Source organism: Lynx canadensis, chromosome B1 (assembly GCF_007474595.2).
Source record: "Lynx canadensis isolate LIC74 chromosome B1, mLynCan4.pri.v2, whole genome shotgun sequence".
Taxonomy (NCBI): domain Eukaryota; kingdom Metazoa; phylum Chordata; class Mammalia; order Carnivora; family Felidae; genus Lynx; species Lynx canadensis.
The window spans coordinates 8,489,905-8,561,682 of NC_044306.2; the positions used below are offsets into that span (position 1 = coordinate 8,489,905).

General features: G+C 43.5%; 1 protein-coding gene across 1 annotated transcript; it reads left to right on the plus strand.

Annotated features, from left to right (window-relative positions):
* The first annotated feature begins 7,808 nt into the window (after nt 1–7,808).
* On the plus strand, nt 7,809–59,422 carry NEIL3 (nei like DNA glycosylase 3). Its single transcript, XM_030312086.1, has 10 exons — nt 7,809–7,931; nt 22,535–22,662; nt 31,889–32,023; nt 32,303–32,516; nt 35,082–35,156; nt 37,569–37,735; nt 47,886–48,043; nt 49,942–50,362; nt 57,327–57,501; nt 58,943–59,422. Exons 1-10 carry the CDS (start codon nt 7,809–7,811, stop codon nt 59,123–59,125), a joined length of 1,779 nt encoding a protein of 592 aa, XP_030167946.1. The 3' UTR covers nt 59,126–59,422.
* The last annotated feature ends 12,356 nt before the right edge of the window (nt 59,423–71,778 follow it).

The window sequence follows — 71,778 nt, forward strand, 5'->3', positions numbered from 1 at the left end:
CCTTCTCCTATTCTTCCCCTTCTCCTATTCCTGCTCAAAATGTAGCTGGAATGTCTGGAATCCCAGTCCCCTTAGGATGTCTTCTTGTGGTGCTAGGAGTTACCTGTTAGAGAACTGGTACTTCCTCTTTTCCCGGCACTAGTCTGGGAGCTGCTTAGATCTCTTTTATCTGTACCTGTGGATCTAGCATCTTTCCTGCAACATATGAGGTGCCCAATGATCACGGTTTTTTTTAAGTTTATTTATTTATTTTGAGAGAGAAAGTGGGGAGCGGGGATGGGGCGGAGAGAGGGGCAAGGAGAATCCTAAGCAGGCTCCTTCCCGTTAGTGCAGAGCCCAATGCGGGGCTCAAACTCACAAACCGTGAGATCATGACCTAAATTGAAACCAAGAGTTGTTTGGGTTTTTTTTAATTAAAAAAATTTTTTTTAATGTTTAATTTTTTTTGAGTGTGTGTGAGAGAGGGTGTGTGCAAGGAGGGGATGGGCAGAGGGAGAGAGATACAGAACCTGAAGGAGGCTCCCGGTTCTGAGCTGTCAGCACAGAGCCTGGTGCAGGGCTTGAGCTCATGAACCATGAGATCATGACTTGAGCTGAAGTCAGGCACTTAACCGACTGAGCCACCCAGGTGCCCTGAAACCCAGGGTTGTTGGTCAGATGCTCAACCGACTGAGCCACCCAGGTGCCCTGCCCAGTGATTGTTTTTTGAATGAATGAGTAAATGGTGCATTTCATGCCTCACCGGGAATACATTCTCTGGTGGCTGAGGCTGATATTAAGATGCCTCAAGATATTAACAAAAAAAAAAAAAAAAATAACTCGCTGTTCTATTTCAAAATAAAAAAGAAATCAGTCTGATCCTGTATCATGGAGGGAGTCACAAAGGGATTATTTTGGCTTCTGTGACTGTTTAATAACTATTTAGTTATTAATTTCCTCCAAATCAAGTTCATGCATAGAAACTACCTCTGTTTACTTATGCTTAAATTACAAAATAAATGAGAAAAATCCCTTCCATGGAGAATTTTGCAAAACGCCACAATCCTGGATTTCCCAACACTGTGAATAGACTAGGTAATGTCAGGATGGTTTCGTGTATCACCTAGGAGGCCATGGTCGATTCTGCAATTTAGATTGTGACTTTGCTGGCAGGAAACAGCCGCCTGGCACCTCCAGCCCTCACAGTGGAACAAAATCCACCGCTCTGCAAAGTCTCAACATTTGGTATGTGCTTCCAACAATAAAACTGTCAAAATGGTTTCTGTTGCTGTGCGTTTTATTATTCTTCTGGTAGTCTAATGTTAAAATTTTCTCTTAATGGGTGGAAACTGGAGACTCTTTAGTAAATACCACCAAAACACCTGCACGTAATGTTCACTAATGACTGTTTCCTTTATTCAGAGCTTAGATTAAGAGGATGTTGAGAGAGGATTGATGTTATCTTTCTATCTGTTAAGTATATTCAGGTAATTTATGTAAAACACAGAAATCAAAGAAATTTCCCCCTTGCTACGTTTTTATCATTCCACCTAAAAATCTGCCCACAGGCTTTGTCAAGAGAGGGCTAAAAACAAATTTTCACTATCCAAAATATGTCACAACTTAATATGCTAAAGGAAGGTTTTTTTTAAATTGTCTTTAATGCCTATGTAAGGCTAACTAAAAGGTTGCTTTTCCCCTAAAACACCATTTCTCAAGTCATTGCTAAAAATATTTGGTTGAAGGCCAGTGTAATATAATTGATGTTGCTGAAAATATTTGGCTAAGACCATGGCTTGCCTGGTTGAATCCCAACTCTGTGGCCTTGAACAAATTACCTAACCTCTCTGTGCCAGTTCCTTCATTTGTAAAATGAAGATAAGAATAGTACTCATCTCGGGGCGCCTGGGTGGCGCAGTCGGTTAAGCGTCCGACTTCAGCCAGGTCACGATCTCGCGGTCCGTGAGTTCGAGCCCCGCGTCGGGCTCTGGGCTGATGGCTCGGAGCCTGGAGCCTGTTTCCGATTCTGTGTCTCCCTCTCTCTCTGCCCCTCCCCCGTTCATGCTCTGTGTCTCTCTGTCCCAAAAATAAATAAAAAACGTTGAAAAAAAATTTTAAATAAAAAAAGAATAGTACTCATCTCAGAGTTTATTGTGAGGATCAAAAGAGTCTGCAGAACACTTTGAGCATTGCCTGGCACATAGAAGCCCTAAATAAATATCTGCGATTATTGTTAGTGAAAACAGAGGGATTCTGAACTAAGGACTCTTCAAGGCATTATGAACTCAGCAGTATATAAGCATCTGCCCACCTACTGTGAGCAATTGTGACCCATCTATTTGTCAATGAGGAATAAATAAGCAAATAAGGGCTCCAAACTGCAGAGCCCGGTCTTCTCCATGGTCGGAATGGAGTTCTGAATTTCCGTTTTAAGAAATAAGTATGGTGAATTCGTGGGCTTGGGGTCCCTACACCGGCTCAAAGGTGTCATGGCTGCCCATATCCCAGGAACATGAATTCTGCTTTTCAATTGTCCTGGGTTCTCCATGTGGCTGAAGAGAGTAATCTTTCCAGTGTTATCTGCCGCTACTCCCCTCCCTGACAATTTCTGCTTTAATCATTGTGTCTCAAATACATCACCTGTTTTTCTGTATTCCTGTTACTTAAAATTCTCTTAATTGACCTTTCTACTTGCCTAGGGCTCTCCTTCTTGAAGGATGGGCTCAGACCCCATCTCTTCTCTGAACATGTTCCACAGTATCTTACTTTTTTTTTTTTTTAATGTTCATTTATTTTTTTTTTTAATTTTTTTTTTCAATGTTTATTTATTTTTGGGACAGAGAGAGACAGAGCATGAACGGGGGAGGGGCAGAGTGAGAGGGAGACACAGAATCGGAAACAGGCTCCAGGCTCCGAGCCATCAGCCCAGAGCCCGACGCGGGGCTCGAACTCACGGACCGCGAGATCGTGACCTGGCTGAAGTCGGACGCTTAACCGACTGCGCCACCCAGGCGCCCCATAATGTTCATTTATTTTTGAGAGAGAGAGAGAGAAAGAGAGAGAGAGAGAGAGACAGAGTGTGAGCAGGAGAGGGGCAGAGAGAGAGGGAGACACAGAATCTGAAGCAGGCTCCAGGCTTCGAGTTGTCAGCACAGAGCCCCACGCGGGGCTCGAACTCGCAGACCGTGAGGTCCTGACCTGAGCTGAAGTCGGACGCTCAACTGACTGAGCCACTCAGCTGCCCCCAGAGTATCTTACTTCTGAGTGATATGTCCCTTCAATGAATTTCCTTAGCATCTAAGTCCTTTGTTGTACATGAGATCTCTTTTCCTTTTATGGTTTTTAAATATCAGTATCTCTAACCACATTGTAATTTCTCTACATCCCTTCTTACCGCACAGCCTGACTCAGTGTCTCCTACGGAGCAAGGATTCAGTATGTTTTTATTAGTGAAAGTCTTTGCAAGTAAAATTCATGTTTATTTTCAGCCCCTCTCCATCTCCTTTTAGTGATTCCTTACCCTTTTCGACACATTCTCCACTCATGCCGTGGACCCATGTCTTATGTAGTAGCCACTTGAGGTCCCGGAGAAAGCTATCTTTTCCAACGTTTTAGACATTTTTATTTCATTTACGCTCACCTGCGGTGTTAGTGAAAAGAATATTGGTATCGGAGTCAGAAAACGTTTCATTTCTGTATCTTTCTTGGTCCCTAATGTCACCGTGCAAAATAACCACTGGTTTAAAACTCAACCTCTTTATCTATAAACTACTAATATTATCTATCCTGACTATCATACAGGGCTATTGTGAAGCTAAATACACACAAATGAATGAACACCAGTGACTGCACATGTGATTGGTCTGATTTCCTCAAGGATGCATCAAGATTCTTGGCTTGTTGATCTAATAAAGAAAATATGCCAGGGCGCCTGGGTGGCTTAGTCGGTTGGGCGTCCGACTTTGGCTCAGGTCATGATCTCATGGTCCGTGAGTTTGAGCCCCGCGTCGGGCTCTGTGCTGACGCTCAGAGCCTGGAGCCTGTTTCAGATTCTATGTCTCCCTCTTCCTCTGACCCTCCCCTGTTCATGCTCTCTCTCTCTCTGTCTGTCTCAAAAATAAATAACTGTTAAAATAAAATTAAAAAAAAAGAAAATATGTCACAGGGTAATGATGTATTACCTAGTTTTGTCGACGTTGATTTCTAACAAGGACTTCTGAAAACATAAAACCTCAATTCATGAGAATGACACTAAAGATATAAGGAAAGGTATTTGGGGGCAGAGAAGTCCAGTATTTTCATTTATAAGTTAATAATGATAACCCAATTCAACAAATATTTGTTGAATGTCTATTATGTGCAAAAGAGCATCCTGGGTGTTATAAGAAGTATCAACAGGACACCCACTCTACTGTCTTCAAGGACAAAGCTAGTAGGAGACTTGTAGGTACCCAATTAACTTTAACACAAGGGAAGTTTGGTACAATCTGTGGAAGAACCAACTTCAAAAGACAAGAGATTAGTTCTGACCAGACCTGGAAGATTTTTTAGAGGAGATGCATTCAACTAGGACTTCAAAGTTGGGCGTATTTCAGTGAGCTGGGTTGAAGAGTTCAAAGGGGAATAAAAGGTATGGGGCGCCTGGGTAGCTCAGTAGGTTGAGTGGGTTTTTTTTTTTTAAGTTTATTTATTCATTTATGAGAGAGAAAGAGTGCGCATGAGTGGAGGAGGGGCAGAGAGAGAGAGAGAGAGAGAGAGAGAGAGAGAGAGAGAGAGAGAGAGAGAGAGATTGAGAGAGGGAATACCAAGCACAGAACCTGATGCGGGGCTCAAACTCATGAACCGTCAGATCATGACCTGAGCAGAAACCAAGAGTCAGATGCTTAACCGACTGAACCACCCAGGTGTCCCGAGTATCTGGTTTTTTATTTGGCTTAGATCATGATCCCAGGGTCGTGGCATCAATCCTTTCTGTGGGCTCTGTGCTGTGCTTGGAGCCTGCTTGAGATTCTCTCTCTCTGTCTCTGCCTCTCTTCCCCGCTCACTCACTCTTTCTAAAATAAAAAAAAAAAAAAAATGTAAGAATAACAGCATGAGCCAAGAAACAAAAAGGACAGAAAATACTCTAGGAGTAGAAAGTCGAATTTATCTTAATTCCTTTAATTTGTAGAGTGTCTTCTATTTCTCAAAGTGCTTTCGTATGTGAAGTTTGAGAATTAGAACAATCGTGTGGATGTTTATAGTAAAGTTGTATTTTATTTTACATATGAAGAAAGTGAGGTTTAAAGAAAACAAATGATTTTTTTTTTTTTTTTTTTTTTGGGACAGAGAGAGACAGAGCATGAACGGGGGAGGGGCAGAGAGAGAGGGAGACACAGAATCGGAAACAGGCTCCAGGCTCTGAGCCATCAGCCCAGAGCCCGACGCGGGGCTCGAACTCACGGACCGCGAGATCGTGACCTGGCTGAAGTCTGACGCTTAACCGACTGTGCCATCCAGGCGCCCCAAGAAAACAAATGATTTTTATGAAGTCATCAGTGAATAAATCCTGCTTAAGAAGATTACTCTGATAAGAATGTGACAGGGTAAGTGCAGGAAGGATGGCACTTAGGAGGTTTCTGACAGTTTTGAGAGAAACACTGAGACTGTAAACCAAGGTTGGTTTGTTTGCAGTGGTGAAGCAGCTCTTTATAGCTACTGCAGATGCACCACCATGTGATTTTACTGTTCTTTTTAATTTTTTAAATGTTTATTTATTCTTGAGATAGAGAGACAGAGACAGAGTGAGCAGGGGAGGGACAGAGAGAGAGGGAGCCACGGAATCCAAAGCAGGCTCCAGGCTCCGAGCTGTCAGCACAGAGCCTGGTGTGGGGCTTGAACCCACGAACTGTGAGATCATGACCTAAGCCCAAGTCGGACGCTTTACCTACTGAGCCACCCAGGTGCCCCTTCCCCACCCCCACCCCCGATTTGGAAGGATAAGAAAGAAGCATCAAAAGACTCAGAGGCTAGTCACGTATAAACAAAATCTGGCTTGGCTGTTTGGGGCACATCAGTGACGTCTCTTAGTATTTTCAGTGTTCCTGCCCAACTCTTACTGAGCTCTGTGGGGAATGGTAAACTTAATTCTAACTAAAGATTATATTTGATCTAAATGTGCACCCAGCACAACCTAAAGAGAAATGAGAAGTCCATGATGGAGCGTTCAGATTAATGATCATTGCGATGGTTTTAAAATATGTTCACAAATTATTTAATACTCCTCCCTTCAAGAGATAAAGCTTCATTCCCCACCTCTAAACCCTTACGGGCCATACTGACTGACTGGATTCTAAGGAATAGAAATCGTGAAGGTGTGGTTGTGTCACCTCGGAGACTAGGTAATAAAGATCCTTGCAAGCTCTCTCCTTGGCTTTTCTTGTAGATCACACCTCCGGGGGAACCCACCCTCAGAAGATGAGAAACCAAGGCCTCCTGTCAACAGCTGCGCAAGTGAGCCACCTCAGAAGTGGATTTTGCAGCTAAAGTCAAGCCTTTGATGATGGCAGCTTTGGCCAACGTCTTCACTGCAAATGCTTGAGAAACGCGGAGGCGGAACCAACCAGCCAGACCACTGCCCAATTCCAGACCTGCAGAAACTTTGACATAACAAACGGGTAATTTACAAGGTAGCAATAAATAGTTAATGAAAAGGGAGAAGCAGATAAGCAAATAGCACTTTCCTGCACCAAAGGGGCAGAGATGATGACTGAATTTGGCCTGTAATGAACAGGATTCTTTCTTGATTAGTCAGTAACTGGACCTAGAAGAGTAAACACAATTAAACAAGGGAGTAACGTACAAAGAATCTTGAAGGTGATCACGCTACCTTGAGCACTAATCTCTCCCCACAAAGAAAAAGGTGGAATTCTTCTCAAATGTTTGAATTCAAGTCTCTAATATATATTCTTCTGGTTTAAGTGCAGCACAGTGATGGGCTTATTGAATCACACACAAAGTAACATTTTGTTTTAGTGCGCTGTATTTTAATTTTCAAAAAAGATTTAAGATTTTTCATTATTTACAAAATTGTATGGAGCCATTAGCTTCATGTATTTACATGGAAGATCTTCGTATAAATTTGAAAAGCTATGCATTGCCCTCATATCTGTATAGACCCCTGGCTTTTACAAAGTGATTTCATATGGCATTCACGCAGCAACCCATAACAGGGTTGATGAATTTGTGTACAACTTAGCTTAGCCATCTAAAAAATGAAAGGGTTTTTAATATGAGACACTAAAATATATTTGGTATATAAAGCCACATTTTCGAAAGCATGCTAACTCTATCCGAGAAAAAATACAAGCTGCTTCTTCTAAAAACCCTCCTCCTTACCCACATCTGAAGAGGGCATACAAAAACTAAAGCTTGCAAGGCTGTGACGACCTTGAATTTTTGAGCAGACTAAGAGGACAAGGTCACAAAACATGCGTGTATGGAGTAGTTCAAGGACAAGAGCAAAAACCTCAAAACAAAAAGTTGGAGTTTCTGACGTCCCAGTTGCCTGGGCTCTTAGAGTTTAGCGGCGTTGGGTGGGCTTGGGGCACCCTGGACGGGGAGGGGCCTGGCAGAGCTGAGCGCCGCGGGGCCGGGGCGGAGCAAGGCGGATCTCAGGGGGCGTGACGGGGGCGGGAACGGGGCGGGGCCAAGCGGGCTTGGGCGAGGCCGGATGCGCGGGAGATTTGAACTTCCTCTCTGCGCCAGCGAGGGCCCGCGCAGAGCTTGAGGTGCACAGCGGCTTTCTCCGCAGGGCCCTGCAGCTAGTGAGCCACGGTGCCGACCGGGAGATGGTGGAAGGACCAGGCTGTACTCTAAATGGAGAGAAAATTCGGGCGCGAGTGCGCCCGGGCCAGGCGGTGACGGACTTGCGGGGAAGCGCCCTGCAGAGCCTGGGTGTGGTCTCTTCCCAGGTGAGCCGTTAATATAATTTGCTATGGGGCCAGCAGGGGGAAATGGCATAAAGACCCCATTAGGTTTCCAGGGCCCAAAGTGTCATCTCTTTGCTCTGGAACAGAGTCGCTGGGGCTCCGTGTTTCCCAGACTTGAACTTGATTTTGCTGGTGGAAGGCCGTGCTCGCGCGCCTGCGTAGTAGGGACTACTGGACCGCTGCGCTAAGGCCACCACAGAGAGATGCCCAGGCAAGAAGTGATGGAGATGTTTCATTAAGAATCACCTTGCTTAACTCTTTACAATCCTCCAAAAGATGGTCTCCGTATAGCTATAGGTGCGTTTTCTGCTGTTAGTATTATCAGATCTCTACATTTTTTTTCGCGTGGTTAAAACAATAAGCTTCTAGCACGAAACTCTCGCTTCTCGCTTGCCTGCTATTCTGCAGCTGAGAAGTGTATCGCAACTAACATATAATCCTAAAATTGCGTATAGAAAATTTAGCCCTGACCCTCCCACTCAACTTAATATTGCCATCTAATGAAGGGGCTGTGAAACCCAATTCTGGTTCCCTTAAGTGAATTTCTTTCTTTTTCAAATAAATTGTAGCACAGCTTCTGGCCACTCAAGGCATTCATTGCAGATGGTGTGATATTCATTTGGTAAGAATTTATAACTTGTACTGAAAATATTCTGATTAAGCCGTCATGCTTTAAAAGCCCTTTAGATGTGTGGATGATTGTATTTCACGGATGTATGCAATATTATAGTGCACTTCAATTTCTCCTGCAAAGCTTCCTCCTAGCCTTTGGTCCAGGAAGAAAAGTTGCTTGCTATGAAATTAGCATACGCTTACAACTTGAAAGAAATGAGGCTCTCGGTCTGGGGAAATACATTTTCAAACTTGGAAAAAGAATAAGTTTTTGTGTGTTCTTCCATTTGTCCTTGTATTTTATTCCTTTTAACTTTATACGTCCTTAAGTGCTCCGCATTAAGCATTAAGTGCTCTTATTGTTTTTAGTGTAGTGTCTCTCAAAATCGTGTCAGGGTAACTCGGGTTGATCTTGGGTGAACTCTCAGTAATATCAAGGTTTATAAAAATCACGCATTCCACAAAATTCGGAATATGAAAATCACCTGGGGAACAAAAACAAACGCTTCCCCTTGTGGAGCCTACACTTTAGTTGGGAAGATACATGGGCAGTCCTTAAGGAAGAACGTAAATATAAATTGGTAAATTCCCTGAGGGCTTTCTTGCATGGTTCTGTAAGAGCTCAGGAAAGTCAGGAAAGGCTTGGGTGGGGAAGTACAATTACACTCAGGTGTGGAAGTTTGGCAGGGAGAACAACTTCAGGCAGAGCGTGCGCAAAGGAAGAGAGCTTCAGACATTGGAGAGATTGGAAGAAAGCCATTGTGACTGGAAAAGGGAGAAAGAGCTAGAAGGAAGGCCATTTGAAATAAAACAGTTGGAGTTGCTGGGCAGGACCAGACCATGGAGATGTTCGTAGACTTGGTTAGGGACTTTGTATTTATCTTAGGAGTAATGGGGGTCTTCAGAGTGTGGTGAGATCCACTCACACTTTGGAAAGATCACTCAGCCTTGAAAAGGAAAAACGAAAGACTGGAGGAAGGCCCAAGTAGATCCTGCAGCCTCTCTTAGGAGAGGGCCACAGGAATCCAGGGGTGGGGGGGGGGGGGCTGGTGGTAGAGGTGAAGAGGAAGGGACAGAGTCGCTATCTCACAAGTAAAGGCAGTAACATGAATTGTGTATGGGTATCATGATTTACATATTCAACAGTAATGTATTTCATGTTAGGTTTTATGCTAGCTCCTGGGGATGCAAAGACGAGTAAGATAAAGTCCCTGCTGTGAGAATCCAACTTAATGTTTTAAATAGATATCACCTCATTGGTATTTAGGCCAAAATAGCATGAACATTTCCTTTAAGTTTGTTGTGATTATCTCTAGTGGCAAGGCATAAAGTGCCTTTGAAGAACGTTTACGTTTCATGTAGCTGAGAGAAATAATAACCCTATGATTCTACAGTTGAGGGATGTGAGATTCAGAGTGAGTTTAATTAAATGGCACAAGATCACATGACTGGTAAGGGGTTGAACCTCAGGGTTTGATCTCCCTCTTTCCCTCCACAGCTGATTCTCTTAGCTCTAGGTTTTCTCGGTTGTAAAAGATTCAGTAGGGAAAGTGGCCAATTCAGCGGCCGGAACACCATATTTCTTAAAATGTAGTACTGACTAATTAACTAGGAAAGTGAGACCTTGGGTTTTTGGTGGCATCTCCCCACAATTTTTAGTTTTGTTTACCTATGCTGTTTTGTTTAGCTAGTTTTGTTTACCTTCGATTTACCTACGCTGATAATTCTCTCCTGAGGGCTTCCTGTCCTACATCCAGACCGAACAAGAGAGTGCAGCCTCATACTATAACATGAATGCTTCATGAATTGTTGGGCATTTGTTAACATCAGTTGGCAGCAATATGAAATAAGCGATACCTCTTAAAAAGCTGTGCACTTAAAGCTGTTAAACATATCTTGATATAAGGAGGTGTTAAAAATTGGAATACATCATTATGATTGGGATCAAAAATCTGGTTTGATGGGAGCTGGATTTGAAAATTAATATGGAATTAATGATAACCTCTTTGTGGTTATTGGGAGAGTTGTAAATATTTTGCCATCGTTTCACTTGCTGGGCCTTTGATCATATAATAATAGCAACAATAATAATCTTTATAAACATCAAAAGTCTCTTGCATTTTAGAGGGTTGTTGGAGCCATGGTAAATTTAATCAAAACGTGGTAGGTTGTCCCCAGACTTCCAGAATGCTCATTACCATTACAGATGATCCCACGTTTCCCAGGCATTGATGGCATGGAATTAAAGGTATTAAAGGTATTCAGATGCTACTAGTTTTCGCAAGGCAGAGTTTAAAAATAAATTAACAACGGCCTTGTGTATTCTTTACATTGTACTAAACATGCGAAAATACAAAGGAGAGTTAAATATTAACTGGGCATTTAAAATAATGGGCATTTAAAAGAATTCAGATAATCGTTGTACTGGAAAACCACCCCCAACCCCACACCTATGTAGCTACTGCCATTGTGAACCAGTTAAGCCTGTCGTATGACGTTCCCTCCTCCTTGCTTCAGTTTGGAGTTCACAGAGAACACACTTTAATGTGTGTCTCCTTGTGACAGCCCATCCTCATTTTGAAGAAGAAAGCCTAGCCATACAAGATCTCAGCATCTGCAATTCGTGTACGCATTATTTTATTTTTCCGAATTTTGATCCACTGTCTTGTCAGCATAAAATTAGGCGACTGTATAAGCACGTTGCATAAAAACTGTGCTGGAGCTCCTGGAACCGTATGGTAAGAAACCGTGTTGGAATATCAGTGACCATTTCTGCTTGACGAGCTGTGAAGAGTCAATCCTCCGATTTTAATTGTTGGGTGGGTACAATATTTTAGTGAAGTCGGTATGTAATCTGCATATGTTTTTAATCTCCTTTCCCGAAACTGGATCTGAAACCCAGTTTATTTGCAAGCATTCCTTTCATTTGAAACGTGATCCTCTGTTCTGTCACTCCTTAGGATTTGATACATGTATTCAGTATGCTGGCGAATGTTGTTCATCTTTTTGTGTCCTTCACGGTGTTGTGAAGAGAGTAGGCATTTAGTAAACATTTACATGGATGGAGAAGAGCAAAGTTTTGAATAGTCCAAAATGCATAAGGATTTAAAACTAAATTTAGTTCGGAATCTTTCGTTATGAGTATGTGTATCTTGTTATGTTTGTTACTTGGAAATTGCTACCACAAGAAAATACTGGAGACGTTGACTCAAATATTTCCTGCTTCCTTTTGTTCTTAGTGGGGAGAAAAGAAATCATAGCTCGTTTTATTGTCATTGTATGAAGGGATGAGCTAATCCACAGAGATTCATTTCCTAGCTAGACGAGCTTATTCCTTGAAGTCCAAAAGGGTTTTAAAATTTTATAGAACATGCGACGTAATACTTAGCTGGCCGGGGAGATACCATGATCGGGAACATGCATGCTATGATTCCTTCCCTTAAGTGCATACTAATGGTTCCTTAATGACTGAGGATCATTATTATCAGCATATTCAGCATTATGCGGAGTCATGGAATCAAAGATAATGGAGAACAGGTAACAATCTTACGGGTGAGCAGGCTAAGGAAGGTGATTGTCCGTGACCATCGTGGCTTAATCAGTGCAATCCGACACTGAAGTATTTGGTTTGAGGTAGAGAAAAGAACATCTGACCTTCTTGATTTTGAATTCTAGCTCTTGTGTTACTTCCTCCTATAGAAATGCTTATACTGAAACCTTTGCTTATTTGGTCAGGATTAGATGAGAGGATGCATGAAACTCTTAGCTTAGTGTCTAACAAGGTAATCTTAGAGGCCCTGGTAAATATCCTGGTAAATGTTTGCTCCTTTTTTTTTTTTTTTTTTTTTTTCATGTTTAGTTTGAGAGAGACAGAGTGTGAGTGGGGAAGGGGCAGAGAGAGAGACACACAGAAGCTGAAGCAGTCTCCAGGGTCTGAGCTGTCAGCACAGAGCCTGATGTGGGGCTCGAACTCAGGAATGGTGAGATCATGACCTAGGCTGAAGTTGGACACTTAACCGACTGAGGCACCACGCACCCCAATGTGTGCTCCTTTTTTTCCCCCCAGATGAGGGCTTTCTCACTAGACCCATATATTGGAGGAACGCCCTATTCCCTAATGCAGGGTTTGTAATCATTTGGGGCCTTCACATTGTGCACAAAGCATTTAGCCTTTAGGTAAATGCTTGAAAGCTCTGCTTTTAAAAAAACTGTAGAATGTGTTTTGGTATATGAACCTGAAGACCTCTCTTTTGGAATTTAGAGACCATTTTAAAGTTAGGTTCTTAGATGGTTTAAATTGGTAGGTAAGTGACCTCTGATTAAGAAAAATGTTGATGTATTAGGTGGGAAAAAGTCATGTGGGGAAAAAAAAAAGGAGAGACTATGAAAGTAAATATGGTATTTTCTTTTCTCTGTGGGGAAAATATATAGTTGCAAGGTGTTGAAACATTTATCTGTGGAAAAGTCTTGCTCTGTTCTGAAAAGTTCATCTTCCTTGTTCACCCATGGATAGGCAGGATAAATGGTAATCAGCACAATAAATCATGTGCTGTCTCTGAAGATGTATGTTGTTTTGATGATTTCATATTATTAAGCCACTTGAAAATGAGAAGGTGAACCCTTCTCAATCATACTTAAAATTGTGGCAAAGGAGAATTTCGTCTCTATTTCAGGGGGAGAAAAAGGATGAAATGTTCAAATAACACAGTAACAGGATTGTAAGGGTCAATGTGAGAAAGTCAAACATATATCGGGCAATTGTGTATGGTTATAGCAAAGATAATAGGCTTGTGGAAATTAATTTTTGAATTTGTCTGGCCAGCTGGAGCTTGTACAAAGAGGTGATAACCCCACATTCTACAGTAGGATGAGTGGATATCTTGCAAATCTCAAATTTATTGCAAAAGCCTTGGCCAGTTCATACACAATAGATTTCAGAATAAGTGGCACAAACTATCACTGGTATACCAGAATTACCTCTTAAAATGGAATTAGGAAAAAAAAAAACAGTTAAAAACATATGCAGGTGCTTGAGATGGTCAGTCACAAGTGGAAAATTTTATTATGTGCCAAGTACATTATCCAAAGCTGATTATTTTACAAATGATAGTGTACCAGGAAACAGTTAACTTGGGTCCAACGCCCACATGATGGACAACTGAACTAAAAGATCTTTATCATTTCCCTCAAAACCCAAATGAAGTATTAGAATGGGTGTTTTTTTTTTTTTTTAAATTTTTTTTTTTTTCAACGTTTATTTATTTTTCTTGGGACAGAGAGAGACAGAGCATGAACAGGGGAGGGGCAGAGAGAGAGAGGGAGACACAGAATTGGAAACAGGCTCCAGGCTCTGAGCCATCAGCCCAGAGCCCGACGCGGGGCTCGAACTCACGGACTGCGAGATCGTGACCTGGATGAAGTCGGACGCTTAACCGACTGCGCCACCCAGGCGCCCCTAGAATGGGTGTTTTTAAAGCAACCATTGAAATGCTGAGTAAACATCTCCAATAAAAGCTAGGGTGTGCTAGGACTGGTTGCTGAAAATACATCAGTCCCTTCCTAAATCCCTCCCCATAAAGAATTACTAAACAGAATTCCTAAACCTTCCCATAAAGTTCTTCTTACTTTATGGCCAGTTCTGGTAAACATTAGTACTTTACTCCCATCTAGTTTTTGGTCCTTACGAGAATTTGGTTCTCTAATATTTAAACCTCACTCCATTGCAGAAAATTAGAAAACAAGAGACTGGAGTGTTCATCATGTTCAGTGGTAGAGTGGAAGTTTTTGCCAAGAAATCTTGGGAAAGGTTAAGCAAGGATGGCGATGGTAGGTGGGGAGACAGTGAGCCTGTATTTTTTTTTTTTTTTAATCATTGAAGTGTAGTTGATGCACAATGTTACATTAGTTTTAGGTGTACCACACGGTGATCGGGGCAAGCCTGTAGTTTAAAGCCACGCTTAGTTTTAGGAGGAGGGATCTGATGGATCCCCCAGATGTTTACTTAACTCCAGGCAGCGTGTGATGGGCTCACGGATATTAGTTAAACGCTGTAGTCTCTGTCCCCAAGGAGCCTAGAGACAAACAATGGAGAAATGCAAATCACAGACAAATAATCCTTGTGCATCGTAAGTACCATGATCGTGGTTGCCGAGTTTGGCAGGTGAAAGCCTCAAGATTATTGTGCTTCCCAGGTGGGAAAATTCTAGTACCAGAGAGAAATACAATCTGTGTATGTGAGCAAGGAAGAAGTTATGCTCACATTTCATTTTAACTCCCAAGCACCTCATCAAGTATTAAAAAACGGATTCGTGAATGTATTCAAGCCAAGGTCACACGGCGTCTGTAGCTGGAAGAGTTTGTGCTGAACCGAAGTCATTTGACAGTTGCAGATCTGTTTCCACGGCGACTGTTTCCCTACCTGCCATCATTCCTCCGCTTGCCCTTCTGCTGACACCTGTGTTGTGATGCTCCCCACCGTCAGCCCGTAACCGTCTTTTCTCAGTGTTTGTAGAGACCTTAGTATCATAACTGCTAGAACATTTCTTTTTTCGATGTCATGTTGTGTGTTATTTTTAATCATGGGGAATAGGACAAAACATCAGTACAATGAGCCCTGGGTTACACCTTTAAGGATTTGGTTTGTGGTTCTCTTTGAGGCTCTTTCAGCCAGAACGACATACTTCGCTTTTCACTGACAGCTGTGCAAAGAGATTTAATGGTCTCGTGCATTTTAAGTATATTGGCCTTTATATTTTTGGATTCATCCTCCTATGCACAACAGAATTTATTTACAAGGGCATGTACTCCCCTTTGTCTATTAAATAGGTGGTCTAGTATCTGTAAAATTTTGGAGGGCCATCCGCTGAGACTTTATTTTGCTAAATAACCAATTTTCCCATGGTTGGATCTATTAGGTGTTCTAAAATCTCTGATAGTTGACAGTAATTTGAGGAGCATATAGATGTCTGCACCAGGACAGTCTCTGGTGCCTTGAGGAATTAATCCTGGCAGTAAAAACTTTTTTTTTTAACCTACCCTTTAACACTGGTTATAAAGGATGGTTCAGCTCTGCTCTCCCTAAGCTGTACATGGAACTCGATTTCCCACAGTGCAGGCAGGCTCTGTGCAGTCCAGAGACAGGACCTTACACACCCCATTAGCACCTAGTTAGATGTTCCCTGGCAGGGCGGGGGGTGGGGAATTGGGATAGAAATCAGGATAAACTGGGCTTGAATTTCTTCTTAATAGACATTATTAGGAGCTCTGGGGCATTTGACTATTTGGATGAAAAAGGTAGAGGTTTTTTATTAGAAACCCTTATTTATTATTATTTTTTAATCAGATTTGTACTGTTTCTTTCAGTTGGTCTCTGCTGAAATATATGTTATGGAGTGGTTGAAGAAGAACGAGTGGCATACATTTCGTAAGAATTGTGCTTAAGTGTTCAACCAGCTACAGCAAAGCCCAGTGAGGTATTACTGCTGAATTAGGTGTAGATGTTTTGATAATGGGGCATCTATGGATGGTCCAGTCTAGTCATTGAACAGTGAGCAGTAGTCCTTAGGGAGTGGGAAGCTTCCTAGAGAATAATCTAGGTTTTCAGAACGCGTAGAGTAAAATAAAAATCGGGGAAAACTATGATCCTGGTAAGTGCAAGATTGTGTAGACAAATACAAACAGGTACTTACTTTTAATATTAACACCATCAACTGATGAGCTTTAGGTTGATGTCAGTAATTAAGGATACCTAATGTGGTCCTGACAGTGAGGTGTGAATGACATTTTTTCTTGGCTGTCTCCAGGGTGCAACGAGTGGCACCATTTGTGTGAAGCCATTGGCTTCTCCCTGCGAGCGATGACGCTGGAGACATAATGTCAGAATCTGGCAAAATTGAGTCTACTATTAGGTGCTACGTGTGACTGTAGAGGAACAAGGGCCTTGGGGCCTGCCTGTCTCTTAGCTGGTACCTTGATTCCCATTTTACTGAGAAAATTCATCACCACGAGAGAATGTGTGCAACCACAGGCCCCTGCCAGCACCTGGACCTGTGTAATATGCCTTCCTTCCTGATGCTGTAGATGGGCTGTCCTTGTTCCTGTCAAGACCAACAGGTGCCATGCGTCCTGTGTGACCCTCCTTCCCGGTGGAGACATTGCTCCAGCCATCCTGTCCCCCGTGTCACTGCGTTCCGCTCCGCTGAGATGGCCCGTCTGCAAGCAAACAGACCCTCTCGCCTCTGCTTGCCCTCAGCCGTCACCGCGTTTCTGTTTGCCCTTTACGGCGTCCTGTGTTCACGCTACCTCGCCGCCTCTGATGCCTCTGCGCGTAGCCTCTTAAACCCACTTCAGCCAGGCGTTTGCTTCCTGTCACTTCTCCAAAACCCTTGTCACGGATCACTTCCGTATTGCTAAATCCGGTGGTCGGATCGCAGTCTCCATCCTGCTTGATGTGTTGGCCGTCCCGGGCACGTGTCTTCTTGGCGGTGTTTCATCCGTGGCTTCTGGGACACCACCCTGGCCTGCTTTTGTTCCTGCCTTGCTGGCCATCTTCTCTCCTGTGCCGTTCTTGGCCCGCTTTCCTCTGACGGTTTGCTGGCCCCTCCTCCTCTCCCCACCACCGTGCCATTGGCGTGCCCTAGCCCTCAGCTCTTGGGCCCCTTCTCTTCTTGAGCCGGACTCCTTCTCTTGCTGATTTCATCCAGTCTCAAAGCTTGAGAAGCCGCTGCAGTGTTGACAACTGGACAGATTTACATCTGTAGCCTCGACCTCTTCCCTGACCTCCAGACTCATACCCGACTGCCTGCTCGACATCTCACCTTAACTTACCAAAAGCCTAACCCTCACCTTCCTCTGCCATCCCCTTCTGCCCAAATCTTCATCTCAGTTGATAGCTCTGCTGTCTTTCCAATAATCCAGGCCCAAACTCTCCCCTGTTCAATGTACCAGCAAATCGTCTCCCTTCCACCTTCAAAATACATCCAAAAATACATCCAAAACTCTGGCCACTTTGCAGCACCTCTGCTGCTATGACATTGCCCAGATTTCCTTTGTCTCTTGTCCAGATTGTTGCAGCTGTTCTTCTGAGATCTTTTCCAGCTTCTACCCTGATCCCCTTAGGCAGAGATCCCGCCCAGCACCCAGAGAGAACTTTTTTTTTTTTTTTAGTATTTATTTATTTATTTTGAGATTGAGGGAGTGAGTAGGGGAGGGGTAGGGAGAGAGAGAATCCCAAGCGGGCTCCGTGCTGTCAGCATAGAGCCTGACACGGGGCTTGATCTCCGAACCGTGAGATCGTGACTCAAGCCAAAATCAAGAGTCAGACCCTTAACTGCCTAAGCCACTCAGGTGCCTCCAGAGGGAGCATTTTAAAAAGTAATGTTAGATCATATTTTTCTTCTCTCTCATTTTTGTCAGAGAAACCGCCAGACCGTAGAATGGACCCTGTGGGCCACATGTTCTGATTCTCACAGTGTCAGGCTTTGTCTACACCTTCCCCTGTTCTCTGTGCGCCAGCCATCCTGACCTGCTCACTGTCCCTCATACATCAGAAACACCTTGCCGCAGGACCTTTGCATCACCGTTCCCTATGTCCAGATCATGACTCACTCAAAACCCCTTTCAGACCTGTTCAGATGCCATTTTCTTCACGAGATTATGACTGCCTCATCTAGAATTGTAACCTGTGACACGTTCCCCTAGTCTTGATCTCTCCCATCTTGATTTTTTTTCCAAATGTTCAAATGCACTGTCATTATATTCGTTGCTTACTCTTCCCTGCCCAGAAGACTATAAACTCCGTGAAGGCAGGAGGTTTTTAATTTTTGTGTTTGTTTGTTTGTTTGTTTGTTTGTTTTTGTTTTTCACCGATGCTTCCTCAGGATCTAGAACAAGGTGTAACACATGGTGGAGGGTCAGTTAGCTTTTCTACAACGAATGAATCCCGTGAGCAGCCACGAAGGGCGCATTTTCGGTGGCGAGGGACGTCTTTCCAATGTCACGTGCCACCTTTGTTGTTGCCAGAGGGTGTCAAATTGAAGACACAGCCAAGTGAATAGCTGACCTGTGGTAGCAGTTGTCTGTGAGCGCGTTAACCTGAATGGAGTAAGTTCTCGTCAAAGCCGTTCATTTAGCGACATGAGCAGACTTCACACGAGACAGTTGGGACTCATTTACTGTTTTATTAGGTGTTGTGACAACCTGTCTGTTTCAAGGTTACCGTGTCTGTCCCTTTGCCGGGAGCCATCATAAAACCTGGTAAAGTTGGGATTAAGTAGAGGAAAGGAGGTCTGGGCAGGGCACGGGGAAGTGGTGGACGAGCTCAGTCATGGGGTTTCCCGTTGCGGGTGGGGCAGCAAAACGGGGCACAATTAGCTTCCGGGCGGCACAGTGTGAAACAGTGATGTGCGAGTGAGCAGGAAAATCTTCCGCTGGCCAGTGAGCTACTGTGTTTCACTGTTCACTTGGGCATCAGTCTGTGTCGCGGGATAGATTGTATTAACAGGAGCGTGAGCGAGGTTAGGTGCCGCTGGAAGTTACCGGTGCCTGATTCCAGGTCGCTGAGAAAAGACACCTTGTACACCAGGGTCAGGTGGTACGGTAGGTGCTCAGAGCCTGAGGCCAGACAGGATCGAGTCCCTTGCAATGCCTGGGTCCCCATGGCCAGTGGGTCCGCCGTGCAGTTGACACGCACACTGTGCCTGTGCGCGCACCCCACTTTGTGCTGAGGTGGAAGGACCCCTCTCCGTCCCCCTCGGGGGTGCAATGCAGAAAGCTGGGGTCGTGCCCGAGAGCCATTGATGCACACAGGCCTGTACATCAAGCCTGGAAGAGGGCAGGATACTGCCCCCCAAGGCAACAAGGGGAGCACAGGCTTGCGGGCCGTCTGTCTCTAGACAGGAAACGTTCCAGGCCCGAGGGCCATTCTTACGCAGCCCAGGGGGGTGGGGGTAGGACAGACCATTGCCTTCCCAACAACACTGGAGAGAGGGTGAGTTAGAGATGCGCTTGTAAAACTTGAAGGGTTCAAGGAGATTAAAGCACTGTGGTGGCAGTGGTCACCAATTCCCTCTTGGCCAAGAGGCCTGGAAAACCCCTGTGGTGTCTAGGGCTGTGTGTGTGAAATGGGCTCACGTTGATCACCCAGCCTCTGCCGGAACCTTAACGGAAGCCAGAGGACTTCAGAGGGCATGGCTGAAACCGCTTGCTAGTAACGGGTATTGGGCGAGAATAAGGGATTGTTGACATGGGAGGTGGTGGGGAAAACATGAGTTTAGAAATGAAGTTTTTTTAAATGTCTCCAGGACCTTAAATCCAAGATCCAAAAATGTGTAAAACCTAATCTATGTTGAGGCAAAGGCCGCCCCTAACAGATCTGTATCTGCTCTGCGTATCGTCATGTCAGAGGTGTCCTGGCTGGTTTAGAAGCGCTTTTTACCTCCTGATTGCTTGTCTTGGGAACCTGCACTGAGCCAGACTGTCTTAGTCGGCACCTGGCTCCAAGCACGTAGACGTGAGGAGGGCAAGTCTTCTCTTAGGCAGACTCTCGTGCCTTCTCAGTTCGGGGCTGTAACAGGTTCACTTACGAAAACGAGGCAGACGCGCAAGTGTATTTTTCTCCCACCGAGAACGCAAGCCTGCCGGGACAGGGCTTGGTCATCACCTGGGCCCCGGGGTTCAACCAAGAAGGAGAAGGGGACTGAGAGGCAGATGTTCTGAGGATGTCACATACGCCTCCGTAGCTAGAACCTCCCACGGGTTCTTTTTTTTTTAACGTTTATTTTTTGTTATTATTTTCGAGAGAGAGAGACGGAGACAGAGGGAGAGAGAGAGGGAGACGCAGGCTCCGGGCTCCGCGCTGTCAGCTCAGAGCCCGACGCAGGGCTCGAACTCTTGAACCTTGAGATCATGACCTGAGCCGCAGTCAGACGCTTAACCCACTGGGCCACCCGGATGCCCCACCTCCCACCGGTTCTTTTGTGGTTTGGGCAGAACTGGAAGGCTGCCACTTGTAATTACCCCTGTGCATCTGTTGGTTGGTCACTCTGAGCCTGTGATGACCCCCCGTTCTTACTGCGTGAAGGAGGGATGTGAAGCCCGTTCCCCGACCTTCGGGCAGTCGGGGGGATTTGCAGCCCGCTGTCGCCATGATCGCTGAACGTGGCCTGGGTGGGAGGGCGGTGTCTGCTCCTGCCCCAGTCGGCTTGGGCCACCATGATGAATGCCATAGACCGGGAGGCTTGCGGACATTTATTTTCTTACAGTTCTGGAGGCCAGAAGTCCAAGCTCAAGCAAGGTTCAGGCCAGTTGGGTTTCTGGTGCAAGCTGTCTTCCGGCTTCCTTCTCAGGTGGTGTCTCCTCTGAGCACAGGGGACCGAGCGCAAACTCCGCTCTCTCTCCTTGTAAGGATCCTAATGCTGCTGGATCAGGGCCCTCACCCTTATGACTTCATTAGCCCTAAGCACCTCATAAAGGCCCTCTTGTCAAACGCAGTCGAACGCTCTAACTGGAGGTTAGAGCGTCATTGGAGGGGACAAAACTCAGTCCCTAGATGTTTTCAGTCTTTTTTATTTTTATTTATGGTAAATCCATTATCCCTCTGTTCCTTTGAACTAAATACTATGTGTCTTTTTTCACAAGGGAATTTCGTAAACTAAAGAATAGAGTGGACATATCATCTGAAATATTTAGAATGACAGATGTCTGTAAACCACAAGTTTGAGAATCACTGAACAGTATCCTTCAACCATAAGTGGAGGGCAAGTTGGGATTTGCTCCTCGACTCTATCTAAAGTTGTTTTGCAATTATCTCCCTGTCACCCCCACCACCACTACGTCACCCGCAACCAAGATTTTACCCTGGACCTTCTGAGAATGCTGAGGTCCTTTTGAGAAAAAGGAAAGAAAGAAGTGTGTGAAGATAGGAGATTAAGGGTTAATGTGTAAATATAATTATATGTACTTATGGTATCTTATAGTTAGACCTTAGTTTTAATTTTGTTACTATATTTTGAGGGCAAATTTAAGTGATAACTTCCAAAGCATATCTCAAGAAGGAAGAGTAAGGATACGAACCATACCAGGATACCCACTGCCCACAGAGAAAAAGAGCCTTACCAGTGTCTAAACAGTTGCATTCCTGTCCCTTCTGCACAGAAGGGCTGATACTTTGTTTATAACTTCCCCCATCCTTTCAGTGTTCAGTACATGGATTGTGATCCTAATAACAGATTGTTTGATTTTGCGGTGATGGGAGGAAGTGGGTTTCTTTTTCCTTTATTGTTAACATTGTGGTTGGGGAGGAAGAGAAGAGCAGGTCTGGCATTAGATCCTTTTCTTGGGGGAGCCCCAGGCGTCACCACTGATGCCCTACCCCCGACAAGACCAGGGAAATGGCCACTCTCAGTCCTTGGGGCCCAGCAGTGCCGTTCGGATAAAAGCCTGCTGCCAGCAGCTTCTTGTCTTTGGGGGTCCCTCCCACTTCTTCTTGCTTTGCAACCTCTTATTGTGCCTTCCTGCCTTCTGAGTTCATCATGACATGTAAAAATACTTTGTTTTCATATTGTATCCACTATTTTTAGCTGTTTCCATCGAATGCTCTTCTGGGACATTGACTAGGCTTCTGGTCAATGGAAGGCTCTATCCTATTTTTAGTTTTAAAACACTCCCATCATTTTTCTGTGCTTTCTTTTCACAGAGCCATATGGTCCTGGAAGAAACTCATTTTGATTGTGAGCCAATTACTTTCTTTTCCACTTATTTATTTATTTATTTTGGCCTCCCTCTTTTAAATGACTACCTCCTAATTTGACAAGATGTATGTAAACAGCTGATTACATTGCTTGACTTGCTGGAGATTATTCTTTTCATTGGGATGCACCTGGGTAGGAAGTATTATAAGTACACTGAAGAATGGAATTGTAATTTTGTTTAGAGTTTGTATGTGTGTTTACATGTGTGTATGTATTCTCTACCAGGCTGCTGCACTGAATAATAATAAAGATTCCAGCCAGAACTTCTCGGGACTGTTTAACGGACACGTTTACAGTGGTGTACAAACTTTGGGGAAAGAGCTCTTTATGTACTTTGGACCAAAAGCTTTACGGTAAGATAAACCTGTACAATGCATCTTATCTCTCTCCGTTTAAAGATGTGTAGGAGGCTTTTCTTGTAGTTCGCCCGGTGTCACATTTAATCATGTAGAAAGTACTCCATTTTTAAGAGGGCTCTCATATAAGAGGTTGAGATTCTATCATGGAAAGCCATAAGCAGCAGCAGAATAAATTGTGATGTCATCGTTACTTGGAAGGCTAGTCAATTTATTTCTTTTAAGAAAAACCGATAGGCTGGACGGGCTTCTGGGAGATGTTGGAGGAGCGCAGCGGGGCGCTGCTCTTTGCAGATTCCCCACACGGCTCTTCTCCCCTCCTGTTTTCACCAGGCATTTATCGTATCAGTGACAGCAGTTTCTCTGCATTTCTAACAGCTCCTAGTTTGGTTTAAGCCTGTCTGTAGATTTTTATATTTTTCCATCTCCCTTCTTTTTCTGAAGTCTTGTATGCAATCAGAAACTTAACTTATAGAATTCCAAAACTGTGCACAGAAGTCACAAATTCTCCATTCTTTCACAGTGCTTTTGCAAAGTCATTGCTAATGTGTTGGCAATGAATGACGAGCAGTCTGCTACCTTGGTTGACTTAACTACAAAAATGTCACAATGTTTGTACCTGCCAGAGCGTGATCCCCTGTTTAACGTTTGCAGGAAAATGAGAGAGGCCTGTGGATTTGTATCTTTGTCTTCTCAGAGTTTAGCCTAAGGTATCGCAAACTGTAAAGAATGGTAGCGCCTCCTTGAATCTCTTTCAACGTGTCTTTAAGATACTGAGCGATTTCACCTTAACAGAAGAGTCCTGTTCCTAGAGACCTCGTGGTTCTAACTGGAGGCGACTGATGGTCACGAGGAGATAATATGACTGGATGATGGTTATTTACTGCACCTCGTCTCCCACACGTTTAGAGAACTTCGGAGTTGATGACATGGCTTTTCCTTTGAAATGGGCTCTCTTTGTTGTCAGCAGCTGCTGTCCTTGGACAAGTATCACTTCATGGTTTTGTCTTAGTCTGGAAATGATCGCATCAGCATATGCTTACTGGTTCACGCAGTAATGACCCACGGAAGGCTGCATTATCGTTTTGGTAGATGGATGTGATTGAAAACTCTTGACTCTGAACTGAGCGGGACACAATGGAGCCCACGTAAGGTAGTTGAAACACTGATATGTTATTGATTCTCTGGTGTTAGGTGCAGATTTATTTCTGTAGGATGAGAGGGACGTTTTTATCAGGCATTCTCCAGCAGACTGAGAAAGGGGGAATCATTTCTCAGTGCTCGGCTGTCAGTAAGTGTTCCCTGAAGTTCTAAACAAGGGCAATCACCTCTTTAAACGAACTGAACTGGTACCATCCCTGGGGACTACGTGTCTCCACGTATGGATGGAGAAAAGTGCAGTGTCTGGCTTCCTTTCAATTTCCTACAGCCCTAACGACTATTTGATGTAATAATTCAAGGTCAGTGGCAGATCAGCTATTTGAATACGAGCCGAGTAACCTAAAATCAACTGTATCCCCCTTCGCAATTTAATATAAGTTAAAAATACACACACACATATGCATATATACACTCCCAACCTGCGCTTCTTAGAATGGGTGACTGTCAAAGACATGTGATCGCTGCGTGAGGTTGCGAGTCTGTGGGCGCGAGATAGAAATGTAGTGTTCATTTCTGACCTCGTTTTGCTACCCACCGGGCTGCTCTGCATCTTAGAGAGCAGGTAGCAGGAAACCCACTTAGTGATCGCTTCCATTTATCCCTTAATGCGCACCTTTTTACAGTTAAAAGTGCCCTGGGCTTTAATACATCTTACAGGGCAGGCCATGAATCTTCCTGGTATTCACGCATAATGGAAGTAGAATGTGGCCCGGCGCTCTGTAAGAGGATCTGCCTTGCAAACATCCACACTTCAGAGGGATACAAATTAGAGTGAGTATTTCTGTTACTAAAAGATGTATCAAAGTGCTCAAGCGTTCCTGTGAGTGCCATAGAAGACTGAACTTATTTGCTGCGTGTTTATTTTTGGAGCCCAGTTGTGGCGTCCTGTGTGACTAATACCTGCACTCCTTCTGAACACTTTAAAGAAGCTTGTCACCTATAACAAAACAAAACTCATTTTAAGTTTTTGGCTATACACGTGGCAAATACTCATTAGAGGAGGCCAAGCCGTAAAGAGCAAGCAGGAATAAATGTATACGTTGGTGGTCTCGCTCCCAAGTATCACCTCCCTTAACTGTGGGTGCATGCACCAGCACACGGTACTGTGTGGGCACACAGACACACACACCCTCCAAGCTGCCATTTTCCATCAAACTGAACCCAGCTGTTACATCTTGGACCAACATTCAAAAGATATTTTTTTAATGAATCTCTCTTTCCAAAGCACTTCGCTATTTCCAGCTTGTGACTTATATGACTCTGGTGGCTTGTATCGTATTCGGAAACTGTTATCTGAAACGTTTCGGAGGCTTTGCCATTTTAGAGAACCTTTATACATTATCGATTTTGTAATTTATTGGAGTTTAAGTGATACCATCCTCTAAACAGATTTGCATGAGACAACATGTTTGCTAAACAGCCTTTAAGGAATCTGTCCTATGCTACTCACAAAAGGGTTTTACAGCTTAGACGTGGTTCTTGCGATCTGTCACTTAACATGTTAGAAAAACCGAAGCGTGGGGAGAGATTCTAAATGAAATCATGTACTTTAAGAGGAGTCACTCCTACGATGTGTCTGCCTCACTTGCTGACTTGTCTCTTAAGGATAGCACTTCTGGAAACTGGTCGTCTGGCCACACTAACTGCAGAGTTCCTGTTGACTCTGACACAGTGTTACTGAACCTTCTCTCTCACACAGTGGGTTGGGTCAGTGTGGGTTCTTCTGTGAGACTTTCTCATCTGAAGGCTCTGTGATGTAGGCAAGCTGGGATATGAGGCCTCAGGACTTGTCGGTGGCCATGTTCCCGGGCTTGTGAGGTGGTGCAGGATAAAACCAGCCTGCACAAAGGCTGTAGCCCCTCCTTCCATCCGTTCCTGCGATCCGGCTGCTTTCCTGCCTTTCCTGTGCTTGATTCTTCAGACTTCCCCTCCAGTTCCATGAGCTCAGTATTCCTAAACCTGTTTCAATTGGGTTTCTGTTACCTGCAAGTTAAGAAGACTGACCATTATCCAAAGGTACAGACTTGCAGTTTACCGTGTATTTTCTCTAAATACATCCTGCGATATAACATACAGCATGGGGACTACAGCGTTTAATAACACTGTATTGCATGTTTGAAAGTTGCTAAGAGAGTAGATCTTAAAAGTTCTCATCACAGGAAAAACATTTGCTTAACTACATTTGGTGACCTATGTTAACTAGACTCACTGTGATCGTTTTGCAATGTATACAAATACTGAGTCATTCTGTTGTACAAGTGGAACTAATATAATGCTCTCTGTCAGTTGTACCTCCGATTTAAACGAAGGAAAGAAAGAAGGAAGGAAGGAGGAAAGAACGGAAGAGAAAATAAGAGCACTCACCATTAAAAGTAATCTGTGGGCAGAAAATTAAACATCTTTAGTTCGTGAGATGATAAATTGTTGACATTTTTATTTTCTATTTCGGTTGTGATGGTCCTGTCAGGCGTAACTGGAGAAAATCTGGAAATCTTCACCTCTTTCGCTCCCTTTTCCTCCTGCACCTGATGGCCTGCATGATTACCAGTCCTGCCTGCCTTTTCCTGTTTTACTTAATAATACACACCATCTTATTGCAATTTTTTTCCTTATTTTAAAAGTAATGCATAAGTCAATTATAAAACATTAAGAGAGTTCCAAAAAGTCTAACGGCAAAAGTAAATACCACCCATAATTACAATCACCAAAAAAGGGCACTCTTAACAATGTTTGTACACATCATAGATAAAATACAAATTGTATATATACCATATATTCATACACAATTTATATTACATGTGCACGGATCATATGATATTTATGTATTACAGTCTTTATATAAATGGGAATTTTAATTATGTGAGGCTTTTGTTTTACACAGTATGCATATTGGTGTCAAAATATACGTGTGCCTTATTATTTTGCATAGTATTCCACTAGATCGTGTATATATCACTGCTAATTAGCATTTCACCCCATTTTTTACTCTAATAAATACCTCTGTAGTGAACATCCTTGAGCATGTATCTTTTACCATTGTGATGTTTCCTTAGGATAAATTCCTAGATGTGGATTTGCCGGATCTTGGTTACTGGTGCTTTTTTTTTTTTTTAATTTTTCAACATTTATTCATTTTTTAAAAAATATTTTAATGTTTGTTTATTTTTGAGAGAGAAAGAGACGGAGCACGAGCAGGGGAGGGGCAGAGAGAGAGGGAGACACAGATTCTGAAGCAGGCTCCAGGCTCTGAGCTGTCAGCACAGAGCCCGACGCGGGGCTCGAACCCACAGACTGTGAGATCGTGACCTGAGCCAAAGTCGCTCGACTGACTGAGCCACCTCGATGCCCCTACTGGTGCTTTTTTATATCCCTTTTGAAAGCGTATGGAAATCTATCATGAGCAGAAAGCACAGGCGTCTGCACCTGGTCATACAGTAGAGAACGGCCCGTGCGTGGCCTGCCTCGGCTCTGATTGTGTAGTATTTATCCAAACCTCTGTGTGAGGTTATGAAAGCCCAGAAACGTGTTAATGTAAAACCCATGTACAGCACCATAATAGCTGTGGAATGGGGGGCACCTGGGTGGCTCAGTCGGTTGAGCGTCCGACTTCAGCTCAGGTCATGATCTCGCTCGTGGTTCGTGAGTTCGAGCCCTGTGTTGGGCTCTGTGCTGACATCTCAGAGCTCTCTACCCCTCCCACACTCATGCTCTGTCTCTGTCTCTGTCTCTGTCTCTCTCTCTCTCTCTCTCTCTCTTTCAAAAATAAACATTAAAAAATTAAAAAAAAATTGTGTAAGGTTAGGGACCTTATCATAACAGATTGACCTGGCCTGCTATTCTCAACTGATAACTGTAATTTTAATTGTTAAAATGATTTAAATATACCTGCTTCCTAATTCAACATCTGGCACATCTTTGGATCTGGTTCTGTTGACTGCTTTATCTCTTGACATTGAGTCCCTTTGTTTTTCTTTCTTGTTTTTTGTTCTTTATCTCCTATTTTTATGTGCCATAATTTTTTTGGATCCCAGATAACCCTGTTGAGAGCAACAGTAGAGACGGGTAAATAATATTTGAGCTCAAAAATAGTCAGGCCTCTTCCATCAGGTCATGTGGGAGATTGAGGAGTTGAGCTTGGTTTGGATCCTGTTGTGTTGTCATTGGCTCTGGGGACAGTGACATCGAAAACTTGAGCTACTGCTCAAACCTTATGCCTCGAGCATGGCCTGGTGTGGCTGCGGCTGGTTCTCTGTGTTTTTGGCCTGCTCTCAGCTTTTACAGACCCTGTGTATTTGTGTCAGGGGATTCCTCCACACGCTTCTCCTCCCCACCCCCACCCCCACCCCTACTGTTGCCTGTCGTCCAGTGAGAGGTGCATGATGGGGAAAGTGGTTCTTCTAGGCCACTGTGCATTTGGACCTCAGGGTTGCACTTTGCCCAGAGCTGCTGACCCTCTCTTCCCCCAAGGCAGCCACATTCTTACTTCCATGTGGGGGTGGTCTCTAGTCAAAGGGCATTTCTTTCTTCTAAGTGGAACAGATGTCTCATCGTATCCGTGCAGGAATCCTTGACAAAGCTGATTCCCAGTCTCGCCCCTAAAGACTGACGGTTTTTGCTCTGCTTGTCCTCAGGCGCGGTGCGTTTGGCCTGAGCCCGCTGGCCAAGAGCTTCCTGCCCTCCCCGGTGGCAGCCTGCCTGTTTTAGCTCCAAGGAGAGGACTTCCTGTGGGTGCGGGGGGTTCCCGTTACCCCTGAGGACCCCGGGCTTTTTGTTTGTACCTCTCCCTCGGCTACAGACAGGTGCCGTGCCACCGGGGGGCCTCCTTGAGTCCCCTCCCAGGACTCCCCTTTCTCCCGCCCAACTGCTGCACGCCGTGCAACAGAGCTCACACACCAGCCCTCACACACGAGCCCATGCTCTCCGTATCTGGGACTCCAGGAATTCTCAGCTGTTCCAGCAGCCACACTCAGGAGTTAGAGGTTCTTAGATTCAGCAGTTTCCTTCTTACCCATTTCTACAGTTAAGTAATTTGTGTGTCTGTGTTTCCACATGGAGGGACTCGGGACTCTTCGGAATTTGGCCTACCTGGCTGCCTGCAGCCCCATGTCTCTGACGGGCTCAAGAGAACTTAGCATTTTGTCAATGATAGCAGTTTTCTGTCCGTATCGGGAGACGAGCTCTATGTGCTTTCAGCTTCCATAGCCTAAGCAGATTCAGAACTCCCTGCTGCTGCTTTCGCATCGTTACGTCCAGATTGTTTTAGAACTTCTTTCTTTAAATCCGTACCATAAGCTTTACAATAATTGTATTCAACTATTTTACACTTGTTATTATCCTCAGGTCACTTCTGACTACTTGCTAATTTTCATGAGCAATTGTCTTATTAGCAATGTACAGTTGTCACTAAGATGAACCTCTGACACCGTCGCTGATGCTGTTTATGTTTGTGTAAGGATGTTCCGATCTTTCTGATGGAATGTGGCTGCTGTTGAAAACAGGATCAGGTCTTACTTACTGGTCTGTGTTAGGAGGTTATTTCTGACTAGAGGAATTTTCCCAGTATCACTTCAGTTTTTAGTTTGGACATAATTGTTTTATATCAGAACTTTGGCTGCAGGTGACAGAAGCCAAACTCCACTGAGTTCAGTGATTATTTATGATAAGAATATGGAGTATCGTACCTGAAGGTAGGACAGTCGGGTTTCAGGGAGAACTGGAAGCAAAGACTAAATGCTCTGAGGACTCTGCAGTTTTTGATTCTGTCTCTCACTGTCATCTGCTGCAATCTTCCTTTCTGCAGACAGGCCTCTCTTGGCTTCTCTGCTGCCCATGTTGGGTAATATTCCCGGAGACCGTTCCCACATCAGATCTCCTAGTACTCCCAAGAAACTGATCTCTCTGCATCCCGAATCCATAAATTCGTCAGGAGAATGCTGATGAATCTAGATACTGGATACTCATGGACCCAGCTTGACTCAGTTGTGCATTTCTGAATCAGCTATGTCAAGGCATGAGATCTGGAGGAAGGGACAAGAGGTGAACTCAAAGTTGGGCCTAAGGCCCCCTGTTGGCAGGCAGTCATACTACGCAGAGTAAATGATCTTGGGTAACCAGTCTGACTGGGGGTGGAAGGAGCTTGACAGGATCAGAAGATAGAAACAAAGATCTAATAAAATTTTCCTAATGGGTTGATGATAATGAGTCTTAAAAAACATATCTAACTCTTGAATGTAAATGTGATAATGAGCCTATGTCCTGGTCTATAAAAGGTCAGTATGGCAATTTTAAAGAATTTTTTTTTTTCAACGTTTATTTATTTTTGGGACAGAGAGAGACAGAGCATGAACGGGGGAGGGGCAGAGAGAGAGGGAGACACAGAATCGGAAACAGGCTCCAGGCTCCGAGCCATCAGCCCAGAGCCCGACGCGGGGCTCGAACTCACGGACCGCGAGATCGTGACCTGGCTGAAGTCGGACGCTTAACCGACTGCGCCACCCAGGCGCCCCGCAATTTTAAAAACAGTACAGATGTATAGTGTGCCTCAGAAATTTTCACGATGCTGGTATGTTTTTCTTAGTTGAGTGTCAAGGGTACTTAACAAAATGTGGTACGTTGGGACTCAGTAGTGACAACGTTCTGGTGTTCAATTAAAAGAAATAAAAATAAACTAAATACGCTTTTGTACGCACATTTTCTTGTAAATTGAATAGATGTATAAGACCACAAAAAAAAAAAAAGCCTACTTAATTTGATTCAGGGCTCTTATTGGGGCTACTGCCGCAATTCGTTTGGGTCTTAACCTTTGAGATATTTTATGTGGATGCAGTTTCATTACAGAAGGTGATTTAGAATCCACTTTATGGGCCATGCGACTAAAAAGATTTTAGATGTGATGGCTTCTGGGCATGACAGCTGTATACCTTTCGCTGGGGTTGAACCTCCAGAAGCTAAATTATGGAGTACTTACAGGCACACATTTTTCCTGTCAGGAACTATGGGGCATGTAAAATGCATTTGTGATTGATAGTAGGGCACACAGAGTTTAAAACCCACATTTTTAAAGTTAGACTGGTTAACCTTGTACAATACTGTAACATGGTGCCTCGGAATTAGAAGCACCGTGCGGTAACATTTGCTGCCAAAAGAGCCATATTTATTAACTCAACAAAGCTGTAAGGAGAAGGATCAGAAAGGCGGAACACAGTATTTCATCTCGAGAATCATTTGCGATCTCCATCATCAGAGGCCTCACAAAACCACTTTCTCTCTTGCTTTCTTTCATGTGTGCATGCCTGCGTGTTTTTGCTGGACATGCTAATCAATCCTGTAAAAACTGAAAGGTTCCAAGTTTTTCATCACTGCATTGTGGCTTTCAAGCTAACCGTAAATATTTATAAATCCCCTCTTCCCAATACGTATAAAGGTAAAAGAAAACTAAAAGAACTGAAGACAATAGCATTTTGACTCGTTCTCTTTTGATAACGTAAGATTTTGCAAAAAAAAATTGCTTCATTGTGCATCCCGGAGCAAGGGGGAACAAAACAGTGTCTTAAACCGTAGATACCATTTTAGAGTCGGTAAACACTTGCCATCCATTGTGGCTAGAAATACAGAATTTGAACGTTAGTGGCTTTATAGAATTTATATAAAAAACAAACAAAACAGAAACAACTAGAGGCAATTTAAATCTAGCCTCATCTCATCCAAAGCCTTTGAATCTGAGAGAAAGCGGAGACGCTAGATGGTTCTGTGAATAAAAGTACTTCATCTGACAAGAAAGGAAGAACAGGGTATGTGTTCCTGAGCTTATTGTGGGGCCCTCTTATTTTCCTAGGAATTTATTTTATTTGTGGTTTGAAAAACTGATCGTCACACCTAGTTTTATAAGGATACAATGCCCTAACAGAAGAATATATAATACGAACTACATTGTTTGCCCTCTGAAAGCGCCTGTCTTGACTATCATTTGTTTTCTTATAATCCAAAAAGTGAAACAAAGGAAGAAAAACTACATATACAGTATACTTTCGGCCACTCAAAAATGGGTCTGATGTTGTTTCAGGATTCATTTTGGAATGAAAGGCTCCATCATGATTAATCCACTGGAGTGTAAAAATAAAAATGGAGTTTCTCCTGTTCTTGAAGTCCAGCTCACTGAAGATCTCATTTGTTTCTTTGACTCATCGGTAGAACTCAGGTAAAAAGGAGAAGAAAAGAAAAGTACTTCAGCTGGAAAAGTGCAGAGTTAGAGCTGCGGTTTGAAATGTGGAGACAGGTAGATGTTTTAAAAATGGTTTATAACTGATAAACACTCATTTTGGAAGAGGCGTCGGATAATCTAGTTTGTTAGGGTCTTTATTGTTGGGCTTTAGAACTCTTCTGCCCTGATTAACGGAAGGTGTGTGTATCCGAGATCATTTTAAATGACACTGTGTGAAGACTTATGATGAATGTCTTTTATATTTCCTTTCTACAGAAACTCTACAGAAAGCCAACGGAGAATAAGAATGTTGGAAGAATTAGATGTATGTTCGCCTAAATTTAGTTTCTCAAGAGCGGAGAGTGAAGTTAAAAAGCAAAAAGGACGGATGTTGTGTGACGTGTTAATGGACCAGAAAGTATTGCCTGGGGTGGGGAACATCATCAAAAATGAAGCTCTCTTTGACAGTGGCCTCAACCCAGCTGTCAAAGTAGGTGATATAAGTATTTTTTTTTTTAAACGATTTCTGTATTTTTAAATACTGTTAAGGGACCAATGTGTGACACTTGAGTCCGTGTTGCAGTAAAACATTCTCCCCAAACAGAGACTTTGAGGGTGTTTGTTGTCGTCAGCTTCTTAATGAGGCCAACACAGACCGCTCGATTGTTTTTAAGTTTATTTATTTATTTTGAGAGAGAGTGGGTGAGGAAGGGACAGACAGGAAGGGAGACAGAGAATCCCAAGCATGCTAGCGGTCAGCGACGAGCCAGACGCAGGGTTTGAACCCACAGCCGTGAGATCGTGTGTGACCTGAGCCGAGATGAAGAGTCGGACTCTTGCGCGACTGAGCCGCCCAGGTGTCCCCCGACCATTCTGTTTAAAATTGCCCTGTGCATCCCTTTGTCCCCACCTCATGTCCCCCATCGTCCCTAACTTGCCTTGGTTTTTATTATCCCCATGCCATGGATCACTTTTTGATCAACCTAACTTTCACTTGTTATACTTAATACTTAAAATCTGCCCCCCGCCCCCTGCGGCCATGCAGTCTCTTAGGAGGAAGGTGTCCATTTTGCGCATTGAGGTAGCCAAGCGTCTAGAATGCAGCGTCTAGCACATGGAAGGCATCAAAGAAACCCCTGTTGAGGGGTATGAACGAAGTAAGCTCACAGCTTGCTCTTTGAACCCGGCCTATTAAATTCACACTCCACACACGTATTCCTGCGTGTAGCTGTTCTGACGTTAGCAAATGCTTTGTTGGTAGGATAAGCAAGGAAGAGGTTGAGTAAGAGGTTAGTGGGGGGATGGAAACAAAATTTGGAGCATTTGTTAACTAGTTTAGACTGGAATGAAGGGAAAATACAGATTTCTGGGGAGGGGCGCATTTTCAGGACAAGGACCGGGTTTGGTTGTTTTTTCCTTGTTCTTCAACAGAAGAGACACAGACTTACTTAAATGAGAAAAAAAATGGTAAAGAAGGACAGGTTAAATCTGTAGGAAAGAGAATGGTGATTTATAGGGCAAAGTTGTAAGAAGGTCAGAGAGCTTACAACTCAGACCCAGGTAGAAGGCTATGTATATTTTAGTTTCTAGGGAAGAAATCTACCTGAGGGCTTTTACCTATATCCAACTAGTCTCTTTAAACTAAATCATCTTCTACATGAATCCAAAGGTACCTTTTGATTTTTGTGTAATTATTTCGTAGTTTTTATTAAATCCAGTCCAGTAAGAAATAAGTCTTAAACCAGTTAATGACTTTTCTAGATTAGATTCTGCTTTTTGACTCTTGGAACAGGTTACTTAAATTTCTGTAACATGGGAGTAATTAATAAAACAGGTTTTTAATAAGAATGAGCTTTTTAAAATTACCCAGACCTCTATGGAAAACGTTTTTGAAAAAAAGAACCCGGAGTATTGTTATTATCTCTAATAATCTAAGAATTCACTTCTTACTCGTATATCCAGCCAGCCATTCATCTAGTAAAGGAGCATCTGCCCATAATGTCTGGGAGTTTAAAAATTAACGGCAGTTCTCAAGTTTAGCTATTCGCCCCTTAAGAGCACATGCACGGTTATTGAAAAAGTACAGTTTAACATTGCAACGTATGAGTGAATCTGTTATATAAGATATGGGAAGAGACAAGTGTGTTGTAGAAGCGTATATGTTTTAAGCTTTAAATAAATGAAAAATACACAGAATACTTTCATACTGTTATGTCGATTAGATGATTTTAGGTTTTATGGTCACTGATAAATGAGTTTCTCTTGTATATAGATGTATGTATACATTCACGTACATAAACAAGGATAAGTCATCAGAATTTTTCCTGGCCTCACCATTGAAACCAAATGCACATGGTGAATAATTCTACAAGGATAACAGTGAGATTTATGCCAGGCTGTGTCACAAAAATTTCTTCAGGAAGGTCTATTTCTGAGTTCTTCCATGTGTTAATAAGTGCTCTGATATTAATGCATGTATATAAATTCATATCTTTTTTAGGCCGAATAGTGTCCTTGATGGTCATCTATTCCTGTGCTGATTTTTCCCTCCCTTCCCCTTCCTTCTTTTTCCTTTTGTTTTCTTTCCTTCCTTCCTTCCTTCCTTCCTTCCTTCCTTCCTTCCTTCCTTCCTTCCTTTCTCTTTCTTTCCTTTCTCTTTCCTTTCCTTTCCTTTCCTTTCCTTTCCTTTCCTTTCCTTTCCTTTCCTTTCCTTTCCTTTCCTTTCCTTTTTGCAGATCCAGCAGGACTTTTCCAGGTGGCTGATAAAGAATGCTGGGACTTTGAAGATGTCTGAAACAGAAGAGATATTCAATAAATACTTGAATTTAGATATAAAATTTATAAATAAGAGTGGCAGTTTTTAATCCGTAGTCCTATCACGTAAAAATAAAACCATCGTTACTGACACTAAATAAATGTGCGAGAAATAGAGTTCTGGAAAGTATGCATGTATTTGAAATCTGTTGAGAGTTCTCTTAGGACTGGCAACTGGTATTATTTTTGTAGAGTAATGAGCAAATTATGAAACTGTCCTCACTTGTTTTTCTATTTGAAGGCTTGTCAGTTAACAGATGAACAGACCCATCACCTTGTGAAAATGATACGTGACTTCAGTGTTCTTTTTTATAGGGTAAGAGCAAAATTTTTTCTACTTGTGAAATGTCAACCGCTTCCCTTTTCGTTGCACCAAAAATGTTTTGGCTGTATGTAGCCATCTAGTGGCCAGTGTGTAGAGGTACAATAAGGGAGAGTGATGTGTGGGCATAATGAACATCTGGAAATTTTATGTCATGGCTTAGTCCAAACTTGTTTCACGGTAATTATTTTAAATTTAGACTAAGGTGGGGAAACAGCCATGTTAGCATTTTACTTACAGTCTCCTTCTGTTTTGGGGTATATAAAAGTAAAATGTAAGAACTCTAGAGAGAGAACTCAATTCTTTGGAATAAATAGTCCTCCGTTTAGTCAGATTTTGCCACTTGCTGTCTGTGTGTTTTACATCATGTAGGTAATTTAGGTTTAGTTTCCTCATCTGTAAAATGGGATAGTAAATTTTCTCCATCTACCAGAAAGACTATTTTGAGAATGAAATAAGTACTTGCTAACCTGTAAATTTTGGAAGTTGTAAATATGTGTGTACATGTGCATATAGTGTTCAAAAAACAAATTTTATCTTTTAAACAAGGTATCGTGAATGTGTCATTTTTTTTTTTTCTCCACTGTCCATTTTCTGTATTCAAAATTTTTATTTTCACTCTGTTCAGAAAGGCAGCTATGATAGGAGTCTTCCTTAATTGGCCTGGAGTGTTACTGAACCTCCTGCTTTACGTGTGTGCCTTGAGTATTATGACTATTTTACTTCGAGAGAGAGAGAGAATGAGAGAGAATGAGGTGAGTGAGGGAGGGGCAAAGGGAGAGGGAAAGAGAGAATCCCAAGCAGGCTCTGCACTGTCAGTGTAGACCCTGATGTAGGGCTCGATCTCATGAACCACGAGATCGTAACCTTAGCCAAAATCAAGAGTTGGACGCTTAACCTACTGAGTCACCCAGGCGCCCCATAACTTTTTTTTTTTTTTTTTAGTTTTTTTAAATGTTTATTTTTGAGAGACATAGAGAGAGTGGGAGCAGAGGAGAGGCAGAGAGAGAAGGAGACACAGAATCTGAAGCAAGCTCCAGACTCTGAAATATCAGTACAGAGCCCAACGCGGGGCTTGAACTCAAAAACCAAGAGATCATGGCCTGAGCCGAAGTCAGGCGCTTAACTGACTGAGCCACCCAGGAGCCCCACCCCATAACTATTTTAATATTCTGTATGCTTACTTCTTCTTCCAGGGGAAGGTGATTATAGAGAACTATCCATTTTCTGCCCCTGTTAAGTTGGGTATTTTAATACTTCGTTTAAATCGATAGAGGTTGTTTGTGTAATTTTCATCTTACATATGGTGAGTCATATTTCTGGGTCTTGAGATTTTCGCAGTGCTGATGTAAACCCAAAACATCCTCTTTTTAGGAGCTTTAAGTATATATATGTGAGTAGAATAAAACTGTGACAGGGAATATCAAAATGTCTTTTGAGTTAGAATGTATACCAAATGGAACATGTTCTTGGCTAGGAAGGCATTTGAATTTTTATTTTCTTTTTTAGTGAATTTGTAAGATGAAAGGTGAAAAAGTATTGTCAGATCAACAAAGAAGATGATCTCAAGTTTTTGGCCCTAGAAATAATGTTTTGTTTTTGTCTGTTGAAAGAAAGTGAGCAGCTTTAGTGTTCTAAAAATAAATCAGATTTCAAGCTAATCTAGTCTTTTTCTTATAACCACATAATTATGTTTAATTAAAAAAAAAAAAAACCTTAAAAGCTTAAGAGACATTTTACATTGTAGAACTTTTGTATCCCATTTAGATAAAAAGACTGTTTCCGATTCTGTGTCTCCCTCTCTCTCTGCCCCTACCCCGTTCATGCTCTGTCTCTCTCTGTCCCCAAAAAAATAAATAAACCTTGAAAAAAAAAAATAAATAAAATCCTGGGGCGCCTGGGTGGCGCAGTCGGTTAAGCGTCCGACTTCAGCCAGGTCACGATCTCGCGCTCCGTGAGTTCGAGCCCCGCGTCGGGCTCTGGGCTGATGGCTCGGAGCCTGGAGCCTGTTTCCGATTCTGTGTCTCCCTCTCTCTCTGCCCCTACCCCGTTCATGCTCTGTCTCTCTCTGTCCCCAAAAAAATAAATAAACCTTGAAAAAATAAATAAATAAATAAATAAATAGATAAAAAGATAATGCTATGCAAAGGATAATTTTGAATACTAATAAGTTGTAAAATAATGACTTAATTATTTCACACAAATGTTGTTTGACAAATATTGCTGAATCTTGTCAATACCTTTTTCTCAGATGAAAAGAAAAGATTATATGGACATATGTACAAGCATGTAAATTTTAACCAAATTATTTTCAGAAATGACTTTCAAGAACGTATCTTTGGCTCCTTAGCAACACTGTCTTATAGAAATATTATAATGTTTGGTTTTTTGTTTGTTTGTTTTTAGTGCCGGAAAACTGGATCTGTTATCTCTAAACACTGTAAGGTTTACAAGCGTCCTAACTGTTGTCAGTGCTGTTGCAAAATAACTGTGTGTCGCTTAGGAGAGAATAACAGGATGACATATTTCTGTCCTCGCTGTCAAAAAGAAAATCCTCAACATGTTGACATATGGTGAGTTACCTAATGTAAACGTATATACCATTTGCCCTAATTGGCTAACTCAAAAGCTATTAGTAAGAACATAATTCAAAGACATTTGAACCCTTGGAAGGAAATGGTAAATAACATTATCAAAACACCAGGATAGGGCTCCTGAGTGACTCAGTCAGTTGAGCGCCTGACTCTTGATTTCAGCTCAGGTAATGATCCCAGGGTTGTGGGATCGAGCCCCGCGTTGGACTCCGCCCTGAGTATGGAGCCTGCTTAAGATTCTCAGTCTCTTTCTCTTTCCCCTTTTCTCTCTTTCTCTTTCTCTCTCTCTCCCTCTCCTTCTCTCTCTCTCTCTCTCTCTCTCCCTCTCCCTCTCTCCCTCCCCATCCCCCGCTCATGCACACTCTCTCTGTCTCTCTCTCTCTCTGTCAAATGAAAACAACAACCACAACAGAAATCAGGATAAGCTGAAGACGATAAATGGACCACTTCTGGATTCAGTAGAACAAATGCAGTTCAGATGTTAATATCTAGCATTTGGTTTTTATCTTGTTTGTAAAATGATTACCAGGAGGTGTAGATAGGTCAGTAATTGGACAAATGCAACTCTCTTCAAAGGTTTTTGCTTTAGTTAGAAATAATATTAAAAAACCTAAGCCACATCTCTGTACAAAATTCTTGTCTTATTCGTTAAATAATTGGCTGCTTGCCAAACAAGAACGCGGTGACTCTTCCGGCTGCTGAGTATGTCTATTCCAATTACGCCTTCCAGAACTAGGGAAATAACCACAGGATAGGTTCAGGGACCCACTGAGATGGATCTGAGCTGCGACTCCATTGATCACCTGACCTCTCTAAGCCCCTACTTTGTCAGTGGAGCGCAGTGCTGTTTTGAGTCTCTTTGAATTAGCCTCTGTTTGGAGCCAGTGTCCAGTGGTCCCCAAAAGGTCTGATTACTTCCTCTTCCCCAGTGCTCAGTTACCCTGGTAAAAGGCTTTAGGTCCCTTTGGGAAAGCCTGGGACAAATATCAATAATATAAAGGAGTGTTGGGCGCCTGGGTGGCTGACCCAGGTGTCTCACTCTTGATTTCAGCTCACGTCATGATCTCACGGTCCGTGGCATCGAGCCCCACGTCGAGCTCCGTGCTGAGCAAGAGCCTGCTTGGGATTTTCTTTCTCTCCCTCTGTCTCCGCTCTTCTTCTGCTCACACTTCCTCTCTCTGTCTCTCAAAACAAATAAACATTTAAAAAGTAATAATATGAAGGAGTGTATGTGATCATAAGCCAAAATAACCAGTACAGACACAAAGCACATGAAGTGCTGTAAGAGTTCAGGGATGTTCAGTGTTTATATGTACACACAAAGCTGGAAAGATGTCATAGAAAAAGTGTGAAGTTTGCTTTTCATTTTTTTTTTAATGTTTTATTTTTGAGCGAGAGACAGAGCATGAGCAAGGAAGGGGCAGAGAGAAAGAGAGGGAGACACAGAATCTGACGCAGGCTCCAGGCTCTGAGCCGTCAGCACAGAGCCCGACGCAGGACTTGAACTCATGAACCGCGAGATCATGACCTGAGCCGAAGTCTGATGCTTAACCGACTGAGCCCGCCAGGCGCCCCTGAAGTTTACTTTTAAAAGACAGTTGGCGCTTTGGTGAACTGAGAAAACAAACACCATTGGGAAGGTGGAGCAGAGAGACCCTGACCGTTAAGGAATAATCACAGCATGGTTGAGGGATGGCGGTAACACGGGCCAAGCCACAGGAGGCTCTGGGTTGGTGGATCATAAAAGCCAGTTTTACAGGTAGAATGGGATCAAAGACTAGGAATTATTAGCTGTTCTGGGAATGGTTGATGTATTGCCTAACTCAGGAGATTAAGGACTCTTCTTTGGGGGGTTGAGGCCAAGAAGCTGGTGCAGTGACGGTTGCCGGGCCTGAGGCCAGGACCCTGGGAATGGAGAAGGGGAACGGGACTTGGGTTAAAAATCTTAAAAGTCAGCGAGAATTTTGACAGGTTTGCTATGTAAGGTGATGTAAGAAGTTTCAGACCAAATAATAGAAATGTTCATTCAGAGGGTCTGGGAGAGTTGGGATAGAGTAGAAAAGGTGAATTTTGTCCATGTAAAGCAACAGTGGACTGTCTGAAGAGATGTGTTACGGGCCCTGTCACAGTTGGCAGGTCATGGCTTGATGGTTATTACGGGCAAGTCTTCGTTTTGTTTATTTATTTATTCATGTTGGAGAGAGGGAGAGGGAGCACCAGCAGGGGAGAGGCACAGAGGGAGAGAGAGAATCTTAAGCAGGTTCCATCCTCAGTGAGGAGCCTGATGCGGGGCTGGATCCCATGACCCCGGATCATGACCTGAGCCCAAACCAGGAAGGAGTCCAACGCTCAACCGGCTGAGCCACCCAGGTGCCCTTACTAAGTGAAATACTCAAAAGAAATCAGTTCACAGGGAATGTAGAGAGGCAGGAACCAAGGTCTGAGCTTCAGGGAATATCCAGAGTAGGAGCAAAAGAGTGAGCCGGGAAGACACAGTGATGTGCTGAGGAATAAGTGCCCAAGCAGGGAAGGAAGCAGCTGTGGACCCTGGGGAGGGAGGCGCCATCTTGCCCAATGGCAGGCTTAGGCCCACGGGCTGGAGGTGATGGGCCGGAGGCGGTCTCTGGGGGAGGCCCCCATCTGCGCCTTCCCCCGTGTGTCTGCGGCAGTCTCCCCGCCCCCCCCTGCCCCTGTGGTTTCCTTTTCATCCCCCCTTCTCTTGTTCTAAGCTCCTCAACCACTCACAGCTTCTTCCTCTCGGCTTCTTCACCCCATCGTACTGCCACCAAGATCTGAGGTATATTTAGGTAATATATTTATTGTGCAGATTTATGGCTTTCTTAGTTTTAATGTTATAGGTGTACTCTTATCTGACCAAATGTGTATGACGCAGTATCTGGCAGAAGGACATTGGATAAATGTTTGTCTCCTGAATAAATGATTGATGTTCTGTATTTGTTTTCTGTGAATTGATAGTTTTGGGGGTTTAAAAAAAAAGTATTCTTCCACATGATCAAAGAAATATGTTGATTATCATGTAAATGTTGATTCCAAAGGTTGTTGGAAACTAGGTTTTAAAGACTGAGGGGTTCCCTGCAACAGACGTAGGGGCATCTGTGAGCTAGGGGAGGCCTTGCTCTGCTGCAAATATTCTGAGCCCTGCAATCCGTCCTCTCTCCTAAGCTACTTCTGACTTACGCATTGGCATTCAGCTTAAGACATCATTTGGAAGAGCAACTGTATATTGACAAACAAATGTGTGTATAGTAAGACTTTTGAAAACTAGTAGCATTTGTCCTATTCTTAGAGATTTCTATACCGAAGTGTATTCTGTTCGTTTTCTGGATGAGTTTTTGAACATTTTTAATGTTGATTCCATTTTCTCATCCTAAGTTAAAGTCATCTCAAATTTAGTTGAAGAAACACAAAAGCCCAACGGCATTGATCCCTTTTATTCTTTGAATCACACAAAGTTTATTTAACTCCTTCATGAAGCCCTCCCCCAATTTTAGTGTTTATGGATTACGCCACACTGAATACTTACACCATTTATTGTTGGCTCTTTTTATACGAGCTAGCGTAATATATACAGGTGAGTATTTTTTCCTTATGAGGAAACTGCTGTCTTTTCCTTTTCTGTGCTAGTCTTTGTTTTATAAATGTTTGAAAATTTGTTACTACTGTCTTAATTAGTGTCTGTTATAATTCAGGTACTGCAAATACATAGACAAAGTTTAGGGGCGCTTGGGTGGCTCGGTCGGTCAGCGTCCAACTCCTGGTTTCGGCTCAATGTCACGATTTCCCGGTTCGTGGGAGCAAGCCCTGTGTCAGGGTCTGCTCTGCGTCTGCTTGGGATTCTCTCTTTCCCTCTGTCTCTGCCCCTCCCCGCTCACACGTGTGTACATGCTCTTTCTCTCTTTCTCAAAATTAATAAACATAAAAAAACAGTTAAAATTTAGCCCGTCAGAGCCTAAGGTGGGGAGTGAATGAGTAAGTAGATCATTAACCAACCGCCCCCCCCCCCCCCCCCGGGTTTGGAATGGAAGTGCTGCAGAGGGCACTTTTGTACCAATAGCAGTGGAGTCGTTCTTCCACGTTGGGGAGGGCAAGGAAAGGTGAAGAACGTGACCTTTGAGATCTGTGGAAGCAATTCCTCCAAGACATGAGGCAGGAACATGCATGTGGAGAGCTGCCGGGGGTGGGGGGGGTGTTTGTTCCTACCAGGAGACACGTTCAGGTCTCTGAAAACCATCTGATTTGGAAAGTATTGAGAATTGGTTGCTAGTTAATGAGAAGTTACTGATGTTCACAAGCCAGTTCTTTTTTTTTTTTTTTTTAATGTTAATTTATTTTTGAGAGACAGAGTGTGAGGGGGGAAGGGCAGAGAGAGAGGGAGACACAGAATCCGAAGCAGGCTCCAGGCTCCGAGCCGTCAGCACAGAGTCCGACGCGGGGCTCGAACTCAGCGACCGCGAGATCGTGACCTGAGCCGAAGTCGGACGCTCAACCGACCGAGCCACCCAGATGCCCCAAGAGCCAATTCTTAAGGCAGGTCTGAGCTGGCAGAGATGTCTGAGGGGAAGCGGAGCAATCACAAGGCACTTAGGAGACATGAATGAGGCAAATCTCTAACGGGTTAGTCTTGATAGGACAGCCTTGTTTTGGGAAGCGAGTTTGATCACACGATTGTCATGTTTAAAAACATAATTTAAAAGGGATTCTTCTGAGTACAAGGGAAGAAACCCAGCTCAAATTATCTTGCACTAGCATGGGAATCTGTGGGTCTTGTATCCAAAACGAACATTGGTGTAATTCATGGGATTGGTAAAAAGGTGTAAAAGCTCCAGTCTCGGGAACCGGAACCCTCCGAGGCGCCCTTGGCTGGGCACTCCACAGACAGAACAGGTGGAAAGAATAAAGGCAGATCTAAGGTGCTTCCTGCTTAAGCCTCTTCTCTCAAGACTCATGATAGTAAATTCCTTTCAGCAGAAGAAGCATGTTCTGGAGGGCTCCCAGGAAGGCCCCGTGCCCCATGAGGGAGGGTCCCGGTGAGACTGGAGTCACCCCGGGAAGTACCAGTGCCCCGTGAAGAAGGGGCCCGATTAGAATGGAGAGTAGCAGTTGGTTCCACTGAAATAGCAGTTGGGCAGCAGCATGGATGTTCTTTTTATTCAATGTTTATTTTGAGAGAGAGAGAGAGAGAGAGTGTGAGCAGGGGAGGGGTAGAGAGAGAGAGAGAGAGACAGAGACAGAATCTGAAGCAGGCTTCAGGCTCTGAGCTGTCAGCACAGAACCAGACTTGGGACTCAAACCCACAAGCTGTGAGATCACGACCTGAGCCGAAGTCAGACGTGTAACTGACTGAGCCACCCAGGCGCCCCTGGGTGTTCTTTTTATTCAGACGTTCTTTAAATGGTGCTTTATTTTGCCTCACTTTCTTTGTTAATTAATGTGTACATTTCTACCTTTGAAAAAATAGTCTGTTTTGTTTCGACAAAGCAAAATGAGTTGTTTCCCATACTTGTACGTAGTTTCCATTGAGAAGTGCAAAGATTTCCTTGGCGACACCCTCATCCTCCACCTGTATCTTAAGTCTTTGATTTCTGAGAACACAGCCCCTCCCCATCACCTGATAACCTGAGATCATAGTTGAACCCGCTAGTGTTTGCAGTCACTGAGAGTATGTCCTAAGAGAAGCAGGGAAAGTCCCGGAGAAAGCCTTGAGGTCGCCTTCACTTTGCTGATGAGAAGAAGAAAAGGAGCGCTTTGGAAGAGCCCTGGGAAGTGATTTAGAGAGGGACATCCAGGCCGTTAGAGCAGGTGGGGCTTGACGGATGACAAGCCAGAAATGGTGATCTTCCAGAAAGCAAATTCAGTAGATAACATAGGACAAAATTCGTTCGTTAAACCTCTCTTTGTGGCATATCTGTGGAACTCTATATTGCAGTGGGAGGAGATCTTCTTAAGAAAAGGCTCTATGTCCGTGTATGTGTAAGATGTCAGATAATGACACGCAGTGCTCGGGAGAAGCATCAGCCTCAGTGAGGGGACACATGGCGACAGGGAAGCTCATTTTCAATAGGCTGGGTGGATGAAGTCCCTGAGGAGACTTTGAGAAGGTCTGATGTCTTGTAAAGATCGGGGCGGAGGAGAAGGCGACTGGAGAAGCATGAAGAAGTCTCTGGTGTCACGGAGAGAAGGAAGGCAGGCATGACTGAGCGGAGCAGAGTGAATGTGGGCGCAGGGCTGCTCTGCTTCGCAGGGCCCGCCCGGCCGTGAGAAGAAGTCGCGGTTTTATTCTGAGTGTGCTAGGATGCCGTCGGAGGTGTGGAACAGGAGAGAAGTAACCGATTCATATGTCAAGTGATCACCGTGGGCAGCGTGGGGTCCACTGACTTTGAGTTAGCCGGGAAGCCACCGGAAGGTTTTGAGGAGACGGATGACGTAAACTGACTTGTGTTTTACGAGGATCGTGCGGCCGCTGTGTGGAAAAGGGACTGTGGTGTGACCAGAGTGAGGGAATGACATCTGGGTGCCCTCACTAGTGCCAGTGGTAAATGATGGCAGCTTGGCTGGGGTGGGGTGGGGTGGGGTGGTAAAAAATGGTTCAGTTTAGGCTCTTTTTATTTTTATTTTTTAATGGTTTCATTTTTATTTATTTATTTTGAGAGAGAGAGAGAGAGACAGTGCGAGTGGGGGAGGGGCAGAGAGAGAGGGAGACACAGAATCCGAAGCAGGCTCCAGGCTCTGAGCTGTCAGCACAGAGCCTGATGTGGGGCTCGAACCCATGAACTGTGGGATTACGACCTGAGCCAAAGTCAGACGCTTAACTGACTGAGCCACCCAGGCGCCCCTTAGGCTATATTAGAAGTTCAGGTAGGGTTAAGGACTGAAACTTAAACAATTTAGGGGACTTCTTTATGAAAAAAAATATATTAAAAAGTATGAATGCAAAGTTTGCTCCTACTGTGAATATTTAGAATAAGAAATAGACAACAAATTTTAGTTTTTAAACACCGCGGACATCAGACAAGTAAGACTCTCTCAGCTACCTGCCGCGGCTGGGTGATTACCTTCTTCCATGTTTTGCCTCCTTGCCTACTTCTTGCCTTGTAGTTTCACCATCAACAGCATCGTATTTTTCCATTATCGATAGACGAGCAGATCGTCCTTTGGCTTCACAATCGGCTCTCAGTGGTGGCACATCTCTCGCTTGCCCTGTACCGTTTTGCTCAAGCGCCACTTGCTGTCTGTGGGGAGGCCCTCGGAGCGACGGTTCCTAAAACGTCCGTGTGCACCACGGTTTTGTGGAGGGCTGTCCGCACAGATGGCTGGGCCTCGGCCCCGAAGTCGAAGGCCCGGGGAGGGCCTGGCCTGAGAGTCTGGGTGTCGGACAAGTTCCCACACGATGCTGATGCTGGTGGCCCGAGGACCTTAGTGTGACAGCTACCACCTTGGAGGAGACAGCCAGCCCTCGGCTCTCCCTCGGCTGCCTCTGACGTCTCACCTCTTCCAGGCTGGTCCTGGGCTGGTGGTAGGGTGGTGAGCGTGGTGAATGGCCTCGCAGCCTGGGTCACCCTGGCCCTTGAGCGAAGGATGGGCGGGCTGTCTCAGGTCCTTCTCCTGAAAGTCGAGATGGTGCAGCGGCTCCCGACGCCACCAGGGCACGTGGTCCCTGGCACCGGGCAGGTGCGGGATAGTGCTGGTGGGGTACGGGCCTTGCCTACCAAGAATCCCGGGGCGGACACCGCCGAGGGTGCTGTCGGCCCCCGGCAGGCGGCTGGGGTTCCTGCTTGCGTTGTTCCCGGTCCCCACTCTGGTCCCTAGAGGAGAACACACTGAGCTGCGGAAGCTTCTTGAGCTTCAGGGTACGTCTGCCCCTGGAGCAGAGCCTACGCGATTTGCTGGTGCACTGGATGTGGGATGTGAGGGTAAGAAGTGTTAGGAATGACTTCTTGTGGGTGTTTGGCCTGACGGGTGGAGTGCACAGTGATGGCGTTTACTGAGATGAGACAGACTGGCAGTTGCAAAGCAAAGGAGTGTGTGTGTGTGTGTGTGTGTGTGTGTGTGTGTGTGTGTGTGTGTGTGTTGGGGCTGGGGAGGTGATCATGCGTTTTATTTGCACTAGCTTCCTGTGGTTGCCATAACAAACTACCACAAACCTGATAGTTTAAAGCAACTGAAATGTATTCTCGCACAGTTGTGGATGACAGAAGTTCAACAGCAGTTTCACTGGGGCCAAAGGTGTGGGCAGGGCTGTGTTCCCTCCAGAGGCGCTAGAGGAGAACCCACTGCCTTTTCCAGCCTCCGGTGGTTGCCCGGCTTCCTTCGCTTGTGGTTGGCGTCACTCCAGTCTCTGCCTCTCTGGTCACATCGCCTCCTGTTGCATGGGCATCGACTTCCCTCTGCCTCTCTCTTCCAAGGACACTTGTGTTTGGAGTAAGGGACCACCCAGATAATCCAGGGTAATCTCCCCCATGTCAAGAGGACATCTGCAGAGGTCCTCTTTGTAAATTCACCTTTACAGGTTCCTGGCATTGTGATGCGATGCCTTCAGGACACCGTTCCGCACTCCACTACTACATGAAATTGGAAATTCCTGTTGCACATCCAAGGGGGGATTGGAAAGAATTTCTCGGTAGTGATTAACAGTGGAGCAGTAAGGGGAAAATGCTTCCAAAGCTGCCGTATGTAGGTCACAGTGAATATATGCTTATGGTTAGTGAAATCTATAGGCTAGAAGATAAGAGAGGTGAAAAATTGGAGCTTGTTGAAAATCTGAGGATTACTTAAATCGTGTTTATTTAATTATGAATAAATACATCTTGCTGCCTTTCAGAGTAAGTTGGGAGGAGGGCAGGACTTAGGTCAAGCAAATTCTGTGGAAGGTCTGGTATTCCATAGGAATAAGAAAAAAGTCAGTAAACATCAAAGGGCCACAGCGACATGTGTCTGATTTCCAGATTTGCTTATGTTGTTATTTCACCAGACAAGGGTGAATTCAACAACTGGCGTAATTATATGTAAGGAGCAAAATGTTACAGGAGACCAGGTACGTCCGGGAGTCAAAGAACTCGTGTTGTGAGATGTAAGGCACCATGGCTTTTACCAAAAGAGCTTTTTCTGTATTAATGTTGGGAATAAAGGGACCTGTGATGCTGCCATGGTGCTTACCCATGTGACATGCTCTACAGAACGGGGTGCTGTTGTTTTGTAAGTGTATTTATTCATTTATTATTTAGAAAGCAAGAGACTGAGAAAGAGAGTGAGCGGGAGAGGGGGAGAGACGGAGGGGGACAGAGGATCTGAAGCGGGCTCTGAGCTGACAGCAGAGAGCGCGATGTGGGGCCCGAGGTCGTGAACCATGAGATCGTGACCTGAGGGCAAGTCGGACGCTCAACCCACTGAGCCCCCAGGCGTCCCGGCAGGATGTGTTAAGAGTAGGACTTGATCAGAGCTTTTAAAGGCATTTGTGTACGACAAATAACCAGTCAGGAACTCCAGTTGGAAAATCATGATTCACTTTTGTGTCCAAAAATCAGGGTTGGTTTTACGGTTTTCTTACTAATCTTATTAGATATCTAACATGAAACAGATTTGCCTGAAGGAAAGTACGCCGAGGCTGGGGATCTTTTTCTTCTTTACACATCAGCTATTTGGTGGTAGTGCTTAGTGGATAATGTTGAGAATTCTGGAAGACCTGGACATGAAGGAAGTGTAAAATGTTTCTCGTTCTGCTTTCCACGTTCTAATTTCTGCCCAAGTCTTTGCTTCATCCCCACCCGCCAGTTGGGTTTGAACAGAGATATCTTAGGTTGGCTTTGGGAAGAGTGCCTCTTACTTAAAACGTTTATTTGAGAAATGCTTCTAGTGGTTACGTCAAATGTTCTTAGAGGGTTTTAAAAAAACAAAACCACAGCTCTGACTGTAAACAAAACATTTATTTGTTATTTCTGTCTTTAATAGCAGTCAGCGGGACGCAAGCAGAAACATTTTATTCTGAGATAGTTAGGGCTTGTACACATTTGGATGTTAATGTTTCTGTAGGAGTTTCTAAAACACCCTGAATGTATAGGAACAAGGCAACCGGAAGAGTGGTAATGGTTAACGTTACAAAATTCTCTGGTAGCACGCTGCCAAGGAGAAACACTACGGTCACCTGGCCATCCAGCAGAGGGGACCATGTGGCTCGGAAATCCGAAGAGCAGTGGACGTGTGTGGTCTGCACGCTCATAAACAGGCCGTCTTCGAAGGCTTGTGATGCTTGCCTGACTTCAAGACCTATCGGTAAGACTGAATTTTGATTTTGAGTTCAAAGGCGGCTAATTATACAAAGCTATATATCGTGTTCCATCTTGATATTTCCTAAGTAAAATGCTTTCTTTCTGCAAGGTTTAAAGGAATTGCCAGCCTTTGCATGTAAACCATGCTAATATTCTGTTCAGTCCTTTTTTTTTTTCTTAAACGAGGAGGGAAAACATGCTTGTGCTAAAAGAGTATGTGCCTTTGTATCTCAAAAAACTGAGATGATCACATCTGTTCTCTACTATTTCTAATGAATTATTCAATAAAGCTTTGTTTTATGCAGATTTCAGCAACTTTTGAGTTTGTTATTCAGTCCAAGCACTTCATAAACTGAAAGGGAGGATTTCTGTAAGAATATCTTTGCAGGTGGAACAGAAAAATGCTGAATTTTTTCTCTTCTTTATCCTTCCTACCCCTTGTTATTAAAATCTTTACCCAGACAATTGTACTGATTTCATTGAAATCCTTCAAAATAACTCTTTTTACAGCTCGCAATTTCATGCGTTCAGAGAATGTAAAACCTCAGAGCGAACCCGTGATTAGGAACCAGCTCATTGATGCAGTTTCTATTGTGTTCTCAAAGTGTTCTCTCTCCCTTCAATTAGAGATGAGAAAGTTCATTCTTGACTTATGGACCCCACGTTGTGGTCCCTGTCACAGGGTGTTTTGTTCTCTGGGCGAGAAGGGTGGGCCCCACCCCTTGCACAGCGTTGCTGGAAGGGACCACGCCTCCTCTTTCTACCCCACTCCCCCCCGTTCAGTATCTTTCAGCACAGAGCCCTCAGAAGACCACAGTCTGAGGCCTCCTCATTCATTCCAACATTCTGAAACGCCTCTCTGCCATCCCATTAACTATTTCTTGTTATTTTTCTGAGTACCAAAGACTACAATTTAGAACATAGTATGGATTCCAAAATGCTGGGATGCTTTGTTGAAGCATTTTTAATTAGTGTCAAGTCTTTGTAATTCATCTTTGTCCAATTTCAATAAGGCTTTCCCATTATGTGCCATTCACAGAAAGGGGAAAATGGGTGATGGGCACTGAGGAGGGCCCTTGTCGGGATCAGCACTGGGTGTCGTATGTAAGTGATGAACCACAGAAATCTGTCCCCAAAACTAAGAGCACGCTGTATGTTAGCCAATTTGACAATAAATTATATTTTTAAAAAAGAAACGTTTTTAATTGACGTCAAGTCTTTGTAATTCATCTTTGTTTAATTTCAGTCAGCCTTTCCCATTATGTGCCATTCACAGAGACATTCCTGGTAATCCAGAGACAGGCCTCTAACTGGTGATCTGTATACCATCCCTTAATTACCACTGCTTTATTGTGTTGCCTGATAGGAACAAAATTGGTAGCTGAATGACTTTTAGATGGTAAAAATAATAACAAGCAAATATAAACCTCTGTTAAAGCCACCTCTGCGCTGCTAGGAGTTGGTGAAGTATTGCCCTTTCTAGGACACTTTATTTCCTAACGAGAAGACAGTTAATCCTGAATTGTCCAAACTAACTGTGTTGACAGTTCTATGCATTCACCATCATAAGTGAACTAAAAGTTTTAACGATATAAAAAGATGTTTCGGGGCACCTGGGTGGCTCAGTCGGTTCAGCGTCCAACTTCGGCTCAGGTCATGATCTCGCGGTCTGCGGGTTTGAGCCCCGCATCCGGCTGTGTGCTGACAGCTCAGAGCCTGGAGCCTGCTTGGGATTCTGTGTCTCCTTCTCTCTCTGCCCCTCCCCCGCTCACACTTTGTCTCACTCTGTTTCTCAAAAATAAATAAATGTAAAAAAAAATTTTTTTTTAAAAGATGTTTCAAATAGTCGATATATTATCACACTTCTAGGAACTCTGAAGTGTCACTTCTCTCTCCTTCCAGATTCAGTAATCAACAATGAAGACAATTCTACTGCGTTTGACAGCTCAGTGAAGTATCCTTGTAATAGTTTTGGAAAACCAAGTACAGAGGTGAAGGTCAACAGGAGAACAGTATTTGGAACTACCACCCTTGTCTTGACTGATTTCAGCAACAAATCCAGTGCTTTGGAAGGAAAAACAAGCCAAAGTGGGATGCTACATAGAGAATTTCAAAACTCTCCTCCGACTGACGTGTGTTTTAGGGATCCACTGCACCCCTCCAAGGAGAGAGCAAACCATAGAACTCAACCATCTAACAGAGTAAACGGATCACCTACGGCCTGTTCTCAGTCCAGATTATTTAGTCCAGCCTATAAAAAGTTAAAAACAACCCACTCCTCATCACCAGACCTCAAAAGCGGTAGCCCTGGATTTTCTAACAGGTATGGTACCTCTAACCTTGATCTTGAAGGTATTTGCATTAAGTTTTGAGAAGGCAGAAGAGGAAGCTGCATTGATTTTGGTGAATCAAACCGGGAAAGGTGACTATAGCCATCTCCTTCCCGTGTTTTCTCTAGCTTATGATGTTAGGGAAGGGAAGAGAATGAAAAACAGAATCTTCTACATCTATCTGTAAAAAGTTCTTTTTTTTTTTTTTTTTTTTTAAGTTTATTCATTTTGAGAGAGAGAGACAGCACGAGTTGGGGAGGGGCAGAGAGACGGAGAGAATCTCAAGTAGGCTCCTAGTTGTCAGTGCAGAGCCCGACGTGGGGGCTCAAACTCACAAAACCGCAAAATCACGACCTCAGCCAAAATCAAGGGTCTGACTCTTAACCAACTCAGCCACCCAGGCACCCCCAAAGTTACTTTATTCTGACTGTAACCATGTACGTGTTCAGTACAGAATATTTGGAAATACTGGAAAGTATAAAGAAAAATATCACCCGATAGCAATTACCACTGTTAGCATTATTTAAAAAAAATTTTAATGTTTGAGAGAGAGAGAGACAGAATGCGAAGTGGAGGGCAGAGAGAGAGGGGGACACAGAATCCGAAGCAGGCTCCAGGCTCTGAGCTGTCAGCACAGAGCCCAAAGCGGGGCTAGAACTCACATGCTGTGAGATCATGACCTGAGCCGAAGTCAGAAACTTAGCCAACTGAGCCACCAGGTGCCCCTGCATTTTTTTTTATATTCCTTCGAAGAAAGATAGTTCTTCCGAAAGGGAGACTGTAGTCATGAGAGTTTAGTATGTGTCTTCTAAAGAGAGAGAGAGGAGATCCTTCAGCAGCATTGCTGCCGAAGAAGGTGGCTGTATTCCAGCCGTGTGGGATGGTGTGTGTTTCAGCCACGAAGGCCCACAGAGCGTGCGTGCCGCAGTTGTAGCTGACCTTGAAAAGTTGTCATTGCAAATTCGTGAATACAGGCAGACCAGGTATGTTTTGAGACTCTGACCTTCCCATCTAGAAGCAGCCTCCCGATGGCTGTCGCTGGAGATAGAGAAATTTTACTAAACGATGTCCCCCTTCTGTGATTACGGCAGCACCTAGAACTACCTGTCCCCACACTCTCATGTAGGTCTTTATCTGGGGCTTCTCTACTCTGGCCACCTGCTCTTGGGCCTCCATCAGAGAGAGACATGTCTCCACGGTTTTCTTTTTCAAGCTGTGTTTTCCTTTTTCCTTCAGAAAGCAGGTGCCGTACATCCTGCGTTTTTAAATAAAGCGAAGTTGGAGCGTTTCCTTCCCATGGGTGTTGTCTTGCCAGTGGGAGAGAGGCGGAGGGAGAGTTGGTGTGCGTGGGATTTCATGCGATCTCAGGCGGGATTTGCGTTACTGGCTTCTCCACCGATGGGCTGTGTCCTGGCTGAGGGGAAGGTTCTTCCCTTGGGCCGCACCACCAGGGGCCACTTGATGTGCAGGCCCAGACCAGGCTCTCGGAACCCTTCGTTCGAGCTTACTTGCTAACAGATTTCCGAGGCGGGTGTGTGGTCAGTACATGATTTTGTCTCCAGTTTCCTCTCCCGACACTAAATTTGCCATAGGTTAGTCTTGATGATTTCTCCTTGACCGTCTCTCAAAAAATCTCATTCACAGTCATTTATAATATCTGTTCTAACTTGTGTCCATAATACTAAGAAATGACAGATGTTTGAATTAAGCTATGGAGGCCAAGCATTTAAATGACTAGATCAGGACTAACTTTACATTTTAATCCCAATGAACATCTAATGAGCCCTAATCAGAGGTCACGAAGGAGGTAGGGTCTGGAGCATCTGAGTTGGGAGACCATCCTGTAAGAAAGTCATTTGTTAAGTCTTTCCTGTAGCTTAAGAGCAAAGATGTAGATGTGATCATTTTGGTGTTGTGGCATTCTTTGTACTCAGATGAAATATCTTGGCATATTTTTGTTTCCTTAGTGCTTTGTAGAAAATCTTAGACAATTTAACTAATGAATTAGGGATTTAAAAAACATTACTGTAACCTTAAATTTAAATGATTTCTTCATAAGCCATTAGTAATAGGGTCATATGATTAATCACAGTGCATAACATTACTTAGAAACGCCGCAGCCTGTGTATGTGTTGAATATAAGAACCCCAGGACTGAGACTCTAAAATCAATCAAGATCAACTAGCAGAATAAATGTCAAGTGATGAAATACATTCACCCAGCAGCCCTTCTGCACCCAGCTACTTTACAAGGAATAAATTGCAAATTACTGTCATTTATTTCATTTTTCTCCTTGTCTGGCAGCTTCAGTGTTCATCTTGTGGACAAGATGCCCAGCAGAAGCTCACAACATAATACGTGAAAACAGGTGGTCCACTCAGAGAATTTATAGGCAGTTTTTTTTCTTTAATAATTATATGGTAATTAATTCGCCTTTTGTTCTCTTAATTACTGATCCCATCACTACACGATACATGCTCTGTTGACGAGGCATATTTTCGGATTGGACTTTGGATATACCGGAGTTTTATCCAGTGACCGGATTATGAATTAGATGGTCGAACCAGTTTTTTTAGCAGTTGAGAGTACCTGCTAGAAACAGTTTAAAGTCTTTGATCCAATTAGTGTAAATACAGAGCAAAACACAGTGGTACGTATTCAGAGAATCCATGTGTTTGTTTGGGTGAAGGTTTCTCCTGAGCTGGTGCAGAGGTTTGCTTGGGTGAGGAAATAAAACTGGCAGAATCACTACCATTTTCTCACGTCTGCTACATCAAGGTGGCAGTGCCACCTCTAACACCAGGGAAACACCCCTTCTTCATGCTTCCTTTAACCTTCAGGGTATTTGATCCCGAAGAGAACCACCTGGGGCCAGCTAGGATGAGTCATTCCCCCCCCCCCCCCCCCCCCGCCCCGTGTTTGTTTCAAATGCCACTGAGCTACAAAGTCTACATTCGGTGAGACTGAATGGTTCAAGAAAATGTAGACAGTGGTTTTATTATAAAGAATCACCCTATCTGTAAAATTAGTTAAGCCATGATGAATTGAGCATTGAAAACCTATCCATTTTAAAATTACACAGTTGTGCGTGGTGATGTATTCTCTCTTGAGAAGAGTTTTTATCTGATCTGTGTTCAGTGTTATTTATTCATTAACAAATATTTATTGAAAACCTATTATGCATCAAGCGCTGCTCAGTTCAAATGACTTTTACTTTAGGAAACTACGGTTGGCAGAGCCAAATCCAGCCTCCCACCTGTTTTTATAAATAAAGTTTTATTGGAACACATTCCATTCCCATTGGTTTCCATAGTTTCCACGGCCGCTTTTCATGCTACAATATCAGACGGAATTGAGTAGTCCCAACGGAGACTGTTAAGACCCACAGGCCGAAAATATGTGCTATCTGATAACATTTGTCAACCCCGATCCATTAACAGACCATTTATAGTCTATTGTTCAAAGTGATGGTCCTAATTATAAAATAAGTTAAACTATTCTCATGCTAAGTTTACCTGAGAAAATGTTCTGCTACAGTTTACAAAGTTCTTAAATAATGATGGAAACAAAGAGGAACCAGGAAGTCCTCGATTCGTCAGAACATTTAATTATCCTGGATAATGTTTTCTATCATAAAATTAAGATTAGCTGTGCATATTTAGAGTTGATGCGATCACAGGTGGCATCAATATCTCGGTTACTTTCACTCAGAGCTTCGCGACTCAATGTGCATACGAATCACCTGGGAATCTTGTTAACATGCAGATTCTAATTCAGCAGGCGATCTGGAGCAGGGTGGGTAATTCTGTATTTCTTTTGCCTTTTCTTTTTTAAGTTTGTTTATTTATTTATTTTGAGAGAGAGAAAGAAGGGGGGAGGAGCAGAGAGAGAGAGAGAATCACAAGCAGACTCTGCCACACTGCCAGTGCTGAGCCTGACAAGGGGCTCGATCCCACGAACTGTGAGATCATGACCTGAGCTGAAACCAAGAGTCGGACGCTTCACAGACTGATCCCCCCAGGCTCCCCTAATTCTGTGTTTCTCAGGCTCTCCCAGGTGATGCCGATGCTTCCAGTCAGCAGCCCCTACTCTGAGTGCCAGGGATAAGAGAGCTTATGGCTGTTGTTTTTCTTTAGCTTTATACCAAGGAAGAAAATGGAATGAAAGACAGAAATGAGGAGCCAGAGGGGACCCCTAGAGCCTTTTATCCCCAACTGAATCCTACCTTCCACCCTTCCACTTTGCCCCTCCCCAGGAAAGCTTTACTAGGAAAGAGAGTTTAAACCTCTCTTGGCTATATGGAACTCTGGAGATTTCCAGGTTGAAGCAGATGGCTTGGAAGTGTTCAACTAATTGTTATCTAAGACAGCCATTTCCATAATAATGTAGAAAACTGTTTGCACGTGTGTATTTTTTTTATAAGAGAGCATCACTTCACTCCTATCAATATTCTTTACCTTTTTTTTCTTTCTCGTGATAGTTTCTTTAAAAGCACATTTATGATCCACTTGCTTTGGTTTCAGTATTTTTTTTTTTTAATTTTTTTTAACGTATTTATTTTTGAGAGACAGAGACTGAGCGTGAGTGGGAGAGGGGCAGAGAGAGAGAGGGAGACACAATTCCAAGCAGGCCCCCAGGCTCTGAGCCGTCAGCCCAGAGCCCGACTCGGGGCTTGAACTCATGAGTAGTGAGATCACAACCTGAGCCAAAGTCAGACGCTTAACCGCCTGAGCCACCCAGGCAGCCCCACGTTTTTGATGTTTCTTGACTTCTCTGCAACCACCTAGATATTTAGCTTCTCTTGAAGTTAAAATTTTAATATACCCTCTTTTGGAAGGGGCATCGGAAAAATGGAGGGAGTCTGGAAAAGAAGATCCTGTTGCCTTCCAGCTTTGCTCTTTCTGGATGTTAATACCTAGGATTCTAAAGTAGAAGCAACTGTCCTCCACCCCGACGGGCGTACAAACAAAACAGTTGCTGGCAAAACACTTAACGGTAATGATTTCCTTAGCAGTGCCTACTGCATGAACAGCTTCGGAGACTACCCTCAGAATATTTGAGTCAATTTAAAGCAATTTACTTAAGCATCTGTCTTATAGAAGAGTTTAAACCAGTTTCATCACAAATAAAATATCTCTTCTATGTCAACTGTGTCTCAATGAAAATGGAAAGAAAAAATACCTCAAACTCTGAACATTTCACTTACGTAGGCCTTGAAGCATCATTACTGGAACACGTATATGAAGAATGTACTTTAGGGGGGTGCCTGGGTGGCTCAGTCGGTTAAGCGTCCGACTCTGTCTCTGCCCAGGTCATGATCTTGTGGTTCGTGAGTTCGAACCCCGTGTCAGGCTCTGAGCTGACAGTGCAGATCCTGCTTGAGATTCTGTCTCTCCCTCTCTGTGCCCCTCCCCTGCCTGTGCTTGCTCTCTCTTTCTCTCTCTCAAAATAAATAAATGAACTCAAAAAATTAAAAAAAAAAATAAAGTATGTAGTTTGGGAAGCAAGAAACGAGAACTATTTATAATTTTTAAGTATTTCTAAAGATTATTTAAGGATGATATTTTAACCAAAAAAATAAGAAAGGATGAATTTTTTTATCATTAAAAAGTTTTAAAATAGTGATATTAAGAAGGACTTCTGAGGGCACCTGGGTGGCTCAGTCGCTTGAGCGTCCGACTTCAGCTCAGGTCACGATCTCGTGAATGGTGAGTTCGAGCCCCACGTCAGGCTCTGGGCTGATGGCTCAGAGCCTGGAGCCCACTTTCTATTCTGTGTTTCCCTCTCTATCTGCCCCTCCCCCGTTCATGCTCTGTCTCTCTCTGTCTCAAAAATAAATAAATGTTAAAAAAAAAATTTTTTTAAAAAGACTTCTTCAATTAATGTGAGCTCTGTTTCTCTTCAACTGGTTTATTAAAGAGACTAACTCTCATAAAGGCATTATAAAAATATGCAGAATATAAAAAGGTTAAAATACCCATGAAGCTCTTTTTCTAAGAGAAAATTTGCTTCTACGATACCAGTAGAAGTCCGGCTTCTGACCTTCGTCCCCTGTATGCAGGAATAACCTCCAGATACAGTTGATCCTAATTGTGGGGGAGAATAAAGCTTCCCTACTGGCTTGACAAAATACACATTTCTTCTCTGCCAGGCAGCCCAGGCCTTGCTGAAATATGACTGCAACTATTATAGTAGCCTTGATCAAAGAAAAGCGTAGAAAATTGTCTTTAAAATGGACGATAGAAAGAGTGATCTTTTTGGCCTTGTCACAGCCATCCACGAGAGCTTGCTACCGATGAGGAAATAATTAGAGAAGACTGTCATTCTAGTTACTTTGGGGGCTGGGGAGCTACTGAACTTGAGAATATTTTAGAGGAAATGAAAGTGGCCACCCTATGCTACTGAGTAAGGGAAGAACCAGTTATCACAAATGAACACTAAGGAAAATAGGTGTGCTGGGTACACATTTCAGCTGTTTTCGTACTTCAGAAATTTTAATTGAATGCTTTGGGTGCACAGGTGGCTTTGGAGGTAAGTTAGGATTACCTGAGAAAAACAAGAATTAAACAGATGTGGTAACAGTGTGTGGAATGACCTGCCATTGACCCTGGTCCCCTTTTTGGCACCTCGTCTTGGTACAAGCAGAATTCTTTTTTTTTTTTTTATGTTTATTTTTTGAGAGAGAGAGAAAGCGTGAGCAGGGGAGGGGCACAGAGAGAAGAAGACACAGATTCTGAAACAGGCTCCAAGCTCTGAGCTGTCATGACAACACAGAGCCCCATGTGGGGCTCGAACCCACAGACCATGAGATCATGACCTGAGCCGAGGTCTGACACTTAACCGACGGAGGCAGCCGGGTACCCCCTGTACAAGCAGAATTCTAATGCAGGGGAAGGCGGTGGGGATTATCCCTTTAGCGCTGTTGGGCTGTAGTAACTTTGTAACCTGTCGTTACAGTGAACTTGGAATTAACGTGACAGATGGTACCTGTGCATTAAATGCTGGCAGTCCTCGCTGCGGTAAACACAAGCGCCTGTGTGTTCTACGAGTTGTGCAGAAGGATGGCGAAAACAAGGGCAGGCAGTTTTACGCTTGTCCTCTACCTAGACAAGCGCAGTGCGGATTTTTCCAAGTACGTGTAAGATTTTTTCAAGCTCGCTGTACTGTCATCACATGCTTCCATTATTAAGATGTAATGAGTAGCGATCTTGTTTTCCGCTTTCACCTTTAAGTTTTATTTATTTAATTTGTTCACCTTTAAATTTTAAAGAGCCACACTGACATTCAGTCTAAAGCCTGAATGTTGAAGAACATAAAACTCAAGGAGCTTCATCAGAAACTGAAAAACGAATCAAATAATAGCCGTTAGATAATTCTGGTGTAGCCCGTGGGTAACCACAGGTGCAGATGTGTGGTCCTTGGTTTATAAAGGTAGAAAGGGACTGAGTGATTTATGCAGGTGGCGAATAATTCAGGACACAAACGTGTTTTTCCTCCCTTCCACAGAACCTTTGGTGTATGCCCTGGGGAGAAGTACGGGGGGGGGGGGAGGGGGGATCACAGACAAACCTTGGATTTACAGTAAACGTAGTGAATCCTATCACACAAGCTTGCACAATAACAATTTAGATGTAGGGCGATTCCTCCCCCCTTGCCGTTCTGGGAGCGTGTCCCTGGAAGTGAAGACAGGACAGGACCCTAGAGTCTGGAGTCCGTCTTCCTCCGACTCACCTTCTGTGTTTCTCAGAATGTGAGTCTCTCACTATGCTGACTGTCGTTTCAATGTTTAAATACATATTTCTCCAACCAACTGCTGCATCTGGTGCATAACAGCAAATACTGATCTGTCAGTGCTGGAGCAAAAATTTTCTGATTGGGCTTACTGAGCTTGAAAACCTCTGTCTTCAGTGTGGTACCTTCCTAAGGAATTTTCCAAGGAAGACTGGATAATGACTGGGTCTGAACCCCCGCATGAGCCGTGACTGCATCCTACTGAACTGACAACATTCCCTCAAGGAGCTTTCGTAGACATAATGGAAAAAATATTAGGTAGAAAATTAATAATATTACAGCCTGCTTTATAGTTCCCTTGAGGCCAACGTTTATAAGAGTAATACAATGGAATCTGCCTAAATTCATCCGTGTAATTCTGTATTGGATTCTTTTTATTCCTAAGAGATGGAGGAAGGAAGTTGAGTATTAAAATCATAACAAATCTTTGATCTTAATCGGTTTAACATAGCAGAAGCACTGGTGATGGCTTTACAGCAAGATGCTGATCGTTCTCAATTATTTTCAGTAAAGCAAGAGAACCCCTGTAAACATGTCTGTAGACAAAGAGAAGCTGAGCGTTTTGGCAGTCTTTTGTGTGATTCAAGCAAATTTGCAGGAGAGATGCTTCGTACAGGATGTAAGCTTTTTTCAAGGGCAAGCACTAATGACTTCTATTTTCCAATGTCAGATTAACAGTGGCAGGGAACACGGGATGCGCTAACCAGATGCACCCAGGCTTAGGCTGTACGTGTTTCTAACCTGCATCCAAACTTCCCAATCCTTCTGTTTTAACCCTGTAGTGGGCGGATCTGTCCTTCCCATTCTGCAACCATGGCAGACGCGCTATCATGAGAACGGTGTTGAAGATTGGACCCAATAACGGAAAGAATTTTTTCGTGTGTCCTCTTGGGAAGGCAAAACAGTGCAATTTTTTCCAGTGGGCAGAAAATGGACCAGGAATAAAGATGATTCCAGGATGCTAATATTTTCTCCTTCTGTGTGTGGAATATCTGGCATTTAACTCCTTTAAACCATACATAATGTTTAGTTCCCTTTTGTTTAATAGAAAGGTTGTAGAACATCCTGGCACATTGTATAGTGACAGTAATATATGAGAGCTGTTCACTTTTTTTTTTAATGTATGCTGCTTTCCATTCTTGGCTATGTATTTTTTTTTTACCCTGATAAAGGCTATATGTGTTCCATCGAATGTATAGTATATTCCACTTATCATGTTTATATAATGCATTTAATAATGACAATAAAGAATTTTTAGTGTGCTCTTGGCCTCTTGTAACTTCTTTGGGGAAGCAGTGATTGGTTTCTGTTTTTGTTTTTTTTTTTTTTTTTGGAGAGGATTATGTAGTCCAGTGAAATAGCTAATTATTTTGTCTGCAATGAGTCATTTTCTCAGGGATTGCCACTGTTCATAGCATATGATTAAAGGTACTTCTTGTTTTCGTAAATGAAATTTAAGATGAGATCACCTCTGGAAAAGAATATTTTTGTATTCTTTTCAATAGCATCAAGTTCCTCTTAGACATTAGAGATAAGCCAAATACTTGGATAGCTTAATACATTTTCATGGAAACTTATGGAGATTCAGAATATAAAAGTCACATTTAAGAACAGAAGAAGTAGTCTGTATATCTTTAAAAGAGAAGTTGATTTAAATGTTTCTGATTGATTTTAATATCTGAAATTAATTTTTAAAAATAAGTCCATTTATAAAGCTTAATACTGTGCTTTTATTTTTTTATTTCTCATTTTAGTTTCTCTCCCTTATTTTATCCCCCCAAATTTAGTGCAGGTAACTATATAATTAAAGAAAACTTCAATGTTAGGTTATTTCTGCATGTTTGTGCAAAATTCCATTCAGAGCTGATTCAGTCTAGTAAAAAGATTTTTTATAAAGAAAAGGACAAGGGCGCCTGGGTGGCTCAGTCAGTTAATTGTCTGACTGTTGATCTCAGCTTTGGTTTTGATCTCAGGGTTGTGAGTTCAAGCCCCACATCGGGTGTGAAGCCTACTTAAAAAAAAAAAAAGACGGGCTCCTGGGTGGCGCAGTCGGTTAAGCGTCCGACTTGATTTTGGCTCAGGTCATGATCTCATGGTTAATGGGATCCAGCCCTTTGTTGGGCTCTGGGCTGACATCACAGAGCCTGCTTGGGATTCTTTGTCTCTGTCTCTGTCTCTCTCTCTCTCTCTCAAACATTAAAAAAAAAAAAGGACAGCAGAGAAGATAGCTTGAACCTGTCTCCCATTCTGTCACTAAATTGTCCGTGCAGAGTTTTGAGAATCATCAGCATATGAAATCAGCAAGGGCAGAACATAAGGTATCGTCTTGCCAGCGTTTGAGCTCTATGCTGAAGACACAGCTTTGGAACCAACCTAAAATCAGTGATCCTACCTGAAGAACTGAACAGGACAGTGACCACAAGGCAGACCGGGAACTGAGCTGGACCACGGGTGATCTCAGCTGATCTGAAGTGAAATACACAGTGTTGTGCGTTCGGAAAAAAACTGTGGATTCTTTGTGCCACAGGGAGGGAAAGGCACCTCTCAAATGAGGCTTCCATAAATTAGCAAATTAATGCCAAGGAAATCTAGGCAAATGAAACACAACCAGGGGCGCGTGGGTGCTCAGACTTCGTCCAACTTCAGCTCAGGTCATGATCTCAAGGTCTGTGAGTTTGAGCCCCCCATCAGGCTCTGTGCTGACAGCTGGGAGCCTGGAGCCTTCAGATTCTGTGTCTCCCTCTCTCTCTGCCCCTACCCCACTCACGCTCTGTCTCTCTGTCTCTCAAAAATAAACATTACAAAGGAAATTTTTAAATGACAATCAGTTTCAGTATGATACAATTCGATACTCTAATAAGAAATATACAGGATGTATATGAAGAAAATGGTACCGGGAAGCATCAATGAACCAAATGGATAAGCAGAACAGGGTCTTATTTGGAAAGAATGCTTGAAAAATGGCACTCATTCAAACCTCATTTTGAGTTTTGACTAAATTTCCCCTCAAAACCTCGAGGAGGTTTATGCTTCCATTGTGGAGCAAGCTGTAACTGAGCCCAGCTCTAGATTCTGGACAACCTGATCAATAGATTGCGCCCACAATCAGACAACACTGGAGAGTGAACGAAAGCAGGCAGATTCTGGATTGATGTAAGACTTGGAAGGGGAGACCAGCTGGAGGTAACCTCCTGTTTTTCTTTTTTTAGTTTTTTTTCCTGAGGGCAGAACAAAATCAGTACCCAGTGGGCAGACCAAAGTCTGGCAGAAAGGGGGCCTGAAGAGGCCACGGTCATTCTGGCCAACCATGGCCACTGGAAAAGGGGGGAATAGGAGAGATCTGAGATGGCGAGCCCCAAGTTTTGTGCTTCAGCTCTGCCCTTGTCCTCGCCTGACCCCTGAACCGCACTCGTGTGTGGGGGCCGACTGAACACAGAACAGCTGAGGGTACGAGAACCCAACCAAGATTTAATCCATTGCCCAAGAGAATTTGCACTTTGAGTCTGACCAAATTAGTGGCCTGCTGAGACCAACACATCAACCCTCTCCAGAGGAATATTCCAAATCCAGACCTGCCTCCATGTAATATTTAGGATTCCATCCAAGTTATGCAACATAAGAGGAACCAGAATAACGTGACCCAGTTTCAGAGAGAAGACAACCAACCAAGACCGATGCCACAATGACTGAGACGTGGGAATTAGCAAACGAGGACTTTAGAGCTCTAGACTAACTGTGCCCTTGGTTGCTGACATGATGCCAGACGGAAATGCAAATCATTAAGAACCTGAAAAGGCAAATACCTAGAACACAAAGTATTTCGTATTTTCTTGTGGTTTCTTTACATGGGACTGTTGAAGCAATATAACATTGTTCTGCAAGAGTCATACTGTATGCAGGTAGATTACAATGACCGTAGCATGAAGAGAGAGGGGTCGAAGGAACGCTAAGATGCAGGTTGCCTACATTTTATGCAAAGTGGTGCCATTTTATCTCGGTTGTCAGAGGCGATAGCTGTAATACCTACGGATTTTCAGTCACTCCTCCAGTATTTTCTCAATCCCCCACGCTCCCCCCATCTCCTTCGGAGATTGCGATGATACAGATGTTAGTTAGCTCGTTAGATTGCTGTCGTCCCTGAGTCTCTTCTGTGTTCGTCACTAGGGAGACTCTCCAGCAAGCTTTTTTATTGTGGTGCATGTGCTTTTTCAGTCGTGGAACTTCTACCTGGTTCTTTTGCGAAACTTCTGTCTGCGGAGATTTTCCATTTTTTCCATTGTTTCCGAGAGAATTTATCACTGATTCCGGAAGCACTTTTGGTATCCTTGTTGGATAACCCGAACATCTGGTTCACCTCACTGTTGCCACCGGTTGAGTGTCTTGTCTTCTTTCCATTGGGCCTCTCCTGGTTTGGGGCACGAGAGGTGATGTTTTTGTTGTCTCCTGGGTGTTTGGTGATTAGGTGAGGAATCCCTGGAGTCTGTCTGCCCGAGCCTGCTGCTGCTCTGCTTTGACTGAATGTGCAGGCTCCTCCTTACACTGCGGGCTTCAGTCCCGGGGACAGTGTAGGTTACAGAGCCCTCGCGAGGCGACTCCGGTCCGCTTCATGCTATTCCTGCCGTGGGCCCCTGCTCCAATGCTTCTGGTCGGGCAAAGAGGTGACTCCCTAGGCTGCCCGGTGCTCCTAGGCCATCTTCCTCAGGGGGGGCGAGGGCAGAAGCCATTGTGTCTCTGACTCCTGATGCTTCCAGGTCGAGGGAAGCAGGTGCCGTCCTTGTCCCACGTCGGTGGCTCTGACGCCCGCAGCAGCAGGACCGGGACACGGCTGTCAGCCTTCGGAGCCTGTGTCTGCTCATCCTCGTGCCAGACTTTCAGGAGATGCTGTGTGGTCTCCCGGTTTTTGTGTCTTTGGAGTTCGTCTGTCTGTTTCTTGGTCTTTCAAACCAATATCGTATGAATATAAGGGCTTTTGGTGATGGGGGAGAACTGGGGATGAGGTAGGAAGCGAAATGAGGAAGATGGTTTTAAGAGCCGCTGTTTCTTGGGGCGCCTGGGTGGCTCAGTCGGTTAAGCATCCAACTTCGGCTCAGGTCATGATCTTGCGGTTCGTGAGTTCAAGCCCCACGTTGGGCTCTATGCTGACAGCTCAGAGCCTGGAGCCTGTTTCAGATTCTGTGTCTCCCTGTCTTCTCTGACCTTCCCCCATTCATGCTCTGTCTCTCTCTGTCTCAAAAATAAATAAACGTTAAAAAAAAAAAAAAAAAAGCCGCTGTTTCTTGAGCCCTTACTTTGTGACAGCTGCTGTCATTTCCCCAGAGCGTTTCACTTTATCCTCTCAACCACCCATGAAATAGGCTTTATTACTCATTGTTATTTCTCATTTCCCGGTTTAGGAAACCTGGTTAACGTAGGTTAAGCAGGAGATGTGCGTGTGTCACACAGGCCGTGCTCATGCTCACACTCTGAGATAAACTCTTCTCCTTTCTATGCATTGAAGAAAAGTGCTCTTCTCAGAATTGCGCATCTTAAATATGTACAAATACCTAAGATACACAAACGGAAACAACTGTGGTATGATGATAAAATTATGCTAATGTTTTCCCTAAAACCTATCTTGTTAAATGTGCAATATTAAAATGTCTACAAATTTATGAAGCGCCTTGGGGCTCAGTCAGTTAAGCATCTGACTCTTGATTTCAGCTCAGGCCATGGTCTCGTGTCATGAGAGTGGAGCCCCAAGTCAGAGGGGAGTATAGAGCCTGCTTGGGATTCTCTCTCTCTCTCTCTCTCTCTCTCTCTCTCTCTCTCTGCCCCTCCCCTGCTCACCCACACACATGCGTTCTCTTTCCCTGTCAAAATAAATAAACTTGAAAAAGACAAAATGTCTATAAACTTACGTTAAATTTCCACTGCCTTCTGTTGTTTTCATTTATTTAATTTCCATTAATTTTTTTTTAAACCCATTGTTTTCGTGTACTTGGTCAAGGCACCTGTCGCTACATATTCCAAGTCACCGTGGCCAGCAGGTTGGCATGTGAAATCAAAGAATAGATGTTCTAATGAGTTTCCAAAAGATGTAACCTCTTTTTCCTTTGTGGGTTGCACAGCACTTGCTGTCTCTTCTGGAGCTTATACTGTGTCTCAGGCTCAGTTACCTGTCCTGGCAGCATTCCTGATGTTCACCTCTTTAAGGGATTATATATACCTCTTTTTTCTTCCCCACAGAATCTTACCAAGTATTGTGCCTTGTGCACGGTAGAAACTTGGTAAACATCTGTTGAATTTAATGGATAAAAGTTTAATATAATGTCAGTCTGTTGAACATTTTTAACCTCGTTACCGCTACTCAAACATGAGTGCACTTAAATGTCATTGACAAGAGTGTTGCGGGGTTATCATAAAAGAGAAATTCCTCAGTGTCTAAAAGCTGTTAAATCTTTGCAGCAATTTAAATGAATGTCTCCTCTCTCTGTCTCTCTCTCTGTCTCTCTCTCTCTCTCCCTCCCTCCCCCCCCCCCGTCTCTGTCTCTGTCTCTTTCTTTTTTAGCATTCCATAGACAGTTGCTTACAAATGGACAGGCCAAAACTAATCAGATCAAAGAGTATGCATTCATTGAAAAGGAAAAAAAAAGATAAAAGTAATGCTGTCTTACTCCAACACTGTATTTAATAACATAAAGATGAAAAAATGTAACTACGCGCCATGAGTTTGAACCTCTTCATTTTATAGGAAACCAAGTCGACTGGTTTAAATACCTTGTTAGTTTTGAATTCATTTAATCTCTATCATGCACCTACTATGTAGAAAACTCAATAGTAGGTGGGCTGAAAGGAGCGCCTGCCCATCTGTAAGTGAGGTGGGAAATTGAAAGGAATGAGAGCCCCACAAGTCAGGTGCAGAAAGGACAGTGAAGGAGAGCTCCCATCCGATTCAGGAGCTAGAAGTGCTCCAGGAAAGAGCGGACGATTGGATTTCCTCCTTGGTGAGGATTGCATAAGTAGAAGGGCATTTCAGGCGTGAGCACAGCACACACAGAGGTATCTAACAGCAACGGCACAGGGTGTGCGGGGAATAGCAAATAGTCCCGTTTGGCTTGAAATCGTGTATGTGAAGGAAAGCTATGTACAGGGAAAAAAAAATGGACATAGGGCACGTACAGGAAGAGAAATCTGTAAAGGGAGAATTAATTCCATGCCACCGCTACAAATGGATTTTCTGAGAAGGGCCAGTTCTTTGTCCTGAGGATGTGAAAATAAAGAAGTCGCTCTCTCCCCTGAAGGAGCCCACAGGCAGCGAGCAAGCCAGGGTACCCCGGGACCCGTGCTAGATTAGCGATGCAAACAGAGGGCGTTTTGAACACATAAGGAATCTATTCTGCGGGTGTGATGAGAAAAGGTAGCTACAATGTTTAATTACGCAGAATCTGGAATTAGATGGAGTTCTTCAAGACTGCCGATTTAAAGACCTGCCCTCTCCCTTACCTAGACCTTGACCATGTGACTCTGAACACATTTGAAGCTTTGGCTCCTGAGTGCTAATCCCCGGTTCACTCATCGGAGGAGTCTCGGGACCAAAGGGCCCACCGCACAGCGCTGTTTTGAAGATAAAGTGCTACATCCATTTAATGGGCTTAGCACAGCACCTGGCGGTTGAAGACGCAAGTTCATTCCACTGTCTTTATTATTTATAGTGATGCTCTTACTAATATCCCTGCAACTATTGTGGGAGGTTTCAGAGGGGAAACAGCAATGGCAGTGGCCCGAAGGATTTGATTTCACCAGACAGAGACCTGTGTGGGCACCTCAGGAAATACATGTTGTGTTTGGGGAACAGAGAGCCCAGAACTTAAAAAAAAAAAAAAAAAAGTATTAGGAAGGAGATGCTGGGGTGAGTTTTATGTTTCCAGTGACGCACCAAAAATTTAGACATAGAAAACACAAAAGAACTAAGAACCTTAATTCGTAAAGGAGATGCAAAGGTTTGGAAAAATCCGGGTGTTCTATTTCTACATGGAAATCGTACATGCCAATAAGGAGTATAAATCACTGTACAATTACTCTAGTCTTTTCTCCCCCTGTTTCTTTGATGGCAGAAGAGACCTGGGTTTAAGTGCATTGAAGCTCTGCGTGTGTAGTGTTTCTGAGAAAGCAGGTCATAGGATCGCACCATTTCACCCAGCGCGATGGATCCACACAGTCTGCAGGGTCCCGTTCCTTGAAGTCAACTTTAAAAGGGGTAAATCCAGTGCTGAACAAGGCCTGGGGCAGGCACAGGATGGAAGGACCCTGTTCTTGGAAGATGCAGGAGGAAAGCCGAGGGTTTGGGGGTTGAAACGCTTTCTACTTGTTACATATGGATCCTGCTGGCTTCTCTAATGAAAGAGTAGCGAGAGACAGAAAAAGAAGTTTAAAAGAGATGAAGAAATGAAAACATGATAGGAATAAAAGTAGAGCTTGTGAACAGCAAGGCGAAGAGGAAGAGACTCCAAAAGCATCCATATGGGCCCTTTGCATCCATTGTTGGCAATCAGAAACACAAATATACGGGTAGTCAACAAAAGAACAGCCTTCTAAATTTTTAACACTACACACTGGCTTTTTGGACGAAACTCCATCATGAAATGGAAACTGCAAAGCAAAGTAGCATTGTCCTTACCACAATTCCTCATCTACCTTCCGTGTTAACGCCTCTGGGTCACACCCAACCACTAGCTTTGGCATCTTGGTTTACATGTTAATAAATACTCGTCGGCTTTTAATAGGCGTATTTTCCTCATTATTGTGTTATTACATTCAGCTTGTTTGGCCGCATTTAAGAAGAATTTATTTAGCTATCAATGGCAGAAAACAATTCAGGAAGCTGAACGGAGCAGGAAGAATGTGAAATCTAAGTATTTGAGTTGGTTATTGACTCATTAGTTTAATAACGCGTTTTCTCCCAACTTGAATAATTTAAATGCATTAGAAATGATACAGCATTAAAAAGTGCATTCTTAAAATGGTAAACACTGGATCTAGGATCTGAGTTTGTAGTTATGACTTATTTAAAATAAACAAGCAAATTCCATTGAGATATGGTCTCATTTTCAGGAATGGTCTATTAGCAGGCGGCAGTGAGTGCAACAATTAACCATATCAGCACATTAAAGCCTAATGTCTAAACTCAACATAGCAACAAACACACATCCTACCACGGCCTATTAAGTAATCAGAAATGATTGCAGATAATTAGCTCGTGAACAGCTGCACAAACTCAAGTATTCCATTTTTTATCAGACATGGAGACTTCCAGGGGAAGGGAGGTTTATCAGCTCTGTCCTGAACTGGGTGGGAATGTCCCCCTGAAACGAGAGTGGGAACGGGATTCTCACATTTGATGGCATATTGCCATTTTTAATTTTCTTTTGATAGTACTGCTAATGTTCACATGAATAAAGTTCCGTAAGTGAAAAACCTATAGAAACAAGGATATTACTAATGACCAAAAAGCACTTATGAAATAGAATAGGGAAATCAGTTAGTAAAATTCCTTCAATGAGTGTGTATTTTTTTTACTTTTACATCACACTTGATTTGCACACTCCCACATGTCCCTTCTGAATGAGCTTATATTCAGATATCTATCTCAGTGATCATATTTTTACAGTAAATATGTAGTTGCATTTGAATCAATAAGTGTACTTGATAAGTATTTCTTAACAAATGAGTTTCCTTTTTCTCGATCTTTTTTTTTTAACTAAAAAAAAACCCCTGCTGAACAGAACATGATAACTATCTTTAGAAATCTGAGGGACTGGGGTGCCCAGTCGCTCAGTCGGTGGGCATCCAACTCTTGATTTCGGCTCGGGTCATGATCCCAGGGTCGTGAGATCCAGCCCAAAGTTGTGGAGCTGCTTGGGCTTCTCTCGCTCTCTCTCTCTCTCTCTCTGTAAAGTAAAATAAAAAGTCCTGAGGGACTGATATGACAAAGAATTATGTTCTTTCACACAGGTCCAAAAAACAGAACTAAGGGATGTGGGATTATGGATTTAATAGAAAGGACAAAATTTCCAAAATTAGAGGTCTTAAAACTGAACTGGGTACAGTGAGATATTTAGGTCCTGCCCGGATGTCATCAAATAAATTCAGTGACTGACCTCCTCCAAGGGCAGATTGGTTAGAAAGGACCTTAGGTTCTAACAAAGGCTCCTTCCCATTGTAAAATCCTAGGAATTAAACCTCTGAAGGAAATGATTTGGCAATAAATGAATGATCATTGATGGTGGTAAAGTTATGGGTGGCACTTTGTGAATATTTGCATGGAAGATGCATGTAACATTACATTTAACATGTTTAGTATTCTTTGTTGACAGAGGTTTTCATTTTATTTACAAGTCTACCAAGGAGAAGATAGATAGATAGATAGATAGATGATAGATAATCGATAGAAAGATATGCACATAGATGAGATAGGCACATAGAATGGATATGTAAATACATAGATACATAATACATGGGAGGTAATAAATACTGAATTAAAAACCACAAATTTCACTCACAGAGAATTAGTTCTGTGGTATGTATTCTATATTTTCTGTCTGGTTATCCTCATTTTTGTAACATCTTAACAAATATTTATGTACGTGTTGCTGTGCTTGACTGAGTTGTTTAAAGTCTCGGGGGGAAGTGGGCATTCAAAGCAACAATCATAGTTACAGTCCAGTGTGGCAAGAGCTGTTGCAGAGAGACGGAAAGGGCAAAGAGAAACTCGGAAAAAGAGCTCCCGTGGAAACCTGAGGGATGCCAGGAAGGCTTCCTGTAGGAGGAAATGCTGGAGGTGAGGAGTTTGCCAGCTGCAAACAGGTAGGGAGAGATTAAGAGGAGCCTGCAGTCCCAGAAGAGTTTGTACAAGGTGTTTGGCGTGGGCGAGGCTATTTACTGTATTATACCTATGGAAGGTGACTCCAGCCCAAGTCAGCCAACTTGGGTCGTGGTAATTATTTTCATGTTGTTCATTCATTGCAAATTGTTGGTTACTCTCACCCCGATTTCCCAGAGTAGGCTTCCCATAAACACTAGCCAGGGGCTCCTGGGTGGCTCGGTCGGTTAAGCGTCCGACTTCGGCTCGGGTCATGATCTCACAGCTCCTGAGTTCAAGCCCCGGGTCAGGCTCTGCGCTGAGAGCTCAGAGCCTGGAGCCTGCTTCAGAGTCTGTGTCTCCCTCTCTCTCTGCCTCTCTCCCGCTCGTGCACTCTCTCTCAAATATAAATAGGCATTAAATTATAAAAGAAAATACCAGCCATTTCTTGGAGCCCTGCTAAGCAAACTACTACTAAAAATGTGTGCCAGCCGCATCAGCATCACCCGAAAGCTTGGGAGACTTTCCAGGTTCAAGGCCCAGGAATGTTCGCTGTAAGAAGCCCTCAGGTAACTCTTAAGCAAGCTCAAGTTTGTGAACCACTGTTCCAGAATGGACTATTTTCGTGGGTTTTAGAAAACTTTTTAATCTACTATATTAGAATCAATGTGTCGTGCTTCTTTTTTTTTTTTTTTTTTTAATGTGCTGTAATAATAACTTAATTTGAAATAGAATGGGAATGTGAGGCGGGGGAGAGAGCAATGAATGGTCAGGTGACCTGGTTTCTAATGCTGGGCCTGCACTACATAATAATAAAAATTGCTGCTAAATAATGTGCAACCCGGGTAAGAGACTGAACTCTCTTGGACCTCAGTGTCTTCAGACATAAAACAAGGAGCTTGTGTGGGCAGAGCTCCAAAACCCCTTTCCAAGTCGAAAACATTGTGACTCTGAATGGTTTTCAACATTACTTACTTGCCTAACTGAATAATATAATCGCAGCGGTCTCCTTGCAGCTTCCCTTCCATTGTTTTCGCCTCTAGTGCCTTTTGAAAGCCGTCCAGCCTGCTCTCCGCTGTGTTTCCGTCCCTCACTTTTAGACCTCCTTTTATTCCTGCTTCCCCCTCCTTGGGGCAGCAGTGGGTTCACTTACACAGTCGTTTCAAATGAGATACCCTTACTTTTCTCCATAACTCCCACGAAGGCTCCTTGTCTAAAACTCCCTAATAGACTTTTAGATGCAAACAAAGCAAATAGCACCTCAGAGTGTGAAACATCCTGTCTTGAATGTAAATTGAGAAATTCACAAGGGATGGGAATGAAGAAGAAAACATTCACTGAAGTTAAGATTTCAGAAGCTAGAGACCCAGGGAAAAGAATTTAGCCGGTTTTTTTTGTGTACAGCCCCCTAGAATTTCCTTCCTTCCTTCCTTCCTTCCTTCCTTCCTTCCTTCCTTCCTTCCTCCCTCCCTCCCTCCCTCCCTCCCTCCCTCCCTCCCTCCCTCCGTCCCTCCCACCCCTTTCCCTCCTTCTTTCCTTCTCATTTTTACAGTTCTTTTTTGCAGACTTTCTTTGGGTTGAATTGCTTCCTCGCCAAATCTTGCATGTGTTAAACCGTAAACTTCCAAAAGGCAAGATTTGGTAAGAACCCTCCATAACATTTAGCATAACACCCTAAATAAATAATTAATAAAAGCTTAAGGAGCACAGACTTAAAGAATCAATGCTTACTTAAGGCTTATAATGCTTAATGCTTACTGGCCCCAGTCAATGAGCTGGTTTTCTTTACAATCCCTGGAGCTTCTCTCCAAAATATTTTACCTGTATTTTTGCAAGAACGTACGGGGTTTCGATTTGCCCAATTTCTGCTTCGAAAACTTTTCCATAACCCTTCTCTGCCTCAGATACGGAATTACAGGGTAATGCTCTCTGTCAGTCAGCGTCGCTCTGCAGTCATTCCACCATATGCCTGATGGACTTCCATCCCCATTCGGGTCTAACTGCTGTAGGTGACTGTCCGGTTCTTTGCGATTTGGGACTCGAGCCACAACACGTTTCCCGCACTCTTGTTTCGGGAGCGCATGCAGGTAATTTTGATCCGTGGTCAATGCCAGGGGTGTAAAATCTTCCCAGCTCTTCCCAGCTCTCAAAATAGCGAAGCTGTTCATTTCTAAATAGTAGATCGTCTTTGGGACGTGGATTACTCTCAAGGGAACATTAGCAATAGTCTTCCTAAATGGTCTCCCTGTGAGTAATTGTTTCGCCACAGATCACTTTCGAGCTACTTCCCGTTGCCCTCTTTACTCAGGCTGTTAGTCTGATTTTACTCCTCGGCCTGTATTTATTCTTGTCTTTGTCCATCTCCTTCCCTTTGTGAGATAGGCCTAACGGAGCCTCATAAAAGCTATCTCTGGATGTCCCGTCGGTTCAGAGGCCTGTAATTTTTTCTGTTCAAGTAAATTCTGTGTATTTTCTTCCTAGAAGTACTCACAATTCTAACAAAATAATTTATCGTATAGTCACTTGTTTGACATCTGTCTTCCTTAGGACACATGCTTCATGCGGGCAAGGATTTCCTTGTTCCCCAGGAACTCCCCAGCTCCTAGGCCAGCGGCTTGAATACAGCCGGCATTCCATAAAGTGTTACTGAGCCAATATTATCCATTTACCTTGTTAATTCTGTTCTTCAGCTGTCCCTGTAATTCTAAAACTGGATTCCTTTGGCCTCAAAACTGCTAAGGACTCCTTGCTCTGCTGACAAGTGCTCTCTCCTCGTGGAGG

What these genes read in the sequence shown, in the direction of transcription:
- NEIL3 (XM_030312086.1), top strand. Translation starts at nt 7,809, where the DNA reads ATGGTGGAAGGACCAGGCTGTACTCTAAATGGAGAGAAAATTCGGGCG. An exon ending in GACTCATCGGTAGAACTCAG is followed by an intron (nt 32,024 to 32,302) that starts GTAAAAAGGAGA and finishes TCCTTTCTACAG; the next exon opens with AAACTCTACAGAAAGCCAAC. An exon ending in GCCTCAACCCAGCTGTCAAA is followed by an intron (nt 32,517 to 35,081) that starts GTAGGTGATATA and finishes TTCTATTTGAAG; the next exon opens with GCTTGTCAGTTAACAGATGA.